At 45.9% G+C, this 53,144-nt stretch overlaps 1 protein-coding gene across 2 annotated transcripts; it reads left to right on the top strand.

Annotated features, from left to right (window-relative positions):
* Nucleotides 1–7,290: 7,290 nt before the first annotated feature.
* Nucleotides 7,291–51,958, top strand: LOC115182380 (serine/threonine-protein phosphatase 6 regulatory ankyrin repeat subunit A). Of its 2 annotated transcripts, none has more exons than XM_029743999.1 (26): nt 7,291–7,601; nt 20,280–20,363; nt 32,663–32,741; nt 33,374–33,444; nt 33,563–33,763; nt 35,230–35,317; nt 39,223–39,365; nt 39,691–39,903; nt 40,219–40,297; nt 40,484–40,598; nt 40,858–41,004; nt 41,341–41,409; nt 41,554–41,694; nt 42,078–42,189; nt 42,409–42,435; nt 42,611–42,685; nt 43,222–43,423; nt 44,133–44,220; nt 45,825–45,942; nt 46,161–46,380; nt 46,848–47,019; nt 47,164–47,309; nt 47,419–47,501; nt 47,577–47,659; nt 47,785–47,876; nt 50,113–51,958. In XM_029743999.1, the coding sequence occupies exons 1-26, from the start codon at nt 7,575–7,577 to the stop codon at nt 50,403–50,405; spliced, it is 3,168 nt and encodes a 1,055-aa protein (XP_029599859.1). In that variant the 5' UTR covers nt 7,291–7,574; the 3' UTR covers nt 50,406–51,958. The 2 variants fall into 2 exon arrangements, with proteins under 2 accessions (XP_029599859.1, XP_029599858.1); XM_029743998.1 differs by lacking the exon at nt 7,291–7,601 and adding an exon at nt 19,814–20,054.
* Nucleotides 51,959–53,144: the final 1,186 nt, after the last annotated feature.

Genomic DNA, 53,144 nt, shown 5'->3' with positions numbered 1-53,144 from the left:
GCAAAGCAAAATAGGTCATAGTTTGTGGACATACTGCAGACTGACACCTCAGCAGTTAAATGAAGAGCTTTATCAGGAAGAATACAGAAGCAGTCTTGGTGGAGGGTGGTGATCTCTAATTCAGGGTAAATGACTTGGGAATTACTGTATTCAAGTTACTTGTTATTTCAGGCTCTGATTGCAAAGCTCTTTATCTCCTAATCTGCCACATTACTTGGAATGCCATTTACATTTTACATTTGCTTTGAATAAAAGGAATTGGGGATTTTTCCATCTCAGATTCATCAAAAAGTGATGCGTGCCTCCCAAAATGTCAACATCTGGAATGTAAACGGCATTCCAAGCCTGACAGGATGGACAGCCATGAACACTTTTTCTGACACGGAGAAATCTACGTTGGACTCCACAATGCGCTGAAATGTCATATTTGACAGGATAAGATCAGACTACAGATTTGAGATTCGACAGAATATTGTATGTGTGCACCAAGATCCCATGACTTTGACCCAACTACATTATACCTTTACCCAACTACCTAACACAATTGTGAAGTCATTTTTGGAGGAATTGACCCAACCCCCAAGTCAATTTGTATTCAGTATTCCACGTCAATGTACAGTATTTGGACACCCCATTCCATATAGGGAAAGCATGGTAAATACAGTACACCACATTCAGATCCCATGAATATCCCAGTCAAAGCTTGGGAGGATAATCCGTAAAACACTGTTTATTTCAGGCTTTTAGACTGCTTTGGGAGAATTTGATAATCTGACAGTTGACATACTGAATGTGTTTGTCAGAGCGAATAAACATCAAAACATTTAGATATGTAATAGGTTTACTACTAGGCAAATCTCCATTTGTTTGCAAACATAGGGTTTCATGGTATCTGCAATGCATTCATTATATGATCTACTCCTGTGGCAAAGACACTGTACTGTACCTATCCTTGGCTTGTCTGTCACTATAGTCATGTTTTGAATTGGCTATTCTTTTGGCCTTTGAAAATAACTAATGTTTTTGAATGCACAAATTTACAAACCAAAAATATTCTGCTTGTCTATTACATTGATCAACATGCAAAACATATTTCATCAAGTGACATTCATTTCAAGTGGAGAAATGTAATTAATCAAGACTATACAGCAGATCATTCAGTGAATGTATTTGTATTCATTGAGTGACGGGGTTTTATGGGGATTTTGAGGGGATTTTAGGGGGCTACACTCACTATCACTAAAACCTAAATCCCTTATGTTTACAATAGGATTTGGGAGGCTAAAAGCAAGTGGGTCAAGCCACATTAAAAAGAAACACATGTGGGCAATATCCTTGAATATACAAATAGCTGTGGACATGCTTTAAATTGACAGAGTAAATGAGACATTGACATCAGTTTTGATGTCATGACCTGTCTCTGAAGTAAGTCAACTTCCTTCTTGACCTCGAGCTAAGCATTATAGTACTACTATATGTTTACGGTTGTGTATGTTGGACCGTTGTTGGGTATGGCACTTACATACCAAACAATATTGTCTTTGAGATGGAGCTTAATAAAAGTGGATATTTCATCTAGAACAGAGCTTATTATGTTAGATGGTAGACGGTTGATGGTATTTATTTCAACGTATTGTAGGTCTACACTTGCTATGTTATCAGTGAGAAGGGAACTTGTCTATAAGCTTGTTATGCAGCCCTGCTGTGCAGCATGGTGTTTTCCTCTGGGATCAGTCTCAGGGTTGGACGGGACAGCCAATTGTTCACTTAGATGTGACAGTGAGCAAGCGAGCGGTTGTATTACTGATGGGTGATGGGGGCGTGTTTAAACAGATCTATTGTTTCCCCCTGAGTCTAGCGTGGGAAATGAACAAGAAATTACAGAAAATGTACTATTGATAAAAACAAGGAAATATAGCACCATGTATGAAAGAAAGCTCTTTCTTTCTTTCTTTCTTTCTTTCTTTCTTTATCTCTCTCTTTCTCACTCTGTGTGTGTGAGTGTATGTGTGAGATTCTATGGTGTGTTAGTGTCTCTTTCTCTCTCTCTGTCTCTCTCCCTCTCTCTTCTCTCTCCCTCTCTCTTCTCTGAATGAAAATGTAATTCAATGTCTTGAAGCCAGAGGTGCATGATGACTGATGGGATGTGTGCTCTCAGAGTAAACATTATTAAACAACATCACCGAGGACACTCTCAGAGCAAACATTAACAAACACCACCACTGAGGACACTCTCAGAGCAACCATTAACAAACACCATCACTGAGGACACTCTCAGAGCAAACATTAACAAACACCACCACTGAGGACATTCTCTGAGCAAATGTTAACAAACACCACCACTGAGGACACTCTCAGAGCAAACGTTAACAAACACCACCACTGAGGACACTCTCAGAGAAAACATTAACAAACACCATCACTGAGGACACTCAGTGATGGTCACTTTTGACTTCCTATGAAATCATATTGCAAATGGACAAAACATATGCCTTATGTACAAGCAACAAAAAAAATATGTCAATAAAATATGTCAAAAGTATGTTCATACAGTTCTTATACATGTGTAATTGACAAAAAAAATGAAATAATTTCAAAAAATGGTCTAGAAAGCACTTTTTTAACCTCTTATGGCTAGGGGGCAGTATTTTCACGGCTGGATAAAAAAACGTACCCGATTTAATCTGATTATTAGTCCTTCCCAGAAACTAGAATATGCATATAATTATTAGCTTTGGATAGAAAACACTCCAAAGTTTCTAAAACTGTTTGAATGGTGTCTGTGAGTATAACAGAAATCCTATGGCAGGCCAAAACCTGAGAAGGTTCTGTTCAGGAAGTACCCTGTCTGAACATTTCTTGCCCTTGTTGATTCTCTCTATCTATTACAAGGGATCTCTGCTGTTACGTGACACTTCCCACGTCTCCAATGGGCTCTCAGAGCCCGGGAAAAACAGGAATGACGTAATTCAAAGCCCTGGCTGAAACACACGAGCGCTTTTGCTGAGTGGTCTATCAGAGGAGAAAGGCTTAGGCGCGTGACCTGCCCCGCCCACGTCTTTCGGTTTTTCCCTCAGTTTACAGACATGCAGATTCCCGGTCGGAATATTATCGCTTTTCTACGAGATAAATTGCATAAAAATTGATTTTAAACAGCGGTTGACATGCTTCGAAGTACGGTAATGGAATATTTAGAATTTTTTTGTCACATCCTGCGCCATGCGCGCGACCGTGATTTACCATTCTGATAGTGTCTAGAACGCACGAACAAAACGTAGTTGATGGAACATAACGATGGATTATTTGGGACCAAACCAACATTTGTTATTGAAGTAGAAGTCCTGGGAGTGCATTCTGACGAAGAACAGGAAAGGTAAGACCATTTTTCTTATAGGAAATGTGATTTTGGTGAAGGCTAAACTGGGTGGGTGTCTAAATAGCTAGCCCGTGATGGCTGGGCTATGTACTTAGAATATTGCAAAATGTGCTTCATCCGAAAAGCTATTTAAAATCGGACATATCGAGTGCATAGAGGAGTTCTGTATCTATAATTCTTAAAATAATTGTTATGCTTTTTGTGAACGTTTATCGTGAGTAATTTAGTAAATTGTTAGTAAATTCCCCGGAAGTTTGCGGGGGTATGCTAGTTCTGAACGTCACATGCTAATGTAAAAAGCTGGTTTTTGATAGAAATATGAACTTGATTGAACAGACATGCATGTATTGTATAACATAATGTCCTAGGTGTGTCATCTGATGAAGATAATCAAAGGTTAGTGCTGCATTTAGCTGTGGTTTTGTTTTTTGTGACATTATATGCTAGCTTGAAAAATCAGTGTCTGATTATTTCTGGCTGGGTACTCTGCTGACATAATCTAATGTTTTGCTTTCGCTGTAAAGCCTTTTTGAAATCGGACAGTGTGGTTAGATTAACGAGAGTCTTGTCTTTAAATAGCTGTAAAATAGTCATATGTTTGAGGAGTTTGTATTTCGCGCCACGCCCATCATTGGATATTGGAGCAGACGTTCCGCTAGCGGAACATCTAGATGTAAGAGGTTTTAAGGGGGTGATACGTTTTCGGGAAAAAAATATTTTTTTCAAAATTTGACTCTTGGGTCTTGACTTGTGTTACATTTGCAATAAGAAAATTCACTGTGGAGAGCGCTCGCCATCTATTGGATATTTGCTGTGATTTGGCACATTCAATACTTCCATACATGTATAATTGACCAAAAAATAATTGGACATTTCATTTGGACATTTCTAATGGCATTTGGCAAAAAAAGAAAAAAAAGTCACTTTTGACTTCCTATGAAATCATATTGCAAATGGACAAAACATATGCCTTATGTACAAGCAAAAACAACCCAAAAAATTATGTCAATAAAATATGTCAAAAGTATGTTCATACAGCTCTTATACATGTGTAATTGACAAAAAAATCTAAAGAATTTCGAAAAACGGCCCAGAAAGCACTTTTAAGGGGGTGATAAGTTTTCGAGAAAAAATATATTTTTTTCAAAATTTGACTCTTGGGTCTTGACTTGTGTTACATTTGCAATAAGAAAATCCACGGTGGAGCGCGCTCGCCATCTATAGGATTTTTGGGGTGTGACACTTGGCATTTGCCATATGAAATTTGCAATATGATTTGGATGAATATGGACCAAATTGGGTGGTATTGTCCATTTGGTGTATGATTCGTACAGTGCCAATATGTTCCCATTCATTTTTGTCCATTTGGAGGGGGTGTTCCCTTACTGAGCGGTATGATGGCTGCATGGTCCCATGGTGTTTATACTTGCGTACCATTGTTTATACAGATGAACGTGGTACCTTCAGGCATTTGGAAATTGCTCCCAAGGATGAACCAGACTTGTGGAGGTCTACAATTTTTTTTCTGAGATCTTGGCTGATTTCTTTTGATTTTCCCATGATGTCAAGCAAAGAGGCACTGAGTTTGAAGGTAGGCCTTGAAATACATCCACAGGTACACCTCCAATTGACTCAAATGATGTCAATTAGCCTATCAGAAGCTTCTAAAGCCATGACATCATTTTCTGGAATTTTCCATGCTGTTTAAAGGCACAGTCAACTTAGTGTATGTATACTTCTGATCCACTGGAATTGTGATACAGTAAATTATACGTGAAATAATCTGTCTGTAAACAATTGTTGGAAAAATTACTTGTGTCATGCACAAAGTTGATGTCCTAACCGACTTGCCAAAACTATAGTTTGTTAACAAGAAATGTGTGGAGTGGTTGAAAAACTAGTTTTAATGACTCCAACCTAAGTGTATGTAAACTTCCGACTTCAACTGTATATTTACCTAACCTTGTACTCCGTACTGGTACCCTGTTCATATAGTCAAGTTATCACTACTCATTGCCATGTTATAAATGTCCTATTTATCTATGTTTTCTCTTTGCGTTGTTGGGAACGGCCGTAAGCAAGCATTTCACTGTTAGTCTGCACTAGTTGTTTACCAAGCATGTGACAAATAACATTTGATTTGATCTGTATAGCAAACAAGGCATTTTACTTTGACTTCGGCAGTGCATGGCCGGACGAACCAAGTCTCAGGCTCTGGGAAGGAACATTTTAAAAGTCCACCTCTTGGCATGGAGAGAGAATTCTGCAGGTTTCAAGCTAATTTCCTGCAATTCCTCACACCTGTTTTGGTAAAAAGCTGAGGGACGGACCTGGAGAAATTTAACCAATCTCAAATTCATAGACAGAGCTATGGATGCAAGGACTTACCATCCATGATATCAAAATGATAGTTTAAACCATGTTTTGAGGCTATACACTGTTTACATTTATATTGTTTACAAACATTGGAGTAAAACAAGCTTACATTTTAGGTTCTGATGGGGTACTACAGTTGAACTAAGCTCCTGAGGCATTTATAAGTTAGATTCTTCAAGAATCACTGGAAACATGTTTGTATGTATTAACTAAGGATTCTAGCTTTAACTTTAACAAATTATAATAATTTCTGGGGAATACAAGAAGTGTTATGTAGAAAAATGTATAATTGGTGGAGCACTGTGGATATCAATATCCATACATTTTAGATTTAAAATATTACATTGTTTTGTATTTTATTACACCAACAACGCTTATTCAACGGATTGCATGGCCTAAATTCGTTTAATCTGTTGTTGTTAGAAATATTCATGAAAAATAAATAATAATATATGTTTTAAAGACTTGCTTTACCTGGGGGCCTACCTGACCTGCAGTACCTCCGCAGACCCCCACTTTGAGAACCCCAGCTTTACACCAATTACTGTTAGTTCTGAGGAGTAAGTTTTTAACTTTACCGACATCTAGTGGCTAAATGTTTCATTGACTTGTGCAGTATTTGAATGAAAATAATACCAGAAGGCTAAAACATGATTGGTGATAAAATAGTGTCTGAATTTAAAAGGGTCCTAGAAGCAGTAAGAGGTAGGAGTATATTCTTCGCGGCTACCAAAAGCCTGCCACTTATACCCTTAAAAAAGATTACAGTATAACTGCTGAAAATACTGCGTCCAAAATAAAAACTTTTTTTACTGCAGTAATTTAGCAGTCTATTCGGCAATTACTGCCTCCAACATTCCACAGTCAACTGCAGTTACTGCAATCTTTTTGGTACCCTCATGTGCTGACATGGCTACGCTTATTGTTATAGTTTCGACGGGTGTGTGCAGTGGTGTAGGCTGATTGGTGGTAGTGCTTGTGCTCCCTATCACTCAGAAGTTATGTAGCGAGCTAAGGTGACAACCATGCCTGCCATAGACGTTTCCCAGTTGCTTCGAATGTTCAAAATCATAGGGTAAGAACACTTAAAGCCTTTCAAAGCGCGTAATTCTGGCTAGCCACAGCAGTCAACTAGCTAGTTGTTTAGCTTTCTAGCACATTCACTAATTTGTTTGTAAACATTTAACAAGCCAGCTACCTCACATGTTCTTTTCAAACTGTCAACACAGAGTAGGTTGGAAGCACCAATATATTCCAAGTCTAAAAACCACTTGAGGTTAAATACATCCGATTTCATTGTTCAGACACAAGTCACATGGCCAGCAATCAGATTTATATCTGACATCAAACCACTTGAAATACCCGATTCCATGTGCCGTTCAAACTGTAGGGAAAGGAACAGATTCTAATCGGATATGCAGATAAATAGGATTTGAATCACTTCAAACTACCAATGTAAACACGGTTTTACTAATCCCAATCCAACTAATTTAATTCCACCTGTCATTTGCGAGTTATTCTAGGACTGTGCGCTGTATTACTGGTCTGCTGGCGTTTAGCGACAACTGAGCATCGTGTGACCAACCACAAACCTTGTTACTCTGTTCCAGTCGTTCTTTGGCCAATGAATTTGCTTCTTTTAGGGAGGTCACACACGGTGGCGGTAATGTTATGGAGTTTTTCCCCTTCAAGTCTATCAGGTTGAAAAACATAGGCCTCATAGTAATTGGCAACTAAGAAGCTGGAGTGTTGGGCCAAACATTCAGATAACGACCAACATCCATTTTAGTTTTACTTGTTCTCATGCAAAACTATTAGTAAGATGGTGGTTCTCAAAATCCGAGACCAGGTAAGTGATCCGTCTTGTCAAAACGAAGGTAGCTAACGTTAGCTAGTAAGCTAGTGAAATTGCTAGCACGTTCTCAACAGCAGAATGTGCAGGCAGGGCCACACTGATGCAATGGTGGATAACTAACTAGCTAAATGATGGCATTTGCGAGACGTAACGTTTAACTAAACTCTATAAGTGCGTACTCAAGGTCATAGGTTTTGGTGTAAATCAGTAAACACGCTTATCTAACGTTGGCTAATTAGCGTACTGTTACCCATCTAGCTAGCTGAGCTATATGGTAGCTAGCTATGCCTATGGTAAACTAGCTGGAAACGCAATTTACTAGCTAGCCAGCTAAACTGGATCTGCGTGAAGCTAGACACAATAGTGGAATTTGCTGTTCGCCTTCAAAATAAATGTCCCCCATTGAAAGTGATGCCAATGTATACAAATAATTGAATCATGCCATATTTGGATAATGCTAAATAAGGTCGGAATGTTACACAAGTTCAACAAAATTACAATTTGAGCAAAGTAAAAATATGTTAATTGTACTGTGGATGTATTCGAGTTTAGAATTGCATTGGGGCATACCTACTGTATATGTACTGTACAGCCTAATGTATGGATGTTACACCCATGAAATAGGTTCAGTCTACTCGGTGACATTCACAGAACACAAGTATTAGTGTCTTAACCCTCATTGTGGGATTAAAAAACTGCAAATGAGCCACAATCTTTCAGCATGTTACGTATTGGACATGCATATTGACTGTACAGCCTAAGCTAGAGATGAGCATCGTTGCACTTATTGCGGGGCTTTAAACCTGGCGTGAAAGGAGCAAAATGTAATTATAATGTATAAAGTATTCCTGTTTCAGACCAGACCAGAAGAGGTTCTTGCTCCCACAAGAAGAAACTGCTTTTTCTGTCTAATTTTTCTGTTTCAACTTAGGACACATTCTCTGTGTTCTTTCTCACAGCAGTAATGACAAACTGGCGGATATGAAAAACCAGTTTTCTGCCGATCTTTATCTTTGGGCACTGTAGAAAAAGACTGAAATCTTGCAGTTGGAGGTGACATCTCTGGATTGCTTTTTTGTGTAGGAATAACTACTTGGTTCTTTGTTTGAAGGGTAATTTCACTCCTTGACAAGTCACTAGAGACTCAAAGCACGAGGGTAGAACACATTTCAAACTTTGCTTGTGCTCATGAATGTAGGTAGCAACCCTTTCGAGAAGGCACATCTTTAACTGCTTGAAAGGCGGCCCAAGTCAGCTGTTCCGACCAAGATCAAACTATGCTGAGGGTGCAGGATGGCCTGACTGGATTCGGAGTGCTTCCAGATCTCTCTCTTAATCGAATGGCTTGCTCACTCACGTTCCCTTTCCTTGTGCTAGTCTGGCTGCACGCCCATCCCGTCTCTCCCAGTGCTCTATCTCCAATCTCTGCTCTTCAAGCTCTAATTGTTGTTGCTCCAACTTCACCTTTAGTTCTAACTCCCTTAGTTACACGTCTATGGGATGTACTCTACCACCCGCAGAGCCCCCTCCCCCATCAGCCTCTCTCCCCCCAGAAGGATTTCCTCCTACACCGAAGCAGTACTCATCAACACCTCGACCACTGCTCTCGGATCGCCAGATGCCACAATGCTTTGAAATGACAAGGAGATTAGTCTTCGTACATTTATCTAGCATCTCCCATGTAGGGTTTTCCACAAATGCTTCCAACTTAAAGTACATGGCTTTTTTATTTTATTAGCCTGTGTGTTTATGCAACTTTCCAAATGATTCCCCCAATTTTATAACCCTATCAAGACAACTGGAGCACTGGGCCAGCAGCTCTTAAATAGCACCTGAGCCAGCACAAGTCAAACACCTTCCCACTAACAAGATGGAAACCAGCACAGGTGTAACATGTACTGATGTCACCTCGTTATTCAATCGGTGCACCCTACGTGCTAAGGAGATGCACGTGCTAAAGTCCAACCTCAAAACAAATGGATAAACCAAAGCCTGTAACAGTGTTCAGTACGTTTAATAGGCTGAATGCTTCATTTGGCTAATTTTGCACTGGTGTTGAGTCCCACAATAAGAGCTAAGACGCTAATATTTGTGTAAACTCTGCATAGTTGTGTTTTTTTTAGTGTCACCAATTAGGCTGATACCAAATTTCATGGGTGCAACATCCATAGGTTAGGCTGTACAGTGCGTATAAGTATGCACCCAATGCAATTCTGAAGTCTAATACATCCAGAGTGAGATTAACAGATTTGTGTCAAGTTAACATAGTATTTTGTTAAATTTCTATAACATTCAGACCTTGTTTAGCATTATTTAGTCCAAATATGGCATGATTCAACTATTTCTGTTTGAATCCCTTTCAATGGGAGACTTTTATTTTGAAAGCAAACTGCAAATTCCCCTATTGTGGCTAATCCCTATTATGGCTAGCTTCACACAGGTCTAAGATGGTAGGTTAGCTACCTAGCTTAACCACGATTAATAAAGCGTTACGGGTCATGCCAGAGTTCCAGTTTAGTTATCCAATATTAGCTATCCCAGGCAATGTATTATAGCTAGTGTTTGATAGTTATAGCTACCAGCTAAATAATATCCGATTGCCACTATTGTTGAAGGTCCCTAGCTAGCTCTCCTAACTGCCCACAGTACTGCTGTGACGACACTCTTCACCATCACTTTTCAATAACTGTTGAACTGAAGCCAAGGAATGCAAGCATGTTGAGCTGGGTAGTGGAGCTGGTATTCAGTGTCACTGAGTATGGTGTATTGTTTCACCTACCTCAACATCACTACACAAATAGGCCTTTTTGGAACAATGTTACCTTACATTGTGTTACTTGCGACTATGGTTCGTTATCAGGAAATGGCTGGCTATAGACCTTAGGGATTCTATCATGCAAGGCCCACATTCCCTACTGCACTTTCTCTGAAATTGTTGTTACACTTAGCCCAATTTTGTATCCTGAATTCACAGCAGCATTTTGCCTATTAAATCAGACTGATACCAGCTTTTTGGTATACATTCTGAAATAAAGCACTGGAAAAACTTGGAAAGTTCCCTTACAAGCTAGAATGTTGAATAAAATTGCATTTGAACCTATTCTACTTTTTGCGGTTGGTCCTGAGACAAAATATCCCCAGGAATGTATTATTTACCTTACATTTTAGAGCGCCGGTACTGCCATTGAGATTTACATCACCTGGCCCAAGTTTGCTTAGTATGGATGCATTGCATGCATGTACTTCCGTCTTGTGGCAGCAGGTAGCCTAGTGGTTAGATCACTGGTTCAAATCCCTGAGCCAACTAGGTACAATTAAATCTGCTGCTGTGCCCTTGAGCAGGGCACTTTGCCCTAATTGCTCTGGGTAAGAGCGTCCGCTAAATGACGTAAATGTTGTACACATGCCTTAGGTGATGAGCATACAAATTGTGACGGCCACACAGAGACCTGCGATTGGTAGTCAGTTTAATAATACTTTTCTTCTGGATATTGTCTAAAAAAAGCAGAAGGACAAAATCAGAGGACAACAGGCCGAGTAAGTTCAAATGAAGTTTATTCAATATTCTGACTTGTAAAGGGACTGTTCGGTAGTCTTTGATTCCAGAAGGTCGAGACGAGAGTGGCCACTCCACACTCTGACATGTTGAGGCGAAGCAGCCTTTGGTTAACTGGTACTTGCACCTGAAAAGATCCAGACATAGCTCTCCAGTCTACCTCTCCTATATCAGTGTATGCCCTGGGCCTGCCCCTATCCAGCCTCATCTCATTTATAGATCTAGGCCTAATTCATGCAAGATCATTGTCCTGAGCTGTTGCTCTACACATCTCAATATTCTCTCATTGAGATGGTATAATATATGGTATGTTTTAAATTAATGTGAAAAGTAGTGTCACTCTGTGCTGTAGTTCATCCATTACTGTTGATAATACAAGGCCTTACAATAAGGCCTTACATAGACTAGATGATCATGTTGTTTTGAATAGAAGACCATGGTCACTAAAATATTGGCATGTCATTTTTTCCATTGATGGGTTATTGAATAGTTTTATAAAGGGGTCATGGTGGAGGGGTGGTAAAAGTGGATGTGTGATTTATTGACAGTTGGAGAATGAATAATGAAAGGCTCTACTGTGCCACACTTGTACTTATCATAGCCTGAATAGCTTGCTCTTATCATTACTGGACTGTCTTTATCACACCGGCAGTATATGCTGCATGAATACTAGTAGCTAGGCTTTGTGTTTGCACATGGGTCCTGCGTGCTAGTCTTTGTGCTTTCAAGAGTGTGCCAGAGTCTGTCTCAGAGGTGTGTGTGTGTGTGTGTGTGTGTGTGTGTGTGTGTACACGCGCGCTATACTTGCGACATATATGTATGCGCATGTATCCCCTCATTGTGTTTGTCATGAATGATCATGTGACCAGACTCCAATGAGAGAGGCTCAGGAGTTGCCAAAGAGCTGTCTCCATGGTGACGGTATTAACTAGACTGGATTGTAGGAGGTGGTGGTGGTGGTGGTGGTGCACTGCAGGGTCGGTTGTGCTGCTGAAGAGGCTTAGAAAACCTATTAGACTGGATCAGGGCTAGTTGTCCCGTTGCCTTTCTCTGCGAAGGGCGACGGACATCTTTTTAAACAAAACATTTCTTGTAGCACAAGTGCTTACTTGTTACACTGTTTGTATCCAGTGGGTCTTCTAACCTCCTCAATTGTAGCCTGCATTTTAATAGCAGAATGAGGGGGAGTGCCTGAAGCAAATGATATTCAACGCTTCTTTTCAATAGACATCAGGAAATGGCCTGCTAGTACAGCCTCCTGTTTAGGGCTGTGAATGGCCATATTTTCTTCTAACTATATTTATCTGTCGCTCTCTAGTATCATATGGTTGACATTGAATTAGTGTATTCTGTAGTATTGTTTTGAAAGGTCTTTACAATTCTCTCTCTCTACGGCGATATATTAACATGTTGATAAAGGCCCAAGCTATAGGACAACAGAATCATGTACCAGGACTTGGCTCTGTGATCTTGCTCATTCGGAAGCCTAGAAATGCATCCTATTTTATTTATTTTTTAAATGATGATGGCGAGTCATATTGAGGTTATGATGGATCTGCTAACCTGTAGGCAACATCAATCTGTTAAAGGATTGCCATAGGCAAACTAAATGCAACCATGCCCAACCAGATTAGTGCTGCAGTGTCGTAGTTCATAGTCCTCCTGGCAGAGTTCTGTCATTAGAAACAAGGCGTCTCCTTTGGCCCAGTTTGTGGGAGTGCATCATCTCAGATTTCATAGAGCTCTAGGAATCAGTGTGTGACATCACATGCTATGTGACTGGTCTCATCCCATGGTTGCTTTGAAGCCGCGAGGCAGTTTTGCATAAACTGAACAAGTTAATGAATAATTATCTAGTCCAGCCTTTTTAAAGTATGACATGTTAATGGTGGGTTGTGACATGTCAGGGTAAAAACTATTTCAACTTTTTTTTTGGGGGGGGGGGCTCAGTCGTGGTCTCAACTTACTGTTTAGTGTTTGAATAGTAGAATACTTAAGGTGCAAATTCTAAATGTGGTTGTGCATCAGCAGTTTTCTCTTATGTCAGTCATTTACAGTCACTCAATTAGCCCATGTCCGCTACCATTTTTTTAGTCTTGCCAACGTATCTATCTAAACTTGTAGTATTCATGGCCGAATCCCGACCGGGCATGCAGGGCACGTGCCCAGGGGCCCTGACCTCCAGGGGCCCCCATTGATTTTGTTAGTCACTCTCATTCAGATATCATACTAACATGGCATAAGTCATTCAAAATGTGTAGAACTGCAGGAAATTAACTTTAAAACAAACTTTTTTTTATTCTCTGCAGTCAAGAGGGGGTGCACTCTAATCCAACCAAATCTTGCTTGGGGGCCCCAAAATGGACACGCTTGGATCCTAGGTTGGGTCCTTGGGTCCCAGACTGAAAAAGCTTTAAGAACCCCTGATCTAGTCAGTTGAAAAGGTTTTTGTGTGAAAAGTGTTATTGTCATGATGTGATTGGTACGTAGCCCCATCACTAGCCAGTAGCCACCACCAACATGGACAAGGATGTGAGTCAAGTCAAACAATTACCAGATTTAGAAACGTGATCCTACAGTGTTTTCTGACGTGTAGGAATTAATGAAACTGACGGGTGTTTTGTCTCAGATCTGATTTGAAACATCACGGACTAAGCTAAGACGAAGACCAACTGTCAGTGGGCCTATTTAAACAAGACATTTAACTCAGAACAGAAGTGCATTGGAATGAGAGGGATGTAAATCTGAAGGCTGTAGGTCTGCTCTACTGTATTTTATCCCTCGTATGTCAGTTCCTCAATCATTGTAAGTATGTCTTGACGGGAGAATGGATGGAGCAGTCCATCAGTGTGTAGGTGGGCCCAGGGTTCGGTCCCAAATGGCACCCTATTCCCTATACAGTGCACTACTTTTGACCAGGACCCCGTAGGGTTCTGGTCAAAAGTAGTACACTGTAGGGAATAGGGAGCCATTTGGGATGCTATCTGTCTCAGAAGGCTGTGCAGGGTAGAGCTTGAGGGCTGCTGTGCTGATGGAGGAGGAGGAAGTGCATTAGCTAATTATCTGGGCCACTGGAACACATCAGATGTCCTGAGTGGTTTACTCATAATTTAGGCCCTGTCTCCTCCTTTCTGCAAGAAAAAAAACAAGAGCCCCAAACAGGCTGGATCCATTACAATGGTACTTCCAACTTTATGGTATAGTAATGAATGGTACTTTATGGTATAGTAATGAATGGTACTTTATGGTATACTGATTTAATGGAGGTAAAGGATGTGGATGTGAGGTATGGACCCCAGGAACAGGAATTCATGGTGTCAGCTAATGGGGATCTGAATAAAGATGAAAGGTCCTGAACGTACACGCAGGCTGGAGCACAAAGCTAGTGGTCTGTCCTACCTATTCAGAATACACTAGAAAACAATGGTGATCCTACTGGTCATAACCTTTCTATTAATAAACAACAATATCATCGGTTACCGTCCAAGCCTTTGTCTTAGCAACCGTCCCCCAGAGAGGTAGGAAGTGCTTGTCAGTATTATCCAAGCGAAACTTAATGGAAAGTAAACAACAGTCTGAGTAGGCTAATTTCACCCAGTGAGCTGTCTGTTTACTTGTTGGCAGCGGTGATGAAGTCATGGAAGAGTTAAAGGGTTTGTGGCAGCCAGGGAATGTTCCCTCTGGCTCTCTCATGGGCAATCAGGCCCTCAGAGCCTCTGCGTCCCAAATGGCACTACTTTTGTAGTGCACTGGTCAAAAGTAGTGTATGTACACTACTACATCCCCTGCCCTCAGAGAGAGTGCTCCCTATCCTCCAGGTCAGTCTGTACCCCCTCCCTCCAGGTCAGTCTGTACCCCCTCCCTCCCTCCCTCCCTCCAGGCCAGTCTGTACCCCCTCCCTCCCTCCAGGCCAGTCTGTACCCCCTCCCAACCTCCCTCCAGGCCAGTCTGTACCCCCTCCCTCCCTCCAGGCCAGTCTGTACCCCCTCCCTCCCTCCCTCCAGGCCAGTCTGTACCCCCTCCCTCCAGGCCAGTCTGTACCCCCTCCCTCCCTCCCTCCCAGTCTGTACCCCCTCCCTCCCTCCCAGTCTGTACCCCCTCCCTCCCTCCCAGTCTGTACCCCCTCCCTCCCTCCCAGTCTGTACCCCCTCCCTCCCTCCCAGTCTGTACCCCCACCCTCCTCCCTCCCTCCCTCCCCGTCTGTACCCCTCCCTCCCTCCCAGTCTGTACCCCCTCCCTCCCTCCTCCAGTCTGTACCCCCTCCTCTCCCTCCCTCCCTCCCAGTCTGTACCCCCCCTCCCTCCCTCCCTCCCAGTCTGTACCCCCTCCCTCCCTCCCTCCCTCCCAGTCTGTAACCATCCTACCCCTCCCTCCCTCCCTCCTCCCAGTCCTGTACCCCCTCCCCTCCCTCCCTCCCAGTCTGGTACCCCTCCCTCCCTCCCTCCTCCCAGTCTGTACCCCCTCCCTCCCCTCCTCCGCCAGTCTGTCCCCGCCCTCCCTCCTCCCTCACCAAGTCTGTAACCCCCCCTCCCTCCCGCCCATTACCCACCGTCTTACCCCCCCCTCCCAAGCCAGTCCTGTACCCCTCCCTCCAGGCCAGTCTGTACCCCCTCCCTCCCAGGCCAGTCTGTACCCCCCCTCCTCCCAGGCCAGTCTGTACCCCCTCCCTCCCAGGCCAGTCTGTACCCCCTCCCTCCCTCCCTCCAGGCCAGTCTGTACTCCCTCCCTCCATCCCTCCAGGCCAGTCTGTACCCCCATCCTCCAGGCCAGTCTGTACCCCTTCCCTCCCTCCCTCCAGGCCAGTCTGTACCCCCTCCCTCCAGGCCAGTCTGTACCCCCTCCCTCCAGGCCAGTCTGTACCCCCTCCCTCCAGGCCAGTCTGTACCCCCTCCCTCCAGGCCAGTCTGTACCCCCTCACTCCCTCCCTCCCTCCAGGCCAGTCTGTACCCCCCCCCTCCCTCCCTCCCGGCCAGTCTGTACCCCCCCCTCCCTCCCTCCCAGCCAGTCTGTACCCCTCCCCCTCCCTCCCTCCCTCCCTCCCGGCCAGTCTGTACCCCCCCCTCCCTCCCTCCCTCCCTCCCTCCCTCCAGGCCAGTCTGTACCCCCTCCCTCCAGGCCAGTCTGTACCCCCTCCCTCCCTCCCTCCCTCCAGGCCAGTCTGTACCCCCTCCCTCCCTCCAGGCCAGTCTGTACTCCCTCCCTCCCTCCCTCCCTCCAGGCCAGTCTGTACTCCCTCCCTCCAGGCCAGTCTGTCCTCCCTCCCTCCCTCCCTCCAGGCCAGTCTGTCCTCCCTCCCTCCCTCCCTCCAGGCCAGTCTGTCCTCCCTCCCTCCCTCCAGGCCAGTCTGTCCTCCCTCCCTCCCTCCCTCCAGGCCAGTCTGTCCTCCCTCCCTCCCTCCCAGTCTGTCCTCCCTCCCAGTCTGTCCTCCCTCCCAGTCTGTCCTCCCTCCCTCCCTCCAGGCCAGTCTGTCCTCCCTCCCTCCCTCCCTCCCAGTCTGTCCTCCCTCCCAGTCTGTCCTCCCTCCCAGTCTGTCCTCCCTCCCTCCCTCCAGGCCAGTCTGTCCTCCCTCTCCTCCCTCCCTCCCTCCCTCCCTCCCTCCCTCCCTCCCTCCCTCCCTCCCTCCCTCCCTCCCTCCCTCCCTCCCTCCCTCCCTCCAGGCCAGTCTGTCCTCCCTCCCAGTCTGTCCTCCCTCCCAGTCTGTCCTCCCTCCCTCCCTCCAGGCCAGTCTGTCCTCCCAGTCTGTCCTCCCTCCCAGTCTGTCCTCCCTCCCAGTCTGTCCTCCCTCCCAGTCTGTCCTCCCTCCCTCCCTCCCTCCAGGCCAGTCTGTCCTCCCTCCCTCCCTCCCTCCCTCCAGGCCAGTCTGTCCTCCCTCCCTCCCTCCCTCCCTCCCTCCAGGCCAGTCTGTCCTCCCTCCCTCCCTCCCTCCAGGCCAGTCTGTCCTCCCTCCCTCCCTCCCTCCCTCCCTCCCTCCCTCCAGGCCAGTCTGTCCTCCCTCCCTCCCTCCCTCCCTCCCTCCCTCCAGGCCAGTCTGTCCTCCCTCCCTCCCTCCAGGCCGGTCTGTCCTCCCTCCCTCCCTCCCTCCAGGCCAGTCTGTCCTCCCTCCCTCCTGCCAGTCTGTCCTCCCTCCAGGCCAGTCTGTCCTCCCTCCCTCCCTCCAGGCCAGTCTGTCCTCCCTCCCTCCCTCCAGGCCAGTCTGTACCCCCCCCCTCCCTCCCTCCCTCCAGGCCAGTCTGCACCCCCCCCCCCCTCCCTCCCTCCCTCCCTCCCTCCCGGCCAGTCTGTACCCCCTCCCTCCCTCCCTCCAGGCCAGTCTGTACCCCCTCCCTCCCTCCCTCCAGGCCAGTCTGTACCCCCTCCCTCCCTCCCAGTCTGTACCCCCCCCCCCCCCTCCCTCCCTCCCAGTCTGTACCCTCCCTCCCTCCCTCCCAGTCTGTACCCCCCCTCCCTCCCTCCCAGTCTGTACCCCCCCTCCCTCCCTCCCAGTCTGTACCCCCTCCCTCCCTCCCTCCAGGCCAGTCTGTACCCCCTCCCTCCCTCCCTCCAGGCCAGTCTGTACCCCCTCCCTCCCTCCCTCCAGGCCAGTCTGTACCCCCTCCCTCCCTCCCTCCAGGCCAGTCTGTACCCCCTCCCTCCCTCCAGGCCAGTCTGTACCCCCCCCCCTCCCTCCCTCCCTCCCGGCCATTCTGTACCCCCTCCCTCCCTCCCTCCCTCCCGGCCAGTCTGTACCCCCCCCCCCTCCCTCCCGGCCAGTCTGTACCCCCTCCCTCCCTCCCGGCCAGTCTGTACCCCCTCCCTCCCTCCCGGCCAGTCTGTACCCCCTCCCTCCCTCCCTCCCGGCCAGTCTGTACCCCCTCCCTCCCTCCCTCCCGGCCAGTCTGTACCCCCTCCCTCCCTCCCGGCCAGTCTGTACCCCCTCCCTCCCTCCCTCCCGGCCAGTCTGTACCCCCTCCCTCCCTCCAGGCCAGTCTGTACCCCCTCCCTCCCTCCAGGCCAGTCTGTACCCCCTCCCTCCCTCCAGGCCAGTCTGTACCCCCTCCCTCCAGGCCAGTCTGTACCCCCTCCCTCCCTCCCAGTCTGTACCCCCCCTCCCTCCCTCCAGGCCAGTCTGTACCCCCCCCCCTCCCTACCTCCAGGCCAGTCTGTACCCCCTCCCTCCATCCAGGCCAGTCTGTACCCCTCCCTCCCTCCCGGCCAGTCTGTACCCCCCCCCCCCCCTCCCTCCCTCCCTCCCGGCCAGTCTGTACCCCCCCTCCCTCCCTCCCGGCCAGTCTGTACCCTCCCTCCCTCCCTCCCTCCCTCCCTCCCGGCCAGTCTGTACCCCCCCTCCCTCCCTCCCTCCCGGCCAGTCTGTACCCCCCCCCTCCCTCCCTCCCGGCCAGTCTGTACCCCCCCCCTCCCTCCCTCCCTCCCGGCCAGTCTGTACCCCCCCCCTCCCTCCCTCCCTCCCGGCCAGTCTGTACCCCCCCCCCTCCCTCCCTCCCTCCCGGCCAGTCTGTACCCCCCCCCCCCTCCCTCCCTCCCTCCCGGCCAGTCTGTCCCCCCCCCCCCTTCCTCCCTCCCTCCCGGCCAGTCTGTACCCCCCCCTCCCTCCCTCCCTCCCGGCCAGTCTGTACCCCCCCCCCTCCCTCCCTCCCTCCCGGCCAGTCTGTACCCCCCCCCCTCCCTCCCTCCCGGCCAGTCTGTACCCCCCCCCCCCTCCCTCCCTCCCTCCCCCGGCCAGTCTGTACCCCCCCTCCCCCCTCCCTCCCTCCCTCCCGGCCAGTCTGTACCCCCTCCCTCCCTCCCTCCCGGCCAGTCTGTACCCCCCTCCCTCCCTCCCGGCCAGTCTGTACCCCCTCCCTCCCTCCCTCTCGGCCAGTCTGTACCCCCCTCCCTCCCTCCCTCTCGGCCAGTCTGTACCCCCTCCCTCCCTCCCTCCAGGCCAGTCTGTACCCCCTCCAGGTTTGCGATGGAAAAACAAAACCGCCCCAATGGTCACCAGCAGACACACGGCTCTGTGTTATGTTACACTGTATTGCAGATTGAGTGACGCTGCTGGCTTGAATACCGCCCTGGAGGTCAATGGGATATTATATTATCAGAGAGTTTACCATAATGGATGAGCTGTACAATATCTGACAGCATGTTGATGCGTCAATCAATTCCCCCTCAGCCTTGGGCCTTTGTGATTTAGAGAGGAGCCCAGACACAGATTTACATATAAAACATATAGTAGATTTATAGGATTTCTGTGTGCCCAGCAGCATGTATACAAATGTCCTATTTCAGTAAAAAGCCTGTTTTTCACATTGTGTAATGTAGCACTTTGGGGCTGTTTGTTGAATAGCCATTGCTCTCTCTGGAAGGGAAGTGAGGACAGGAAACCAGGACTGTATGTGATTAGTCACCCTGTAAAAAATAGTAAGTCTTCCTCTGCTTCTTCACCCAGTTGTGATGGGAAGCAGGGTCGTGGGTGGGAGGGGCATGTGTAAGACATTCAACAGAGCACCTCATCTCTACAGGAATGGCATGTTCTACTGAGTAAAAAAATAAGGATAAATGCTGCTTTAAGAATAGGACTTTAGCCTTCTATCCAAAGTTTAGAGACTGGGACGGGGGGTTGTTAATGGTTGACTGTAAATGAAGTCACATTGCCTGGCTTCATTTGTGAATCAACAGCGGAGCTGCCACCCTTTTAGTGTGTGTGACCTTCTGGAAGTTGCTGCTCTCATCTCTGATGTTTTATAGAAGGAATTTTTGTTGGACACTGGGACGTGTGTGTTTTGTGAGTGAATGAGTCGTGTGTGTGTGTGTGTGTGTGTGTGTGTGTGTGTGTATTGTGGTTGTTGAGGAGAAGGATGAGAGCTCTTTTTCTCTGTACCACAGTGAGGTATTGGGCCAAAGGACTTCAGGTTAGCTGACTTTGCACAGCAACAATGAGGCTGTATAGGCTCCATGTCTCACTATAGAGTTGAGATTTTAACCTACTTGGTTTTTATTCTTGGATTGTTCCTTTGTGTTGGTTTTAGCTAAGCTGAGTGAATAGTAACAGGTCTTTGAGAGGCAATGACTGTTCAAATCAATGAATGACACTGTCCCCCTGTCTCTCTCTGTCCCCCTGTCTCTCTCTCTTCCAGCCTGGCCTACTGAAAGCCATCTTCAATGTGGACCCAGATGAAGTGCGCTCCCTCATATTTCAGAAAGAGGATGTGAATGTTCAGGTAATCAGCCCAGCTGTTTCCTACCATTATTCCCACCCTCCTGTCTGTCCTCTGGATAGGAACACACCATTTCTTTCACATTTTATAACTTAAGTCATTTGTTGCCAAAATCTAGGTAAGCAAAATTCTGGTAACTTAAATGCCCAGGTTTTCCCAGAAATCCCGATATGAAGACTTCCTGAATCAGAATGGAATAAGCAGGAATTCCGGAACCCTCTGTCTAACCAGGATTTCTGGAAAAACCTGTGAATGTTGGGAAGGTTACTGGAATTTTGCAACCCTACTGAATATTTTAGCCTGATCAGAACGGATACCTCCTTCCATCAGCCGTATGCACCTTGTTCAGTATCAGTCACTTTACAGTACTGTAGTTCATGATCTGGTTCTACTTAGTTTATGACATTCCTCCTCGTTCTTATAGGCTGGAGCAGACTTTGTTTGTCTCAAAATAAGACCGGTTTAAAATAGTTTTAGCCTGTTAAAGCAGGGTTTCCCAAACTCGATCTAGGGGCCCCCCCTTGGGTGCACATGTTTTTTGCCCAAGCACTACGCAGCTGATTCAAATAACCAACTCAGCATCAAGCTTTGATTATTTGAATCAGGACTGAGTTTGGGAAACCCTGTGTTCAAGTATGTACACTACCGTTGAAAAGTTTGGGGTCACTTAGAAATTTCCTTGTTATGTTTCACTGTATTGGATCCCTCCAATATATTGGTATCACTTGGCTTGTTCTGTGTGTGTTGTGAATTGCTTTAACATGCCTTTCTCTGCTAATTACCCTGCAGGGTTTTTTTCTTGTTCTTTCCCCTGCGGAATGTAAGAGTATCGTGGTGGGCTTCCACTATGTTGAGACATTAACTTTGGAGTTCCTTAAAAACGTTCATGAAATCAGAAGTACAATACATCAAAATAAAGCTTAACTTGTTGTTAATCCAGTCGCCGCGTCAGATTTCAAAAAGGCTTTACGGCAAAAGCAAACCATGCGATTATCTGAGGACAGCGCCCAGCATGCATAACAAATAATTTTTAACCAGGGAGTTGCGACACGAAAGTCAGAAATTGCTATATAATATATGCCTTACCTTTTGAAGATCTTCTGTTGGCACGCCAAAAGGTCCCAGTTACATTACAAAAAGTCCTTCTTTATATCCATAAAAACTGAGTTAAGCTGGCGCGCTTCAGTCAATAATCCATTCGGTTTCCCTCCTTCAAAATGCATACAAAATGAATCCCAAACGTTACCAATAAACTTACCCAAAAAAGTCAATCATCGTTTATAATCAAACAATAGGTACCCTAATAAACAAATAAACTAATCAAATTTAAGACGGAGAATCGTTATTGTCTTTACCGGAGAAAAATACCAAAGGCGGCGCTCTCAATCACGCGCTTGGAAACACTACAGCCAAAATGGGAGCCACCTAGAAAAACTACAATTTCTGGCTCATTTTTCCAAAAACCAGCCTGAAACTCTTTCTAAAGACTGGTGACATTAGCGGAAGCCCTAGGAACTGCAATTGGGCACGATTTCACCCTATTTTAAAAGTGCCAGCCATTGAAATCAGTGGTAGTGTTTTTTTTTGGGATGGTTCGTCCTTGGGGTTTCGCCTGTCATTCCAGTTCTGTTATACTCAGACATTATTTTAACAGTTTTAGAAACTTGAGTGTTTTCTATCCAAATCTACCAATTATATGCATATCCTAGCTTCTGTGCCTGAGTAGCAAGCAATTTACTTTGGGCATGCTTTTCATCCGGACGTCAAAATAACATCCCCTATCCCAAAGAAGTTAACCTCTTACACCATGAAAGCCACATTTATAGTAATTTAATTTGAATTTGGCGCTCTGCAATTTCACCGGAAGGTGTCGAAATGGGACGCTAGCGTCCGACTAATCCGCAAGAAGTGAACAGAGTTACTCCATATGGTGCTGTTTTGGTTTCTGCTTGGATATTAAACTGGCTAGGTAATATTGCAGTTGGTGTAAAAAACAAAACAACCCATAATAAAATCCATTACCTGGTTGCAGTTTTTTTGTCTGCCTGTTTTTCCCACATGGGTCTTCCCTGTTTTTTGCAGAGGTACTGGGTAATTTATCCCTCACCGGGTTCCTATTCCTCGAAGCGGGTCACGATATAAGCTCTCCCAGGGCGTTGGACCCCTACTCCGTGACCTTGCTGGCTTGGCTGAGCTTATGGCTTCCCTTTGTGACAGGTGTGATGGTGGCATCCCCTCTGGAGATCTGCATACCTTGTGTATGCACTGCCGGGTTTGAGCCACACGGAGAGGGCGGTGGAGTGCCCTACTGGATGCCTGTTTTGTGTGGTGTTCTCTGAGCGCCTGGCGTGATTGGAGGCCATGCTCGAGTGGGTCGGCCAGGCTCAGGCTGGGGACGAACTCCCTCCCTCAGGAGTGGTGCGCCAGCGAGCTGTTAGTCCCTCTACTGAGTCCAGTAGTGTGGCCGGAGCCACTGCAGGCAGAGCTCTTCTGCTGCCAGTCCTAGACGGGGGCAGGAGTCGGACCGCTGAGACCACCTTGAATGGAGGGCGCATGCCCTGCGTCAGGAGGTTGATGGCTTCGATGGCGACAACATTTGTTCCCTGTTGGCCAGGGATGGGCTGTTCCTGGGGGACGATGCTGGCACTGTTCACCGCCGTGAGCGGGGCTACCAGGCTGATGGGCCATCAGAAGCCGGCAGTGGGGCTTCATCGCCTCGAGGCTACGAGGGGCCTACTCACTCGGGTAGCTTCTGTACTGGACATCAAACTAGTGAACAGTGATGACTCTCCATTTGTCCCCATCTCTGCTGAGTTCCCGCGAGGCCTTGCAGGAGAGCTGGGCCTCTGCCAGGGGGTGCTTCCGACTCACAACAGAGACTGGACCATGGAGTTATGTTGCGGGTGCAGAGTCACTCGGCCTCCAGGAGTACCCGACCATGGACACCATGATCGCTGCCATGGTCCTCCCGGACCGGGAGATTATAGGGCAGAACCCGCGACTGAAGCCGGGACCCCCCAGAGTCTTTAATGCGGACTTGAAAGCCACATGGGTCCCTCTGCTCTCTTGGCCGCCTTACCAACGGCCTACCTGCAGACTCTGTTGCCCCGTGCTGCAGGGGGTCCACAGAGGAGCTCCTCTGGGACGCGATGGAGGTGTCTTGCCTGCTTTCCCTGCTCCAGAGGGATGTGGCCTGCTCCAACGGACGGGCCATGGTGCAGGTGATTACCTCCCGGCACCATCTCTGGCTGGCCCAATCCCGTCTGCCAGCTGCTCTCCAGAACACATTTGCTACTCTCCCCATCACCCCAGGGCTGACGTTTGGCCCAGGGGTTAATGACATTCTGGAGCAGACCGATGAAGTTTGTAGGGACCGGGAGACCCTGAGACTGTTAATGCCGCTGCCTCAGGCCCAAGGCAGGTGGACCGTCGCAACCCACCTGCACCTGAACGACGGTGGGGTCCCTCTCCTGCCACATCGCCTCGTGCTGAGGAACGACAGTGGGGAGGGGCACAGCGTGCGGTGGAGCAACAACCTGTCAACCTTTCACAGCCATAGGGACGTGCCTGGGGGATCCAGGCGCTCGGGTCGCCAGAGGAGAGGTGGTACCCGGCAGGATCCCTGACACACCCTTCCCTGGCCTCTGCCTCTTCCACTGGTCTCAAAGGGAAAAGTGGGAGGAGTGTGTGGAGTCCCCATAGGTGTTGTCCACAATGCTCGAGGAGTACCTACTACCATTCCGGTGCCGGCCTCCATCCTTCATGTCACACCCCCCCCCCACTAAAGAAACCCTGTGGCTGGAGATCAGCTCATTCCTGGACAAGGGTGCCATCTGCAGGATCAAGACAGAATGGCTAGGTGGGTTCTACTCCACTTATTTTGTGGTCCCAAAAAGAAATGGAGGGTTTCGACCAATTCTGGACCTCTGCAACCTCAATGGGTACTTGAAGGTACTGAGTTTCCACATGTGTTGCCGGCTGTGTCCAGGGACCAGTGGTTTTTGACTTCGATGTTCCTGTTTACCCAGCTCATTGGCAGTACCTCCGATTCGCTTTCGAAGGGAGGGCTTACGAATTCGTTGTTCTTCCTTTCGGCCTCTCCTTGGCACCCCATACTTTCACAAAGTGCATGGACGCTGTCCTGGCACCTTTCACGTCCCGAGGGATGTTAATCCTCTATTACCTGGACGATTGACTGATTTGTGCCCGACCAGGACCCAGGTCCTGTCAGACAGACGTGCTTCTGACCCATATCGGCGGGCTGGGCATTACTATAAATGACAAGAAGAGTCATCTGACACCCACCCAGAGGATGGCCTTCGTTGGTCGTGAGAGCACGCCTGCCCACCAGAAGGGTTCAAGCAATCTTATCTTGCCTCGACCACTTTCGGCAGGGGCGGGTGGTATCCACCCTAACCTGCCAACGCCGGCCTCGTTGTTGATTCCGCTGGGCCTGCTCCATCTCCGGCCTCTTCAACAGTGGTTCAACTCCCACCGGCTGCACCCAGATCGCCACCGTCACCGCCAGCTGCGGGTGACCACACAGTGGCTCGGGGCATTGTTGAGGTGGTGCTGTCACTCCTTTCTCTCAGGTGGGGTGGAGATGCTGATGTGCCACCGGGAGCTGGTCAGCACAGACGCCTCCCAGATCGGCTGGGGTGGTGTGACCAAGGGCAGGTCGGCAGCGGCTGTTGGCTACCCCCTTGGAGCAGCAGGCACATCAATACACTAGAGCTCTGAGCTATACTGCTGGACCTGCAGTCTTTCCTTCCACATCTGAAGGGAAGACATGTCCTGGTGAGAATTGACAACACCACAGTGGTGGCTTAAATCAACCATCAGTGTGGACTGAGGTCCCACCGCCTCCATATTATGGCACGGGAGCTTCTGTGGGCTCAGGGATGTCTAGCATCTCTACGCGCAGCGCACGTACCTGGCATCCTGAATGTGGCAGGGGATATATGCTCTCAAGGGAGGGCCCGCCATCTTGGGACTGGAGCCTAAATCCCCAGGTGGTGGGTGCAGCACCTGTGGGACAAGTTCGGGAGGGTGCAGGTGGGCTTGTTTGCCTCCCTGGATAATGTGCACTGCCTCTGTGGTAGTCCATGTCGGACCCACCAGAGCCTCTGGGCTTGGATGCTCTGGCTCATGATTGGCCAGGACTGGAGCTTTACACATTCCCCCCTTTCCCCCTGATCCAGGCTGTGCTAGACAGGACCAGGATGGCAAAGCATCGTCTGCTTTTGGCGGCCCCATACTGGCCCGGATGATCCTGCTTCAGCCTTCTCCTGTCCGTGTTGTCTGGGACACCTTGGCAACTTCCCCTGGCCTGCTGTCTCAGGCCAGGGGAACTCTGTGGCATCCGAGGCCGCACCGCCTCAGTCTGTGGGCTTGGCCACTGAACGGCACCAATGGTCACTGTTAGGATTACAGGAGGGTGTAATGAACACCATGGAGAGCGCAACGGCACCTGCTACAACCTCGGAATACCAGTTATGCTGGCGGTTGTTCTGCTCTTCGTGCACTGGTATTGAGGTGGTGCCCGAGTCATGCGGGGTGCAGTATGTCCTCCAATACCTGCAGTCTCGCTTGGATGAGGGCTTAGCAGCATCTACACTGAGAGGGTATTTGTCTGCTATATCTGCCTGCCATGTGGGGTGGATGGACAGGCCAGTGGGGCGACATCCCTTGGTCTCCAGGTTTATGAAGGGGGTTTGTCGCCTATGTCCGACTAGGACCTGCTCAATGGCGAGCTGGGCTCTGGATGTGGTCTTGGCAGCTTTGGCAAAGCTGCCTTTCGAACCGTTGGCGTCTGCTTCCCTGAAAGACCTCTCTATGAAGGTGGCTTTCTTGGTAGCGATTACTTCCATGAAGAGGGTGGGTGAGCTCCATGCTCTTTCAGTAAGTTCTGAGTGCTACCGGATGGACCTGGGGGGAGGAGTATATCTCTCCGCCTCAACCCTTCATTCCTCCTGAAGGTTCTGTCAAACATGCATGTGAACATCCCTTTTATCCTGACTGCTTATGACCCCCTGGCAGTGGCGGGGGAGTCTGGGCCTCCCTCTGGCATGCTGTGCCCTGTGAGGGCACTGGCTGCCTATGTGGAGCGGACACCGTCAGTGAGAACAGAGCAGCTCTTTTTCTGCTATGGTGAGAGCGTCCTGGGGGCTGGGCTATCAAAGCAGCGGCTCTCACTGGATCGTGGGTGCGACTACGACAGCATACCGCCTGGCTGGAAGGCCAGTGCTGGGACCTGTGGTGGCACATTCAACACAAGGTGTGCCTGCGTCCTAGGCTCTACTGAGAGGAGTGCCCCTCGCTGATATCTGTGCTGCGGCCAGCTGGGCTTCCTCTTGCACCTTTGCTAGGTACTATTGGTTAAATGTGGCACCTCCCTCTGCGGTTGGTTCAGGGGTCCTTGGTGTCGCCTCCCCTTCCGGGGACTGTGCCGGGACCCCCTTCCACATTGACGGCCCCTGCGTCTCGGTCCCGCACTGGGACTTCGCTGGCTGACCAGGTCCCTCTAGCACCGACTAAATCTGGTATGGGTATACCAATATATTGGAGTGATCCAATATAGTGAAACATAACGAAGGTTACGTATGTAACCACGGTTATGTGAGCTATATGTATCACTCCAATCCTCTATGGTGCTAGAGGGGCCTCAAATTATGTAGAGGATGTGTGTCGCGGCCATGGGGTCTATATATGGGGCGGACCCCAGCCATGACACAGGTGTATACGGGAGTAAATCTGTAAATCATCAACTCGTATCCCTCCGCTGCGGAGTGATACCAATATATTGGAGTGATCCATATAGCTCCGCCGCGGAGTGATACCAATATATTGGAGTGATCATATAGCTCACATAACCGTGGTTACATATGTAACCTTAATTTTCCATGAAAACATGTTTGAAATTAGTTGCAAAATGAGTAGGAAATGTTGTCAAGACGTTGACAAGGTTATTTATGTTTATATATACTGCTCAAAAAAATAAAGGGAACACTTAAACAACACAATGTAACTCCAAGTCAATCACACTTCTGTGAAATCAAACTGTCCACTTAGGAAGCAACACTGACAATAAATTTCACATGCTGTTGTGCAAATGGAATAGACAACAGGTGGAAATTATAGGCAATAGCAAGACACCCCCAATAAAGGAGTGGTTCTGCAGGTGGTAACCACAGACCACTTCTCAGTTCCTATGCTTCCTGGCTGATGTTTTGGTCACTTTAGAATGCTGGCGGTGCTTTCACTCTAGTGGTAGCATGAGACGGAGTCTACAACCCACACAAGTGGCTCAGGTAGTGCAGCTCATCCAGGATGGCACATCAATGCGAGCTGTGGCAAGAAGGTTTGCTGTGTCTGTCAGCAAGGTGTCCAGAGCATGGAGGCGCTACCAGGAGACAGGCCAGTACATCAGGAGACGTGGAGGAGGCCGTAGGAGGGCAACAACCCAGCAGCAGGACCGCTACCTCCGCCTTTGTGCAAGGAGGAGCAGGAGGAGCACTGCCAGAGCCCTGCAAAATGACCTCCAGCAGGCCACAAATGTGCATGTGTCTGCTCAAACGGTCAGAAACAGACTCCATGCGGGTGGTATGAGGGCTCGACATCCGCAGGTGGGGGTTGTGCTTACAGCCCAACACCGTGCAGGACGTTTGGCATTTGCCAGAGAACACCAAGATTGGCAAATTCGCCACTGGCGCCCTGTGCTCTTCTCAGATGAAAGCAGGTTCACACTGAGCACATGTGACAGATGTGACAGTCTGGAGACGCCGTGGAGAACATTCTGCTGCCTGCAACATCCTCCAGCATGACCGGTTTGGCGGTGGGTCAGTCATGGTGTGGGGTGGCATTTCTTTGGGGGGCCGCACAGCCCTCCGTGCTCGCCAGAGGTAGCCTGACTGCCATTAGGTACCGAGATGAGATCCTCAGACCCCTTGTGAGACCATATGCTGGTGCGGTTGGCCCTGGGTTCCTCCTAATGCAAGACAATGCTAGACCTCATGTGGCTGGAGTGTGTCAGCAGTTCCTGCAAGAGGAAGGCATTGATGCTATGGACTGGCCCGCCCGTTCCCCAGACCTGAATCCAATTGAGCACATCTGGGACATGTCTCGCTCCATCCACCAACGCCACGTTGCACCACAGACTGTCCAGGAGTTGGCGGATGCTTTAGTCCAGGTCTGGGAGGAGATCCCTCAGGAGACCATCCGCCAGTTATCAGGAGCATGCCCAGGCATTGTAGGAAGGTCATACAGGCACGTGGAGGCCACACACACTACTGATCCTCATTTTGACTTGTTTTAAGGACATTACATCAAAGTTGGATCAGCCTGTAGTGTGGTTTTCCACTTTAATTTTGAGTGTGACTCCAAATCCAGACCTCCATGGGTTGATAAATTGGATTTTTGTGTGATTTTGTTGTCAGCACATTCAACTATGTAAAGAAAAAAGTATTTAATAAGATTATTTCTTTCATTCAGATCTAGGATGTGTTATTTTAGTGTTCCCTTTATTTTTTTGAGCAGTATATAGATAGATAGATATAGATTATTAATTGAAATAATTGTTTCCTTCAAACTTAGCTATTGTCAAAGAATCCTCCATTTGCAGCAATTACAGCCTTGCAGATCTTTGGCCTTGCAGTTGTCAATTTGTTGAGTTAATCTGAAGAGGTTTCACCCCATGCTTCCTGAAGCACCTCCCACAAATTGGATTGGCTTGATGGGCACTTCTTACGTACCATACAGTCAAGCTGCTCCCACAACAGCTCAATAGGGTTGAGATCCGGTAACTGTGCTGGCCACTCCATTATAGACAGAATACCAGCTGACTGCTTCTTCCCTAAATAGTTCTTGCATAGTTTGGAGATGCGGTGTGGGTCATTGTCCTGTTGTAGGAGGAAATTGGCTCCAATTAAGCGCCATCCACAGGGTATGGCTTGGTGTTGCAAAACAGAGTGATAGCCTTCCTTCATGATCCCTTTTACCCTGTACAAGTCTCCCACTTTACCACCACCAAAGCACCTCGACCATCACATGCTTGACAGATGGCGTCAAGCACTCCTCCAGCATTTAAAAATAAAAAAATCTGCGTCTCACGAAAGTTCTTCTTTGTGATCCGAACACCTCAAACTTAGATTTGTATGTCCATAACACTTTTTTCCCCCCAATCTTCCTCTGTCCAGTGTCTGTTATTTTGCCTATCTTTTCTTTTTATTGGCTAGTCAGAATGTCTTTTTCTTTGCAACTCTGGCTAGAAGACCAGCATCCCGGAGTCGCCTCACTGTAGACATTGAGATTGGTGTTTTGCGGGTACTATTTAATGAAGCTGCCAGTTGAGGACTTGAGGCGTCTGTTTCTCAAACTAGACACACTACTGTACTTGTCCTCTTGCTCAGTTGTGCACCGGGGCCTCCCACTTTCTATTCTGGTTAGAGCCAGTTTGTGCTGTTCTGTGAAGGGAGTAGTACACAGCGTTGTACGAGATCTTCAGTTTCTTGGCAATTTCTCTCATGGAATAGCCTTCATTTCTCAGAACAAGAATAGACTGACGCGCTTCAGAAGAAAGTGCTTTGTTTCTGGCCATTTTGAGACTGTAATAGAATCCACAAATGCTGCTCCAAATACTCAACTAGTCTAAAGAAGGCCAGTTTTATTGCTTCATTAATCAGGACAACAGTTTTCAGCTGTGCTAACATAATTGAAAAAGGGTTTTCTAATGATCAATTAGCCTTTTTAAAATGATAAACCTGGATTAGCTAATACAGCGTGCCATTGGAACACAGGAGTGATGGTTGCTGATAATGGGCATCTGTACGCCTATGTAGATATTCCATTGAAAATCAGCCGTTTCCAGCTACAATAGTCATTTATAGAGGTCGACCGATTAATCGGAATGGCCGATTTTAATTAGGGCCGATTTCAAGTTTTCATAACAATCGGTATTTTTGGACACCGATTTGGCCAATATTTTTTTTTTTTTTTTTTTTTTATAAAAAATAAATAAATGTTACATTTATTTTGTACATCTTTATTTAACTAGGCAAGTCAGTTAAGAACACATTCTTATTTTCAATAATGGCCTAGGAACGGTGGGTTAACTGCCTTGTTCAGGGGCAGAACGACAGATTTTTACCTTGTCAGCTCGGGGATTCAATCTTGCAACCTTACGGTTAACTAGTCCAACGCTCTAACCACCTGCCTTACATTGCACTCCACGAGGAGCCTGCCTGTTACGCGAATGCAGTAAGAAGCCAAGGTAAGTTGCTAGCTAGCATTAAACTTACCTTATCAATCAATCATAATCACTAGTTAACTACACATGGTTGATATTACTAGTTTATCTAGCGTGTCCTGCGTTGCATATAATCCATGCGGTGCGCAGTCGTTGCTCCAACGTGTACCTAACCATAAACATCAATACAAAAGTTTATATTTTTAAACCTGCATATTTAGTTAATATTGCTTGCTAACATTAATTTCTTTTAACTAGGAAAATTGTCACTTCTCTTGCAACAGAGTCAGGGTATATACAGCAGTTTGGGCCGCCTGGCTCGTTGTGAACTGTGTGTAGACTATTTCTTCCTAACAAAGAGAGCCAACTTCGCCAAACTGGGAATGATTTAACAAAAGCTCATTTGCGAATAAAAGCACAATCGTTGCACGACTATACCTAACCATAAACATCAATGCCTTTCTTAAAATCAATACACAGAAGTATATATTTTTAAACCTGCATATTTAGCTAAAAGAAATACAGGTTAGCAGGCAATATTAACCAGGTGAAGTTGTCACTTCTCTTGCGTTCATTGCACGCAGAGTCAGGGTATATGCAACGGTTTGGGCCGCCTGGCTCGTTGTGAACTAATTTGCCAGAATGTTACGTAATTATGACATAACATTGAAGGTTGTGCAATGTAACAGGAATATTTAGACTTATGGATGCCACCCGTTAGATAAAATACGGAACGTTTCCGTATTTCACTGAAAGAATAAACGTTTTGTTTTTGAGATGATAGTTTCCGGATTCTATCATATTAATGACCTAAGGCTCGTGTTTCTGTGTGTTATTATGTTATAATTAAGTCTATGGTTTGATAGAGCAGTCTGACTGAGCGATGGTTGGCACCAGCAGGCTCGTAAGCATTCATTCAAACAGCACTTTCGTGCGTTTTGCCAGCAGCTCTTCGCAATGCTTCAAGCATTGTGCTGTTTATGACTTCAAGCCTATCAACTCCTGAGATTAGGCTGGTGTGACCGATGTGAAATGGCTAGCTAGTTAGCGGGTGCGCGCTAATAGCGTTTCAAACGTCACTCGCTCTGAGACTTGGAGTAGTTGTTCCCCTTGCTCTGCATGGGTAACGCTGCTTCGAGGGTGGCTGTTGTCGATGTGTTCCTGGTTCGAGCCCAGGTAGGAGCGAGGAGAGGGACGGAAGCTATACTGTTACACTGGCAATACTAAAGTGCCTATAAGAACATCCAATAGTCAAAAGGTATATGAAATACAAATCGTATAGAGAGAAATAGTCCTATAATTCCTATAATAACTACAACCAAAACTTCTTAGCTGGGAATATTGAAGACTCATGTTAAAAGGAACCACCAGCTTTCATATGTTCTCATGTTCTGAGCAAGGAACTTAAACGTCAGCATTCTTACATGGCACATATTGCACTTTTACTTTCTTCTCCAACACTTTGTTTTTGCATTATTTAAACCAAATTGAACCATTATTTATTTGAAGCTAAATTGATTTTATTGATGTATTATTAAGTTAATAAGTGTATATTCAGTATTGTTGTAATTGCCATTATTCCAAATTAATGTAAAAAATAAAAAATTGGCCGTGTTGTTTTTAATTTTAAAATTTTATTTTTATAATCGGCTTTTTTTTGGTCTTCCAATAATCGCTACCGGCATTGAAAAATCCTAATCGGTCGACGTCTAGTCATTTACAACATTAACAATGTCTACACTGTATTTTATCAATTTGATGTTTTTTAAATGGACAAAAAATTAGCTTTTCTTTCAAAAAACAAGGACATTTAAGTGACCCCAAACTTTTGAACGGTAGTGTACTTTGTACAATAGCATACTTGTTTTCATAAGGCCATGCACTGTTGAATTTAGTGTAGCCTAGTTAGTGTGTAGCCTAGTTAGAGCCATAAATATCCAGCTGTCATCTGAAATATCCAAGCCATGACAATGTATAAACAAGTACGATTAAAATGTATTATGTATCCATAATGGCTGAATTTGAAACAGCTATAACGCTTCTTGGCTCTTCCCTACAGGACAATGAGAAGCGGACACCGTTGCATGCCGCTGCCTATCTAGGAGATACAGAAATTCTAGAGCTACTCATACTATCAGGTAAGGTTATCATTGAAGAGAAGGATTACGCAACGACTCATGTCCATCGGACTTTGACTTCTGTTTTGATGCTTGTTGTGTTTGCATGTGACCGTTTCCCTCATACTTACCACCATTAAGATCTTATGTGCAGCCGATGTATTTAAAAATGTAAAAAAAACATTCTAATGAAGGCCATTGACAGCTGAAACGTCCCGATTTTAACTTGATTAGTGAAGCATCAAGATTTTAATTGTGAGCGAGAGTCGCACCTGTTACTCCAATGTCCTCATGATTTTGGGTTGCACCTCATCTCACGTTGGCTGAGCTCCTTCTACTCCTCTCCACTCAGTGACATAACATTTTCTTCAGAGTGTTGCTGTGTAATGGAAGTCCAATTTCCAGAATAGCTCTCTACAAGAGGCTTTCTGTGCGTTCTAAATGGCACCCTATTCCCTATATTGTGCACTACTTTTGACCTGAGCCCTATGGGTAGGCCTATGGGCCCTGGTCAGAAGTAGTGCACTATGAAGGTATTAGGGTGATGTTTTGGACACATCCTTTATGTGCTCCAGCTATTTAAGATGTTGCCTTATCAACCCCAGTGGCCTAATTAACGGTCTGTCACCTGTCTTTCTGTCTGTCTGTCCCAGGAGCCAGAGTAAATGCCAAAGACAACAAGTGGCTCACTCCTCTGCACCGGGCCGTGGCTTCCTGCAGTGAGGTACGTGTACTGATACTGACACACACACCTGTGCATATGTGTTTTACTGTTAAATGTGTTGTGATTTTTAAATGCACTTTAAACAAAGTTGAACATGATTTGAACTGTGCTCCTGTAGGAGGCAGTCCAGGTGCTATTGAAACACTCTGCTGATGTGAACGCCAGGGACAAGAACTGGCAAACGCCGCTACACATCGCTGCGGCCAATAAGGCGGTCCGCTGTGCCGAGGCCCTGGTCCCTCTCCTCAGCAATGTGAACGTGTCGGACCGGGCCGGGCGCACTGCGCTGCACCATGCAGCCTTCAGCGGACACCTGGAGGTTAGCAATTAGCATGGACATGATTACACACTGTAGTCAACACTTTATACCTGTCCTATCCCCAGGTTTACGGTGCATCCGATTAGCTACAATGGTTGTATGTAGTAGGGCTGTGACGGTAATTGGATAACCTTGACAGTTTTGGATGAAGACCGCCATGAAAATCAAATTACCGTCAAAAATGCCAACATGTTTTTATCAACTTTATTTTAATGTAGATATACGCTATATACCCATAGCGGGAGTGTTAACTCTTGATTACATTGTTTTGCTGACTTAGTCCATCTATTAAACTGTATACATCTCCTCCTCTCTCCAACTATCTTTCGATGTGCCACAATCAGCAGATCTGCTATATGTGCTGATAGGAGAGAATCTTTTGAAGGTCAATTCAGTTCATTGGGGAGGGGGTGAGGTGAAATGTGGGGACAGTGGATAACTATAGTATCTATAGATATATCACCTACAGGCTGGGGTTGGGTGGGTAGCCTCTGCCCTTCACCTCTGACCTTTTTCATTGTTACAGTAGGTTGGAGGAGTGAGGTGAAAAAGATGGCTCTCATTGCAACAACAAAAAAGCATACCATCACCTATTTGGGCACATTTCAGTTTCAAACCTAACGGCGATGGAGACCCAGATGATTTGGACCAGCCTGTTTGCAGAATATGCGCAAAACCCGTAGGCTAACATAGTTTGGAAAGCAATTGGCTATTGCTTCAAAGAGAAGACAATGAAAAGACTAATCTGTATTTTAGTTATCAAAATTCTCAACTTAATTGAGCGAACAGTATTTTTGGCATTGGCTATATCCCCGGTGAGTGTGCATATTCACTTTCTTTATCCCTGGGTCAGTGCCACTTGAAAGTCATATTGAAAAAGATTCTGCTAATCTCTATAGTCATATAAAGTGTAGTAGAATTGCACGATAAAACATATTTTAAAAAGGCCAAATTTTTTTTCCTGTAAAGAGAAACATATCTGATATAGCCTAGCCTAGCCTTACTCCATCACGTGCTGCAATGAACAGCCGTTTTTTTGCAAACGGTGATTGAGTTATATTATTAGCCTAAATGATGACTATCCAATTTACTAATCACATTAGCAATAGTTAGCTATCTTACATAAGTCTGTAAATGTGATGATGCATAGAATGCTTTATATATTTTTTATGGTGAAAATTAGCTTCCCCTTAACTTGAGACTCGCATGCCTATGAGCAAGACAGTTAGGCCTAAACACTCTGTTTTCCTTTGCTAATGTTTCCCCCGTCCGTCCGTCGGCTGTCACTTATGTCGATGACTGTGTACATACGGCACGCCAATCACCGACACCGGAAGTCCCATGACCGTCACAGCCCTAGTTGTATGCTTGAGTTTGTTCAAGAGAGGCTTTGACGCCAGATTTTTGCAGATTTTGCTTTAGTTTTCCTCAGCCTGTGTTTTGTTTCTCTCTCCTTTTCCTGTTAGATGGTGAGACTGCTTCTCTCCAGAGGAGCCAACATTAATGCTTTTGACAAGAAGGACCGCCGAGCAATCCACTGGGCTGCTTACATGGGTAATGAGTTGACCACATCATTTACATTCTGACTAATGTGACTGAGTCCATCCAAATCATCTTGGTTCCTGGACTCTGTCCACACATTTCAAGGCTGCGTTGAAACAATGACTGGTAAATGATCCAAGACCAGCTCAGTTAATCCTTACCGTTGTGACAATGAGTCGTCATTATGCTGCATAGAATGTACATGATCTTAGGGGCATTGGTCAACACAATGTAAGTCATTTAATTGATGCACCCGACTATCTGTTTATCCTACAGCGACTGTATGCAGTAATCATACAAGCCCCTATAAACCAGAGTTCCACTGTTAGCACTGAGGCGGTGTGCAATAGTAGGAAGACCACTTTATGCAGCTCACCCTGTACTATCAGTTCCCATGTAAATAACATGACTAAGTCTACCTCTGTTTTTAATGCTTTACTGGGAAGCTTATCAATCAAGGAAAAAACGAAAAATGCTAAAAATAGCCCATATTAACATATGCAGCCTAAGAAACAAGGTCCATGAAGTCAATAACTTGCTTGTAACAGATGACATTCATGTTCTGACTATCTCTGAAACTCACTAAGATAATACCTTTGATACAGTGGTAGCAATACATGGTTATAACATCTACCAAAAAGACAGAAATGCCAACAGTGGTGGTGTTGCAGTCTATACTCAGAACCACATTCCTGTAAATCTTAGAGACGATCTAATGTTAAATACTGTTGAAGTAATATGGTTACAGGTTCATCTGCCTCACCTAAAGCCCATTCTTGTGGGAAGCTGCTATAGACCACCAAGTGCTAACAGTCAGTATCTGGATAATATGTGTGAAATGCATGTGATATCAACAGAGAAGTATATTTTCTGGGTGATTTTAAATATTGACTGGCTATCATCAAGCTTGGGGCGGCAGGTAGCCTAGAGCATTGGACTAGTAACCGAAAGGTTTCAAGACCGAATCCCCGAGCTGACAAGGTAAAAATCTGTTCTGCCCCTGAACATGCAGTTAACCCACTGTTCCTAGGCCGTCATTTTAAATAAGAATTTGTTCTTAACGGTCTTGCCTAGTTATATAAAGGTTCAATTTAAAAAAGCTGCTCACTCAGGGAAAAACTTCAAACTGTAGCCAGTGCCTGCAACCAGGATCAGGTTGTCAGTCAACCTACCAGGGTAGTTAAACAGCACTGGAATTAAATCATCAACATGTATTGATCACATCTTTACTAATGCTGCAGATATTTGCTTTAAAGCAGTATCCAAATCCATAGGATGTAGTGATCACAATATAATAGCCATATCTAGGAAAATTAAAGTCACAAAGGCTGGGCCTAATATAGTGTATATGAGGTCATACAAGAAGTTTTGTAGTGATTCATATGTTGACGATGTAAAGAATATTTGCTGGTCTGTGGTGTGTAATGAGGAGCAACCAGACGCTGCACTTCATGAAACTACTTATTCCAGTTACTAATAAGCACGCACCCATTAAAAAATGACTGTAGAAACTGTTAAATCCCCTTGGATTGATGAGGAATTGAAAAATTGTATGGTTGAGGAAAAATGTATGGCAATTAAGTCTGGCAGCCAAACTGATTGGCAAATGTACTGCAAATTAAGAAATCATGTGACTAAAGAAAAATAAACTACACTATGAAACAGAGAAATTATATAAAGAATGATAGTAAAAAAGCTTTGGCACCTTATATGGAATTTTGGTGAAAAAAGCCAACCGCTCCTTCATTCATTGAATCAGATGGCTCATTCATCACAAAGCCCACTGATATTGCAAACTACTTTAATTACTTTTTCATTGGCAAGTAAGCAAACTTAGGGATGACATGCTAGCAACAAACGCTGACACTACACATCCAAGTATATCGGACAACATTATGAAAGACAAGAATTGTACTTTTGAATTCCGTAAAGTCCGTGTGGAAGAGGTGAAAAAATGGTTGACTATCAACAATGACAAGCCACCAGAGTCTGACAATCTAGATGGAAAATGACTGAGAATAATAGCAGACGATATTGCCACTCCTATTTGCCACATCTTCAAGTTAAGCCTACTCGGGAGCGTGTGCCTTCAAGCCTGGAGGGAAGCTAAAGTCATTCCGCTACCCAAGAATAGTAAAGCCCCATTTACTGGCTCAAATAGCCAACCAATCACCCTTTGAACTTTTGGAAAAAATTGTTTGACCAGATACAATGCCATTTTACAGTAAACAAATTGACAACAGAATTTCAGCATGCTTATAGGGAAGGACACTCAACAAGCACAGCACTTACACAAATGGCTGAGAGAAATTTATGATAAAATGATTGTGGGGGCTGTCTTGTTAAACTTCAGTGCAGCTTTTGACATTATTGATCACAGTCTGCTGCTGGAAAAACTTGTGTTATGGCTTTATACCCCATGCTTTAATGTGGATAAGGAGTTACTTGTATAACAGAACACAGAGGGTGTTCTTTAATGGAAGCCTATCCAATATAATCCAGTTAGAATCAGGAATTCCCCAGGGTAGCTGTTTAGGCCCCTTGCTTTTTTTATTTTTTACTAATGACATGCCACTGACTTTGAGTAAAGCCAGAGTTTCTATGTATGCGGATGACTTAACACTATACACGTCAGCTACTACAGTGACTGAAATGACTGCAACACTCAACAAAGAGCTGCAGTTAGTTTCAGAGTGGGTGGCAAGGAATAAGTTAGCCCTAAATATTTCTAACTTAAAAGCATTGTATTTGGAACAAAACACTCACTAAACCCTAAACTAAATCTTGTAATAAATAATGTGGAAATTGATCAAGTTGAGATGACTAAACTGCTTGGAGTAACACTAGATTGTAAACTGTCATGGTCAAAACATATTGATGCGGTAGTAGTTAAGATGGGAGAAGTCTATAATGTCTACAATAAGGCAATGCTCTGCCTTCTTAGCAACACTATCAACAAGACAGGTCCTACAGGCCCTAGTTTTGTCGCACCTTGACTACTGTTCAGTCGTGTGGTCAGGTGCCACAAAGAAGGACTTAGGAAAATTGCAATTGGCTCAGAACAGGGCAGCACAGCTGGCCCTTGGATGTACACAGAGAGCTAATATGAATAATATGCATGTCAATCTCTCCTGGCTGAAAGTGGAGGACAGATTGACTTCATCACTACTTTTATTTATGAGAGGTATTGACATGTTGAATGCACCGAGCTGTCTGTCTAAACTACTGGCACACAGCTTGGACACCCATGCATACCCCACAAGACATGCCTCAAGAGGTCTCTTCACAGTCCCCAAGTCCAGAACAGACTATGGGAGGCACACAGTACTACATAGAGCCATGACTACATGGAACTCTATTCCACATGAAGTAACTGACACAAGCAGTAAAATTAGATTTAAAAAACAGATTAAAAAACACCTTATGGAACAGCGGGGACTGTGAAGCAACACAAACATTGGCACAGACGCATGCATACACACACACATACGATAACATATGCACTATACATACACATGGATTTAGTACTGTAGATGTGGAGTAGGGGCCTGAGGGCACACAATGTGTTGTGAAATCTGGGAATGTAATGTTTTAAAATTGTATAAACTTTGGCAGCAGCTAATGGGGATCCATAATAAATACAAATGTTCTTATCCCAGTGAGTGAATGAATTGGCTGTGTGTTAGCCTCACAGCTCAGCTGTATGGTCTACCTCTAGTGTGTTATGTCAGAATGATGGACTAAGTATGTTGATAAGATGTAGGTTTTCAATTGTACTAACACGATGTAGGTATTGCTAATGGTGCTGTGTACCACTGTAAACTAACCTCTCTCTCCCTCTCTCTCTCTCTCTCCATCTGTCTCTCTCTCTCTCTCTCCATCTCTGTTTCTCTCTCTCTCTCTTTTCCCCCCTATAGGGCACATTGAGGTGGTGAAACTGCTGGCCTCTCATGGATCAGAGGTGTCCTGTAAAGACAAGAAGGCCTACACCCCTCTCCACTCTGCAGCCTCCAGCGGCATGATCAGCACGGTCAAGTACCTCATGGACCTTGGGGTGGATGTGAGTCAATTCATACATACACCTCCCCGCATTCAACTGTGTAGTCGCTGTTCAATTACAACGCCACGAAAAGACAGAGCTCTAGTGTGTTGGAGAATGATTTCCTTTCAAGTAATGAAGATATGGAGGTTGGGCCAGGGGGTTGGGACCCAGTGTGTTGGGGCCAGGGGGTTTTCATAACCAAGTAATGAAGAGATGGAGGTTGGAGCCAGTGGGTCGGGTCAGGGGTTTTTCCTAACCAAGTGACCTGATCAGGAATGTATTGTTTTGTTCTATTCCCCACCCCCTCTCTCTCTACCCACTCTCCTCCCTCTTCTCCCGCCAGATAAATGATCCCAATGGGTACGGTAACACCCCCCTCCATGTGGCGTGCTACAACGGCCAGGACGTGGTGGTCAATGAGCTGATTGAGTGCGGCGCCAACGTGAACCAGGTGAACGAGAAGGGATTCGCCCCGCTCCACTTCACGGCCGCCTCGCGCCACGGGGCGCTCTGCCTGGAGCTGCTGGTGGGCAACGGGGCCCACGTCAACATCAAGGTGAGGAGACAGGATGACCAACAGTGTCTGTACTAAATGGCACCCTATTCCCTTTATAGTGCACTACTTTTGACCAGGGCCCACAGAGTAAGAAGCCTTGATGACACTGTGCATCCCAAATGGCACCCTATTCCTTTTATAGTGCACTACTTTGGGTCACTGATGCAGCACACGGCTTAGTATGCCTGGACCAAATACATTCAGATACCAATGGATTAATCCTAACAATACAAACTAAATGCAATAAAGCGTACTTCCACCTGTGGTCAGCAGCACAGACTGCAGGGTGAACCTTCTGTCTCTCTCTCTCTGCAGAGTAAAGATGGAAAGACCCCCCTCCACATGACGGCCATCCACGGACGCTTCTCCAGATCTCAAGCTATCATCCAGAATGGTGAGTCTCTGTGAATGCTCTCAACAGAATATATATGAACCAGTAGCCTCTTCAGCATCTTGTCTTTTGTCTTAAAACCGTGATACACTGGCACAGAGCAATGTTACTGCAACGTGGTTGAACATTTAGCTTCATGATGCCTCTAGGGTCAAGTGGCTGGTGTGTGTGTGTGTGTGTGTGTGTTAGGTGCTGAGATCGACTGTGAAGATAAGAATGGAAACACACCCCTGCACATCTCTGCTCGCTACGGCCACGAGTTACTCATCAATACACTCATCACGAACGGCGCTGACACAGCCAAGTAAGAGAACACAGTTTCCAGCAATACTGCAACATGCATCTGCAATTCTGTCATTGACCGAATTCCAGCTTGGAGACTCTCTGCTCAACACATGAAATGGCCTCCATTGTGGTGTGTGGGTGGTTGATAGACTGAGCATTGCAGTGTGCTGTAGGGTTTAATGAGGACTGTGATGAGGTGCCGTTTCTAAACTCAGCTGAATGAACTGGAAGTCGCTCTGAATAAGAGTGTCTGCTTAAAGTATAAAATGTTGTTGCAGACGAGGCGTCCATGGGATGTTCCCCCTCCACCTGGCTGCTCTCAGTGGTTTCTCTGACTGCTGTCGAAAGCTCCTCTCATCAGGCTTTGATATAGACACCCCTGACGACTTTGGAAGGACCTGTTTACATGCTGCAGCAGCTGGAGGGTGAGTGGACTGGTCCAGGCTTTACACCAAGGAATATGTAGTTCATGACCTGGAAAACCCACTCTCCTCCTGCAGTACCATTTCTGTATAATGTGGCTCCATGTTATGGTGGTATTGACTAAATTGTCTTGATATCTTCCTGAAAGAGAAGAGAAACCTGCACACTGCTCTTGCTAGTGTCACTGTTTTTATTCTAGCTTTTATTAGCCTTAATAAAAACAGTGATGCTAGCAAGAGCAGTGTACAGGTTTCTCTTTTCTTTCAGGTTCTCTCATTGTTAAAGTGCAGCTGATAGCTCAGATGTGCGAGGGCCTAAACTTGATATCTTGTTACCAGGAACCTGGACTGTCTGAATCTGCTGCTCAACACAGGTGCAGACTTCAACAGAAAGGACAGCTTCGGAAGGTCTGTCTGTGGCATCAAATAACTTTAATATTTTATCTTTATGATAATGGGGAATATAGTATAGAGGCATATAGGAATTATTATGGGATGTATTGTTTTACATCTCCAATCAGCTGTTTCTGTTGAATGTTTGTGTTCTTCTAGGAGTCCTCTGCATTATGCAGCAGCCAACTGTAACTACCAGTGTCTGTTTGCCTTGGTGGGGTCTGGGGCCAGTGTGAACGACCTGGATAAGAGGGGCTGCACCCCGCTCCACTACGCTGCTGCCTCCGATACAGACGGGAAGTATGTCTCACACTCCTTTCTTACTGTTGTTTTTATTACCTTTATTTAACCCAGTGTTCCCACTGACCTGCCTGGTTAGCTGCCTTGTTCAGGGGCAGAACGACAGATTTTTACCTTGTCAGCTCAGGGATTTGAACTTGCAACCTTTCGTTTACTAGTCCAACGCTCTAACCACTAGGCTACCCTGCCGCCGCGTTGTGTGTGTTGTGGGGCCGTGACCTTTCACATTTCACTGTAGTCTGGAGAGTATGTTGAGTGTTTGAATGCACGCTAGTGTTCAATCTGCAGTGTGAAAGCTTCGCCACGTCTCCTTTGGGAAAGTGTCTCTGCTTGATTGTCTGTCTTGATGTTGGTGTAATGATTAGTGAACTCTTGACCTCTAGGTGTCTGGAATATTTGCTACGAAACGACGCTAACCCAGGGATCAGGGACAATCAGGGCTACAACGCAGTGCATTACGCGTCTGCATACGGACACCGCCTCTGTCTGGAGCTGGTGAGTCAAAACCACAGGATACTAGATGCCCTGCATCCACAGACCAATTTCCCTGCGTCCCAAATGGCTGTGGGGGCCCATAGGGCTCTGGTCAAAAGTAATGCACTTTATAGGGAATAGGCTGCCATTTGGGAAACAATCATTGATATTCAGTAGGTTTTAAGGTGTGGTTGCATGTTTGTCGTGGACGCATCGTCACTCTTGATGTTCTTTTTCCAGATTGCAAGTGAAACACCTTTAGATGTGGTAAGTGCCAGTTGGTAACTTTTCCTCACACTTGCTTGTTTAAGGTATGGATGCAACACCCCAGTATGTCTGCAGGGGCTGGTCACTGAGATTTACCATGTTACACATGCTACTAGACTAACCTTCCAAGTAAATATGTTACAAGTCTGAACTGGTCGTCCTTGTCTTTCCTCAGCTAATGGAAACCTCAGGGACAGACATCCTGAACGACTCTGATGTCAGAGCTCCCATCAGCCCTCTACACCTCGCTGTGAGTAAAGCCTACCTGCTCCTGTAGTGGTCTCCATATGACAAATGGCACCCTATTCCCTATTTAGTACACTACTTTTGACCAGATCCTTATAGGCCCTGATCAAAAGTAGTTCACTACATAGGGAATAGGGTGCTATCTGGGATGCAGGCATCGTGTTGATTTTCCACAGGAAGTTGACTGTCCAGACAGACTCACACACCAAATTCCTATCTGTTCCTGATTTGTGTAAAATACATGCATATTCTACACAGTGATGATGAGGATGATTTCCTTATTTTGCCATTTGAGTTAATCAACCTCAGAGGAGAAGTAGAGTGTTTGTTTCTCAATCCCACGCTTGGCAGGGACCTCCGATGTTGATGCTGGGCGGGAGCAAAAATGGGCTCCCGATTGAAAGACTCTGGTCTACTTTATAGGTCTAGTACTGTATTTCTGTTCAGGTGTACCACTGGTCTACTATAGGACATTGATTATATATCTATTCAGGCATACCACTGGACTTTGCTTGAGACTGTGTTTGTGTTTCTATTCAGGCGTACCACGGCCACCACCATGCTATGGAGGTCCTGGTTCAGTCTCTGCTGGATCTAGACGTGAGGAACAGCCAGGGGCGCACCCCTCTGGACCTGGCTGCCTTTAAAGGCCATGTGGAGTGTGTTGATGTCCTCATCAACCAGGGAGCCTCCATCCTGGTTAAAGACTTCACCCTGAAGAGGACCCCCATCCACGCTGCAGGTACACATAGGATATCACATAGAGCTTCTGTAATTAAAAAGTTTTCCTGACCAAGATGGCCATTTGTTTGGTCATTTTGCTAGGACGACAATACCCACTCTAGGGATGTTACATGGTATAGTGTGAAAATGCCCACTAGACACTGATCTAAGGTCATTTTTTGTCATGTTCTCCACTAATGATTGAGGATCGAGGGAGGGTAAGCTGATCCTAGATCAGTGCACAGGGGAGAATTTTATCCAGAGCCAGGTACACAGCTAGCAGGTGACAGGCTTCAATGGCCTCAGCCCCAAAATTCTTTATTATCTGCTGTGTTAACATCATGAGGATGTCATCTACCAACACCACTGTTCTAGAAATCTGTCTGTTCATGTGAAGGTTTAGTCGTCCAGCAATCTGCTCATATCCTCTCTGTTTATCCTCCTCTAGCTACCAACGGTCAATCATCTGACATTCTTATATCCTCTCTGTTTATCCTCCTCTAGCTACCAACGGTCAATCATCTGACATTCTTATATCCTCTCTGTTTATCCTCCTCTAGCTACCAACGGTCAATCATCTGACATTCTTATATCCTCTCTGTTTATCCTCCTCTAGCTACCAACGGTCAATCATCTGACATTCTTATATCCTCTCTGTTTATCCTCCTCTAGCTACCAACGGTCAATCATCTGACATTCTTATATCCTCTCTGTTTATCTTCCTCTAGCTACCAACGGTCATTCGGAGTGTTTGCGTTTGCTGATTGGAAATGCTGACCTCCAGAGTGCAGTGGACGTTCAAGACGGGAATGGACAGTAAGTCACTTTGGTTTTGGATACAATTCCTGAAATAAGAGATTTTTGACACTAGGTCTGCATCTCAAATGGCAACCTATACCCTACTTGGTGCACTACTTTAACCTGTTAGGGACAGATGTTTCGCTAGCGGAACGCCTCACCAATATCCAATGGTATAGCGTGGCGCGAAATACAAATACCTCAAAAATGCAAAAACTTCAATTTCTCAAACATATGACTATTTTACACCATTTTAAAGAAAAGACGCTCCTTTATCTAACCACATTGTCCGATTTCAAAAAGGCTTTACAGCGAAAGCAAAACATTAGATTATGTCAGGAGAGTACACAGCCATTTTCAAAGCAAGCATATGTCACAAAAACCCAAACCACAGCTAAATGCAGCACTAACCTTTGATCTTCATCAGATGACACTCCTAGGACATTGTTATACAATACATGCATGTTTTGTTCAGTCAAGTTCATATTTATATCAAAAAACAGCTTTTTACATTAGCATGTGATGTTCAGAACTAGCATACCCACCGCAAACTTCCGGTGAATTTACTAAATTACTCACGATAAACGTTGACAAAAAACATAATTATTTTAAGAATTATAGATACAGAACTCCTTTAGGCAATCGCGGTGTCAGATTTTAAAATAGCTTTTCGGTGAAAGCACATTTTGCAATATTCTGAGTACATAGCCCGGCCATCATGGCTAGCTCATTTGACACCCACCAAGTTTGGCCCTCACCAAACTCCGATTTACTATAAGAAAAATTGGATTACCTTTGCTGTTCTTCGTCAGAATGCACTCCCAGGACTTCTACTTCAACAACACCATGTTGTTTTGGTTCGAAATAATCCATAGTTATATCCAAATAGCTCCGTTTTGTTCGTGCGCTCAAGTCACTATCCGAAGGGTGACTCGCCGGCGCATTTCGTGACAAAAAAAATGCAAAATATTCCATTACTGTACTTCGAAGCGTGTCAAACGCTGTTTAAAATAGATTTTTATGCTATTTTTCTTGTAAAATAGCGATAATATTCCAACCGGGCGACGTTGTATTCATTCAAACACTGAAAGAAAAACATGGAGTTGTCTCGTGCACGCGCACTCCAGTGTCATTGTTCTCAGCAGGACCACTCACAAAAACTCCTGCTGTTTTTCGACTGGAGAGCTCTCATTCCACTTTCTGGCGCCTCCTGAGAGCCAATGAAAGCCTTACAGCGGAGATGCTGTATTTTTGATAGAGATGCCCTAGAAGGAGAACAAATTGTCAGACAGGGCACTTCCTGTATAGAATCTTCTCAGGTTTTGGCCTGCCATATGAGTTCTGTTATACTCACACCATTCAAACAGTTTTAGAAACTTTAGAGCGTTTTCTATCCAAATCTACTAATTATATGCATATTCTAGTTTCTGGGCAGGAGTAGTAACCAGATTAAATCGGGTACGTTTTTTATCCGGCTGTGAAAATACTGCCCCCTATCCCAAACAGGTTAAACCAAAGCCCTATGGGCTCAGGTCAAAAGTAGTGTACGATATAGGGTTGCCATTTGGGACTGAGCCTGGCTATTACCAGTTTGTAATATGACCTGTTGTCTTGTGTATCAGAACCCCTCTGATGCTGTCGGTGCTGAGCGGACACACAGACTGTGTGTACTCACTGCTCAACAAGGGAGCCAGCGTAGAAGCCAAAGACAAGTGGGGCAGAACAGCTCTACACAGAGGGGTGAGGAGGAGAGCTGGCTGTACGCGCTCACACACAGAAAGAGAGGGAGAGGCTTGTTCTGATCTAGGGATGGGGCCATTGAACTACTAGGGATGGCTTTGGTGTGGGATCTAGCATGGAATATAAATTATGGCCAAATATACCTATTATGATTCCTTATTATTTAATTGATTATGACTTAATCAATTCCGTTCTTGTCTCCCCTCCCTCCCTCCCAGGCGGTGACGGGTCACGAGGAGTGTGTGGAGGCCCTGCTGCAGCACAGCGCTAGCTTCCTGGTTCGGGACTGTAAGGGGCGGACCCCTGTTCACCTGGCGGCGGCGTCTGGACATATCGGGGTGCTGGGGGGGCTCCTACATGCCGCTCAGTCAGTGGAGACCCTCCCCGTCATCACAGACAACCAGGGCTACACGCCACTACACTGGGCCTGCTACAACGGTACGTACTGGACTGAAGCTCTTTTCTGATTCACTCTCCAACACTGTAAACATGTCCCTGAATTAGGCAGGCCTTACAATGGTACGTACTGGACTAACTGGACTGGAGCTCTATTCTCTCCTCCATGAAGTGTGCACTCATTCACTCCCTCTTGTGGATTGAAAAGCATTAGATGGGTCTGGATGGAGCAATGTGGGGGAATGAACAAGACTACAACACTGTGGGAGAAGTAGGGTTATGACTCTCAGTGGAGGAGCTTACACTGAAACAGGACTTTGTCAGGGATTGACATAGCAAATGTTGTGGCTAAAACGTTTTTTTTTACTTCACCATTGTCAGATCCATGGCTTTCTCTGAGGGTATTGTTGTGGTCTGCAGTAACGTCATCTTTTTCCTGTATGTAATGTTTCCCGCTGGAGCAACGTATTACTTTGATTCATTTCATTTAGAATTAAATCTTCCACTAGGCCATGACACGTGTGTAGAGGTGCTGCTGGAACAGGAGGTTTTCCACAAGACCGAGGGCAACTCCTTCAGCCCCCTCCACTGTGCTGTGATCAATGACAACGAGGGGGCTGCAGAGATGTTGATTGACACTCTGGGGCCGGCCATTGTCAACGCCACTGACACCAAGAACCGGTAACTACAGCACACGAGAAAGTCCTTTTGTTCTGGGGAATAATGTTGTGAAAATTACCTCTGGGGTTGGAGGAGGGATTGTCAAACTGTACTTGATAATAACACTCCTACTCGATATCAATGAAAACAGTTTCCTCTCTCCAGGACCCCCTTGCATGCGGCGGCCTTCACGGACCACGTGGAGTGTCTTCAGCTGCTGCTAGGTCACAACGCCCAAGTCAACTCCCCCGACGCCTCCGGGAAGACCTCCCTCATGATGGCTGCTGAGAACGGACAAACCAACGCTGTCGGTATGCAGTCCCCTCCCCTCCGCTTTGCCTCACCAGCCGGCTTAAGTTCAACAATTTGAATAAGTAGCTTAATTTCCTAATGTAGTTCCTTTTTATGTTTCTGTCTCAGAGCTGTTGGTGAGCAGTGCCAAAGCAGAGCTCACCCTGCAGGATGCAGTCAAGAACACTGCTCTTCATCTGGCCTGCAGTAAGGTGAGCAACCCCACATGAAGATGATGTTCTTTCTGGTTTGAATTTTGTCTGACATGTTTGACTCTGTTTTTAAAGGGGCATGAAACCAGTGCCTTGTTGATATTGGAGAAGATTACAGACAGGAACCTCATCAACTCGACTAACGCAGCCTTACAGACGTACGTATGGTTCAGCTGCATTAATTGGGCCCTGGTCAGAAGAAGTGCACTATATAGGGAATAGTCTGGCAGTTGGGAGGTATCCTCATTTGCTGCTGGCTAATCTGACGGTACTTTCTCCTCAGGCCGTTACACGTTGCAGCCAGAAATGGTCTGACCGTGGTGGTGCAAGAGCTGCTAGCGAAGGGTGCTAGCGTGCTCGCAGTCGATGAGAATGGTAAGATCCGTAAGGCTAACACAATTTTCTTTGGTACTTTTCTTCTCAATGTGTCCACAAATGTTTCTCTCTAATCCACTGCTTGGAAAGTTCTGGGACACTGAAAAGTCCATGGAGTATATGAGTACCTCCGTCCAGCTTCCCACTGTACTGAGGCTAGGATACACTGTCACCACCGATAAATCCACGATAATCGAGAATTTCAATAAGCATTTTTCTACGGCTGGCCATGCTTTTCTCTTGGCTACCCCGGCCAACAGCTCCGCACCCCCTGCAGCTACTTGCCCAAGCCTCCCAGCTTCTCCTTCACCCAAATCCAGATAGCTGATGTTCTGAAAGAGCTGCAAAACCTGGACCCGTACAAATCAGCTGGGCTAGACAATCTGGACCCTCTCTTCCTAAAATTATCCGCCGCCCTTGTTGCAACCCCTATTACAAGTCTGTTCAACCTCTCGTATCGTCTGAGATTCCTAAAGATTGGAACGCCGCCGCGGTCATCCCCCTCTTCAAAGGGGGTGACACTCTAGACCCAAATTGTTATAGACCTATATCCATCATGCCCTGCCTTTCCAAAATCTTCGAAAGCGAAGTTAACAGATCACTGACCATTTCGAATCCCACTGTACCTTCTCTGCTGTGCAATCTGGTTTCCGAGCTGACCACGGGTGCACCTCAGCCACGCTCAAGGTACTAAACGATATAACCGCCATCGATAAAAGACAGTACTGTGCAGCGGTCTTCATCGACCTGGCCAAGGCTTTTGACTCTGTCAATCACCGTATTCTGATCAGCAGACTCAACAGCCTTGGTTTCTCAAATGACCGCCTCGCCTAGTTCAGATAGAGTTCAGTGTGTCAAATCGGAGGGCCTGTTGTCCGGACCTCTGGCTGTCTATGGGGGTACCACAGTTCATTTCTCGGGCCGACTCTTTTCTCTGTATACATCAATGATGTCGCGGGTGATTCCTTGATCCACCTCTACGCAGACGACACCATTCTGTATACGTCTGGCCTTTCTTTGGACACTGTTAACAAACCTCCAAATGAGTTTCAATGCCATACAACACTCCTTCCGTGGCCTCCAACTGCTCTTCCATGCTAGTAAAACTAAATGCATGCTCTTCAACCGATCGCTGCCCGCACCCACCCGCCCATCACTACTCTGGACGGTTCTGACTTAGAATATGTGGACAACTACCTATGTGTCAGGCTAGACTGTAAACTCTCCTAGACTCTTCCAGACTTATATTAAACATCTCCAATCCAAAATTAAATCTAGAATCGGCTTCCTATTTCGCAACAAAGCCTCCTTCACTCACGCTGCTAAACATACCCTCGTAAAACTGACTATCCTACCGATCCTCGACTTCGGCGATGTCATTTACAAAATAGCCTCCAGCAAATTGGATGCAGTCTATCACAGTGCCATCCGTTTTTTGTCACCAAAGCCCCATATACCACCCACCACTGCGACCTGTATGCTTTCCTCGGCTGGCCCTCGCTACATATTCGTCGCCAGACCCACTGGCACCAGGTCATCTAGAAGTCTTTGCTAGGTAAAGCTCCGCCTTATCTCAGCTCACTGGTCACCATAACAACACCCACCCGTAGCACGCGCATCTCACTGGTCATCCCCAAAGCCAACACCTCTTGGCAGCCTTTCCTTCCAGTTCTCTGCTGCCGATGACTGGAACGAATTGCAAAAATCGCTAAATTGGAGACATATCTCCCTCACAAACTTTAAGCATCAGCTATCTGAGCAGCTCCACCGATCGCTGTAGCTGTACACAGCCCATCTGTAAATAGCCCATCCAGTCTACCTACCTCATCCCCATATTGTTTTTATTTACTTTTCTGCACACCAGTATTTCTACTTGCGCATCATCTGGACATCTATCACTCCAATGTTAATTTGCTGAATTGTAATTACTTCGCTACTATGACCTATTTATTGCCTTACCTTCACACTCTGTATATATATTTGTCTATTGTTATTGACTGTACTTTTGTTTATCCCATGTGTATCTCTGTTTTTTGTCGCACTGCTTTGCTTCATCTTGGCCAGGTCGCCGTTGTAAATGAGAACTTATTCTCAACTGGCCTACCTGGCTAAATAAAACATTGTCTTAACACCAGGCTAGGAGATACCAAGTTATTTCATGTTTTTCACCAAAAGCGTTGTAGTAAACGGTGATGCTCCTTAAGTTATCCTCTGCTGTTCTGTTTGTACCCGTCAGGTTACACGCCTGCCTTGGCCTGTGCCCCCAACAAAGACGTGGCGGACTGCCTGGCGCTGATCCTGGCCACCATGATGCCTGTGTCCCCTTGCACCCCGGCACCCAGCCTGTCCTTCACTGCCATTAACCACTACACCACCAGCCCCTCCAAGAGTGTTACTTTCGACAGCCTGCCCGTGCTGCGCAGTGAGCACAGCTCCTACTGCAGCTTCAACAACATCGGCCACCGTGGCCACGACGAAGGCTTCTACAAGGATGAGGAACTCAATGACTCAGACTCAGAGACGTACTGAGAGTGGTGGTGGTCGCTGCCCAGGAGAGGAGCCAGGGAGGCAAGTGCAGGCGGATGGACAGCGAAGTGGGGCAGAGGCCACAAACAAATACACACACCGTGTCTTAAATCACCATAGCCAGCTTTGGGAGGGCATGAGCCAAGACAGTCCGCACAGGAGCCTTAAGAGTCCCGCAGACAGAGAGAGAGAAAGAGGGGGAGGCACAACAGGCTGGCTGGCCCACACTCATCCTCTCGTACCACCAGGAGTCCTTCCAGCAGATACTGGACTTCAGAGGAACTGCTGCTGCTATACCCCATCTTTACCTTTACCCACAAAGGTCCTAAACGGTAGAAAGTGTCCGGCCAACAGACAGACGCACACCTTATGATGGCAATAACCTGTAGTCCAAGGGGATAGTAGCACTTCACTGAGAGCAAAACAGACAGGGACCAAAAGATGTTGAAGAAGCATTTTCAAAACCTGTTTTGACTGTAGAAATGGGATTGAGTGTTTTGGGCTGAGAAAAGACATAAGGAGTGATGTTTCATTTAAGTTTTATGAGCGCGATTGTCATGTTTATCCGCACACTAAGACAGTCAGAACGCACCTAGCCTCTTGTCTGTAATCCATGTGGGAGGAGGGGAAATCATACATTTTTTTATGAGAACATTTTAATAAAATCATTCATGTCTTAAGCTCTGTGGGAATCAAAAAATGTTAGTATTTGCTCTCATGAGTAATTTAAGATTTAATGCATCCCAAATGGAGCCCTATTCTATATAGTACACTACTGTTGAACAGGGCCCATAGGGTTCTGGTCAAAAGCAAGGAAAAGGAAATAGGGTGCCATTTGGAATGTAGTCTTGCATACCTGTATGTGAGAAACAGGACTTTTTAAATTGATGGGAAATATTACATTTGTGTTATTAAACCTACCTGTCCTTTGCTCTCTAGAAAGTAAATTATTCATTCATGTATTCTTTCTTGTGATATTTGTCATTTTGTGCCTTCGTTAGTTACTGAGGGGAGGTTAGGAGAGTAAGGGCAGCTGTATGAGCGAAAACAATGATGCACACTAAGTACTACAACGTTTGAAAAGCACTGATACTATTCCGAGGCATGTGAGGTGGAAAACATGCCTCCATTGGAGAGGAGAAACACTGTAAACCAATGGTAGGACAGCAGCATTTAGATTTTCTTCTGTTGGAAAATAAATATCTATATTATTTGTCTTTGGTCTTATAATCAATGTATTTTGACAGGTTTTGCTTGCTTTAACTTCAAAAAATGAAACCACTCAATCCTTTTGTGATTGCTTGTTCAAATCCCCATTTGTCTCTTTTTGAAGATCATTTTAACTGGAAATATGTACAATACATTTGCTATGTTCATCAAATCAGGAACAGGAGGTTCACAGGTTGTGTCCTTAACTTTCTTTTAAAAGGATGAAACTAGCATGTACATATGAAATAGTGACCGAATTTGAAACTTCCATGAATTATTTCACTATCTGAAGATTGCTGTATATTTTATGAGTAATAAAATAAAGAAATGAGTTATTTAATAATGAACTATGGGTTCTGTTTTATGTGACAACCGCAGTATACGTCAATTTATAGGTGTCAGGCAAGACAGTGGTGCCAATAACCCAAAAGAAAGGCTACAAGGAACAAGAATAGTCTCTTATTGCCAAAGTGATACCTTGGCCTAACGGTGTGGGTTATGTATTTTATTTTGCATTGCGTCCTTAACGTAGCAATTTTAAGGGCAATTATAGCCTACATTTGTTTACAACTCGCAGGATTTCCATGCGTGAGCTTTCAACCGCACAGAGCGTTGCATCAGCACGAGATTGGAAGTGCGTCAAATCTGTACAGCATTGTTACGTCATCACTGATAAACGTTGAAAGTGATCAGAAACCGCGGGAGCAGTTAACCTGATTCTCGCTAGTGCTGGAGGAGCGTTCATTTTGACAAGGAAATGTGGTGATTTTGCAAGGACATGGAGAAAGAGTTCAACGTAGGCATGTTATTTATTTTTTAATTCTCAATATCACTGTGGATTAAATATTGTTTAACAAATGAAATAATGTGCTATCATTGCTGTTATATCAAACTACAAAGTATATGGCCGGGGAGTCATGACAGTTGGCTAAAGGTACGTTAGAATCTGCTGTGGGTCAAATGGGGGTCAAGGGTCAAAGTTTATAACACCACCTTATTTACATCGTAAATTGCACTCATGTAGGCTAGTGCACTACTTATGACCAAGAGCCATACACAGGTTGGCTGACGTCACGAAAAACAATGGCCGGAATGCGTGTATCTTGTTATGACTCTAAACCTCAGCTAGCAACAATAAGCTGCCGTGTGGGGAATAGTAGATCTTCGGCATGTTTCAGCTCGTTGTATCTTGTTATTGACACCATGTCGTCTTGTTTGGAGGTATTTTGACTGATATCATGTCTATGCAATTGTTAAAATTCACTACCTAGCTAACCAACAACATCTGTAACAATGTATTTCTGACAAGGGCTCATTATGCAAATGTATTTATGTTTGCAATTAACATTGAGACTAAAAATAGTTTAAGCCAGCACTGTCTTATTTTGCCACATAGTTGCATTCTAGTTTTGTTGCTAAACAACCAACCAGTGAAAAAAAGAGCCCCACAGTAGTTGTCATAATACCTGTAAAACCTAGCGGTCAAACAGGGAAATGGTTCCAATCGTTTTGACACCATTTTCCTATAGGCGA

This window comes from Salmo trutta, unplaced genomic scaffold (assembly GCF_901001165.1).
Source record: "Salmo trutta unplaced genomic scaffold, fSalTru1.1, whole genome shotgun sequence".
Classification (NCBI taxonomy): domain Eukaryota; kingdom Metazoa; phylum Chordata; class Actinopteri; order Salmoniformes; family Salmonidae; genus Salmo; species Salmo trutta.
The sequence above is the reverse complement of the archived record's forward strand: the minus strand, read 5'-3'. Positions and strand labels throughout refer to the sequence as shown.

Bases quoted from the DNA above. Each gene is read 5' to 3' on its own strand.
- LOC115182380 (XM_029743998.1), top strand. From the start codon at position 20,001: ATGAGAGCTCTTTTTCTCTGTACCACAGTGAGGTATTGGGCCAAAGGA. The intron at 42,436-42,610 runs GTAAGTGCCAGT...GTCTTTCCTCAG, and splicing joins GTGAAACACCTTTAGATGTG to CTAATGGAAACCTCAGGGAC. The intron at 47,502-47,576 runs GTGAGCAACCCC...CTGTTTTTAAAG, and splicing joins TTCATCTGGCCTGCAGTAAG to GGGCATGAAACCAGTGCCTT.